This window comes from Schistocerca americana, unplaced genomic scaffold (genome assembly GCF_021461395.2).
Source record: "Schistocerca americana isolate TAMUIC-IGC-003095 unplaced genomic scaffold, iqSchAmer2.1 HiC_scaffold_16, whole genome shotgun sequence".
Taxonomy (NCBI): domain Eukaryota; kingdom Metazoa; phylum Arthropoda; class Insecta; order Orthoptera; family Acrididae; genus Schistocerca; species Schistocerca americana.
Window position 1 is genome coordinate 1,334,805 of NW_025725687.1, and position 72,089 is coordinate 1,406,893.

A 72,089-nucleotide genomic window follows, 5' to 3' on the forward strand; every position below is an offset into this window, starting at 1 on the left:
TGACGATGAAACACAGAAATTGCATCCGAATTTAATAATAAAGCACAATGCCGATTAAGTACAAGAGGACTGACACTCTAACTCTCTATGGGTTGAACCTCTCCTGTGAGTATAGTTTTAGATTCCGATGCTTCACTTCAGGTTCACTGTATACCTTGGACCTTCTTATTGACGATCAAACACAGAAATTGCATCCGAATTTAATACAAAAGGCACAATGCCGACTTAAGTACAAGAGGACTAACACTCTAACTTTCTATGAGTTGAACCTCTACTGTGAGTCCAGTTTTAGATTCCGATGCTTCACTTCAGGTTTACTGTATGCCTTGGACCTTCTTATTGCCGATGAAACACAGAAATTGCATCCGAATTCAATACAAAAGGCACAATGCCGACTTAAGTACAAGAATACTCACACTGTAACTTTCTATGATTTCAACCTATGCTGAGATTCCAGTTTTAGATTCCGATGCTTAACTTCAGGTTTACTGTATACCTTAGACCTTCATATTGACGATGAAACACAGACATTGCATCCGAATTTAATACAAAGGACACAATGCCGACTTAGGTACAAGAGGACTGACACTCTAACTTTCTAGGATTTGAACCTCTCCTATGAGTCCAGTTTTAGATTCCGATGCTTCACTTCAGGTTTTGCCGTAATCCTTGGACCATCATATTGACGATGAAACACAGAAATTGCATCCGAATCTAATACAAAAGACACAATGCCGATTTAAGTACAAGAGGACTGACACTCTAACTTTCTAGGATTTGAACCTCTCCTGTGAGCCCAGTTTTAGATTCCGATGCTTCATTTCAGGTTTACTGTATACTTAGGGCCTTCTTATGGACGATGAAACACAGATATTGCATCCGAATTTAATACAAAAAGCACAATGCCGACTTAATTACGAGAGGACTGACACTCTAACTTTCTATAAATTGAACCTCTCCGGTGAGTCCAGTTTTAGATTCCGATGCTTCACTTCAGGTTTACTGTATCCCTTGGACCTTCTTATTGACGATGAAACACAGAAATTGCATCCGAAATTAATACAAAAGACTCAATGCCGACATAAGTACAAGAGGACTGACACTCTAACTTACTATAAGTTGAACCTCTCCAGTGAGTCCAGTTGTAGCTTCCGATGCTTCACTTCAGGTTTACTGTAGCTCTTGGACCTTCTTATTGACGATGAAACACAGAAATTGCATCCGAATTCAATACAAAAGGCGCAATGCCGACTTAAGTACAAGAGGACTGACACTCTAACTTTCTATGATTTGAACCTGTCCAGTGAGTCCAGTTTTAGATTCCGATGCTTCACTTCAGATTTACTGTATTCCTTGGACCTTCTTATTGACCATGAAACACAGAAATTGCATCCGAATTAAATACAAAGGCACAATGCCGACTTAAGTACAAGAGGACCGACACTCTAACTTTCTATGAGTTGAACCTCTCCTGTGAGTCCAGTTTTAGATTCCGATGCTTCACTTCAGGTTTACTGTATCCCTTGCACCTTCTTATTGAAGATGAAAGACAGAAATTGCATCCGAATTTAGTACAAAAGGCACAATGCCTACTTAAGTACAAGAGGACTGACACCCTAACTTTCTATGGTTTGAACCTCTCCTGTGATTCCAGTTCTAGATTGCGATGCTTCACTTCAGGTTTACTGTATACCTAGGACCTTCTTATTGACGATGAAACACAGAAATTTCTTCCGAATTCAGTACAAAAGGCACAATGCCGACTTAAGTACAAGAGGACTGACACTCTAACTTTCTGTGAGTTGAACCTCTCCTGTGAGGCCAGTTTTAGATTCCGATGCTTCACTTCAGGTTTACTGTATACCTTGGACCAACTCATTGCTGATGAAACACAGAAATTGCATACGAATTTAATACAAAAGGCACAATGCCGACTTAAGTACAAGAGGACTGACACTCTAACTTTCTATGAGTTGAACCTCTCCTGTGTGACCAGTTTTAGATTCCGATGCTTCACTTCAGATTTACTGTATCCCTTGGACCTTCTTATTGACGATGAAACACAGAAATTGAATCCGAATTTAATACCAAATACACAATGCCGACTTAAGTACAAGAGGACTGACACTTTAACTTACAGTGAGTTGAACCTCTCCTCTGAGTCCACTTTTAGATTCCGATGCTTCATTTCAGGTTTACTGTATACTTAGGGCCTTCTTATGGACGATGAAACACAGATATTGCATCCGAATTTAATACAAAAAGCACAATGCCGACTTAATTACAAGAGGACTGACACTCTAACTTTCTATAAGTTGAACCTCTCCGGTGAGTCCAGTTTTAGATTCCGATGCTTCACTTCAGGTTTACTGTATCCCTTGGACCTTCTTATTGACGATGAAACACAGAAATTGCATCCGAAATTAATACAAAAGACTCAATGCCGACATAAGTACAAGAGGACTGACACTCTAACTTACTATGAGTTGAACCTCTCCAGTGAGTCCAGTTGTAGCTTCCGATGCTTCACTTCAGGTTTACTGTAGCTCTTGGACCTCCTTATTGACGATGAAACACAGAAATTGCATCCGAATTCAATACAAAAGGCGCAATGCCGACTTAAGTACAAGAGGACTGACACTCTAACTTTCTATGATTTGAACCTGTCCAGTGAGTCCAGTTTTAGATTCCGATGCTTCACTTCAGATTTACTGTATTGCTTGGACCTTCTTATTGACCATGAAACACAGAAATTGCATCCGAATTAAATACAAAGGCACAATGCCGACTTAAGTACAAGAGGACCGACACTCTAACTTTCTATGAGTTGAACCTCTCCTGTGAGTCCAGTTTTAGATTCCGATGCTTCACTTCAGGTTTACTGTATCCCTTGCACCTTCTTATTGAAGATGAAAGACAGAAATTGCATCCGAATTTAGTACAAAAGGCACAATGCCTACTTAAGTACAAGAGGACTGACACCCTAACTTTCTATGGTTTGAACCTCTCCTGTGATTCCAGTTCTAGATTGCGATGCTTCACTTCAGGTTTACTGTATACCTAGGACCTTCTTATTGACGATGAAACACAGAAATTTCTTCCGAATTCAATACAAAAGGCACAATGCCGACTTAAGTACAAGAGGACTGACACTCTAACTTTCTGTGAGTTAAACCTCTCCTGTGAGGCCAGTTTTAGATTCCGATGCTTCACTTCAGGTTTACTGTATCCCTTGGACCCTCTAATAGACGATGAAACACAGAAATTGCATCCGAATTTAATACAAAAGGCACAATGCCGACTTAAGTCCAAGAGGACTGACACAATAACTTTCTACGATGTGATCCTCTCCTGCGAGTTTAGTTTTAGATTCCCACGCTTCACTTCAGGTTTACTGTATACCTTGGACCTTCTTATTGACGTTGAAACACAGAAATTGCATCCGAATTTAATACAAAAGGCACAATGCCGACTTAAGTGCAAGAGGACTGACACTCTAACTTTCTATGAGTTGAACCTCTCCTGTGAGTCCAGTTTTAGATTCCGATTTTTCACTTCAGGTTTACTGTATCCCACGGACCTTCTCATTGACGATGAAACACTGAAATTGCATCCGAATTTAGTACAAAAGGCACAATGCCGACTTAAGTACAAGAGGACTGACACAATAACTTTCTATGATTTGAACCTCTCCTGTGAGTCCAGTTTTAGATTCCGATGATTGACTTCAGGTTTACTGTATACCTTGGACCGTCTTATTGACGATGAAACACAGAAATTGCATCCGAATTTAATACAAAAGCACAATGCCGAGGTAAGTACAAGAGGACTGACACCCTAACTTTCTATGGTTAGAACCTCTCCTGTGATTCCAGTTCTAGATTGCGATGCTTCAATTCAGGTTTACTGTGTACCTTGGACATTCTTGTTGACGATGAAACACAGAAATTGCATCCGAATTTAATACAAAACGCACAATGCCGACTTACGTACAAGAGTACTGACACTCTAACTTTCTGTGAGTTGAACCTCTCCTGTGAGTCCAGTTTTAGACTCCGATGCTTCACCTCAGGTTTACTGTATACCTTGGACTTACTTATCGCCGATGAAACACAGAAATTTCATCCGAATTTAATACAAAAGGCACAATCCAGTCTTAAGTACAAGAGGACTCACACTATAACTTTCTATGATTTGAACCTCTCATGTGAGTCCAGTTTTAGGTTTCGATGCTTAACTTCAGGTTTACTGTAAACCTTAGACCTTCTTTTTGACGATGAAACGCAGAAATTGCATCCGAATTTAATACAAAAGGCACAATCCAGACTTAGGTACAAGAGGACTGACACTCAAACTTTCTATGAGTTGAAACTCTCCTGTGAGTCCAGTTTTAGATTCTGATTCTTCACTTCAGGTTTACTGTATCACTTTGACCTTCTTATTGCCGATGAAACTCAGAAATTGCATCCGAATTTAATACAAAAGGCACAACGCCGTTTAAAGTACAAGAGGACCGACACAATAAATTTCTATGATTTGAACCTCTCCTGTAAGACCAGTTTTAGATTCCGATCATTTACTTCAGGTTTTCTGTATACCTTGGACCGTTTTATTGACGATGAAACACAGAAATTGCATCCGAATTTAATAATAAAGCACAATGCCGATTAAGTACAAGAGGACTGACACTCTAACTTTCTATGAGTTGAACCTCTCCTGTGAGTCCAGTTTTAGATTCCGATGCTTCAATTTAGGTTTACTGTATCCCTTGGACCTTCTTATTGACGATGAAACACAGACATTGCATCCGAATTTAATACAAAAGACACAATGCCGACTTAGGTACAAGAGGACTGACACTCTAACTTTCTAGGATTTAAACCTCTCCTATGAGTCCAGTTTTAGATTCCGATGCTTCACTTCAGGTTTTGCCGTAATCCTTGGACCTTCTTATTGACGATGAAACACAGAAATTGCATCCGAATTTATTATAAAAGGCACAATGCCGACATAAGTACAAGACGACTGACACTCTAACTTACTATGAGTTGAACCTCTGAAATAAGTCCAGTTTTAGATTCCGATGCTTCACTTTAGGTTTACTCTATCCCTTGGACCTTCTTATTGACGATGAAACACAGAAATTGCATCCGAGTTAAATACAAAAGGCACAATGCCGACTTAAGTACAAGAGCAATGACACTCTAACTTTATATGATTTAAACCTCTCCTGTGAGTTTAGTTTTAGATTCCCATGCTTCACTTCAGGTTTACTGTATACCTTGGACCTTCTTATTGACGATGAAACACAGAAACTGCATCCGAAATTAATACAAAGGCACAATGCCGACTTAAGTACAAGAGGACTGACACTCTAACTTTCTATGAGTTGAACCTCTCCTGTGAGTCCAGTTTTAGAACCCAAAGCTTCACTTCAGGTTTACTGTATACCTTGGACCTTCTTATTGACGATGGAACATAGAAATTGGATCCGAATTTAATACAAAAAGCACAATGCCAACTTAAGTACAAGACGACTGACACTCTAACTTTCTATGATTTGAACCTCTCCTGTGAGTTTAGTTTTAGATTCCCATGCCTCACTTCAGGTTTACTGTATACCTTGGACATTCTTATTGACGATGATACACAGAAACTGCATCCGAATTTAATACAAAAGGCACAATGCCGACTTAAGTACAAGAGGACTGACACTCTAACTTTCTATGAGTTGAACCTCTCCTGTGTGTCCAGTTTTAGATTCCGATGCTTCACTTCAGATTTACTGTATCCCTTGGACCTTCTTATTGACGATGAAACACAGAAATTGAATCCGAATTTAATACCAAATACACAATGCCGACTTAAGTACAAGAGGACTGACACATTAACTTACAGTGAGTTGAACCTCTCCTCTGAGTCCACTTTTAGATTCCGATGCTTCATTTCAGGTTTACTGTATACTTAGGACCTTCTTATTGACGATGAAACACAGATATTGCATCCGAATTTAATACAAAAAGCACAATGCCGACTTAATTACAAGAGGACTGACACTCTAACTTTCTATAAGTTGAACCTCTCCGGTAAGTCCAGTTTTAGATTCCGATGCTTCACTTCAGGTTTACTGTTTCCCTTGGACCTTCTTATTGACGATGAAACACAGAAATTGCATCCGAAATTAACACAAAAGACTCAATGCCGATATAAGTACAAGAGGACTGACACTCTAACTTACTATGAGTTGAACCTCTCCAGTGAGTCCAGTTGTAGCTTCCGATGCTTCACTTCAGGTTTACTGTAGCTCTTGGACCTTCTTATTGACGATGAAACACAGAAATTGCATCCGAATTCAATACAAAAGGCGCAATGCCGACTTAAGTACAAGAGGACTGACACTCTAACTTTCTATGATTTGAACCTGTCCAGTGAGTCCAGTTTTAGATTCCGATGCTTCACTTCAGATTTACTGTATTCCTTGGACCTTCTTATTGACCATGAAACACAGAAATTGCATCCGAATTAAATACAAAGGCACAATGCCGACTTAAGTACAAGAGGACCGACACTCTAACTTTCTATGAGTTGAACCTCTCCTGTGAGTCCAGTTTTAGATTCCGATGCTTCACTTCAGGTTTACTGCATCCCTTTCACCTTCTTATTGAAGATGAAAGACAGAAATTGCATCCGAATTTAGTACAAAAGGCACAATGCCTACTTAAGTACAAGAGGACTGACACTCTAACTATCTATGAGTTGAACCTCTCCTGTGAGTCCAGTTTTAGATTCCGATTTTTCACTTCAGGTTTACTGTATCCCTTGGACCTTCTTATTGACGATGAAACACAGAAATTGCAACCGAATGTAATACAAAAGGCACAATGCCGACTTAAGTACAAGAGGACTGACACAATAACTTTCTATGATTTGAACCTCTCCTGTGAGTTTAGTTTTAGATTCCCATGCTTCACTTCATTTTTACTGTATACCTTGGACCTTCTTATTGACGTTGAAACACAGAAATTGCATCCGAATATAATACAAAAGGCACAATGCCGACTTAAGTACAAGAGGACTGACACAATAACTTTCTATGCTATGAACCTCTCCTGTGAGCTTAGTTTTAGATTCCCATGCTTCACTTCAGGTTTACTGTAAACCTTGGACCTTCTTATTGACGTTGAAACACAGAAATTGCATCCGAATATAATACAAAAGGCACAATGCCAACTTAAGTACAAGAGGACTGACACTCTAACTTTCGATAAGTTGAACCTCTCCTGTGAGTCCAGTTTTAGATCCCGATGCTTTACTTCAGGATTACTGTATAGCTTGGACATTCTTACTGACGATGAAACACAGAAATTGCATCCGAATTTAATACAAAAGGCAGAATGCCGACTTAAGTACAAGAGGACAGACACAATATCTTTCTATGATTTGAACCTCACCTGTGGGTTTAGTTTTAGATTCACAAGCTTCACTTCAGGTTTACTGTATACCTTGGACCTTCTTATTGACGTTGAAACACAGAAATTGCATCCGTATTTAATACAAAAGCACAATGCCGACTTAAGTACAAGAGGACTGACACTCAAACTTTCTATGAGTTGAACCTCTCCTGTGAGTCCAGTTTTACATTCCGATGCTTCACTTCAGGTTTACTGTATCCCTTGGACCTTCTTATTGACGATGAAACACAGAAATTGTATCCGAATTTAATACAAAAGGCACAATGCCGACTTAAGTAAAAGAGGACTGACACTATACCTTTCTATGAGTTGAACCTCAACTGTGAATCCAGTTTCAGATACCGATGCTTCATTTCAGGTGTACTGTATCCCTTGGACCTTCTTATTGACGATGAAACACAGAAATTTGCATCCGAATTTAGTACAAAAGGCACAATGCCGACTTAAGTACAAGAGGACTCACACTGCAACTTTCTATGATTTGAACCTCTCCTGTGAGTCCAGTCTTAGATTCCGATGCTTCACTTCAGGTTTACTGTATGCCTTGGACCTTCTTATTGACAATAAACACAGAAATTGCATCCGAATTTAATACAAAAGGCACAATGCCATCTTAAGTACAAGAGGACTACCACTCTAACTTTCTATGATTTGAACCTCTCCTGTGACTCCAGTTCTAGATTGCGATGCTTCACTTCAGGTTTACTGTATACCTTGGACCTACTTATTGACGATGAAACACAGAAATTGCTTCCGAATTTATAACAAAAGGCACAATGCCGACTTAAATACAAGAGGACTGACACTCTTACTTTCTATGATTTGAACCTCCCCTGTGAGTCCAGTTGTAGATTCATATGCTTCACTTCAGGTTTACTGTATCCCTTGGACTTTCATATTGACGATGAAGCACAGAAATTGCATCCGAATTTAATATAAAAGTCACCATGCCGACTTAAGTACAAGAGGACTGACACTCTAACATTCTATGATTTGAACCTCTCCTGTGAGTCCAGTTTTAGATTCCGATCCTTCACTTCAGGTTAACGTATACTTTGGACCTTCTTATTGCCGATGAAACACAGAAATTGCATCCGAATTTAATACAAAAGGCACAATGCCGACTTAAGTACAAGAGGACTCACACTGCAACTTTCTATGATTTGAACCTCTCCTGAAAGTCCGGTTTTAGATCCCGATGCTTAACTTCAGATTTTACTGTATACCTTTAACCTTCTTAGTGACGATGAAACACAGAAATTGCATCCGAATTTAATACAAAAGGCACAATGCCGACTTTCGTACAAGAGGACTGACACTCTAACTTTCTATGAGTTGAGCCTCTCCTGTGAGGCCAGTTTTAGATTCCGATTTTTCACTTCAGGTTGACTGTACCCCTTGGACCTTCTTATTGACGATGAAACACAGAAATTGCATCCGAATTTAATACAAAAGACACAATGCCGACTTAAGTACAAGAGGACTGACAATCTAACTATCTATGAGTTGAACCTCTATTGTGAGTCCAGTTTTAGATTCCGATTTTTCACTTCAGGTATACTGTATCCCTTGGACCTTCTTATTGACGATGAAACACAGAAATTGCATCCGAATGTAATACAAAAGGCACAATGCCGACTTAAGTACAAGAGGACTGACACAATAACTTTCTATGATTTGAACCTCTCCTGTGAGCTTAGTTTTAGATTCCCATGCTTCACTTCAGGTTTACTGTGTACCTTGGACCTTCTTATTGACGTTGAAACACAGAAATTGCATCCGAATATAATACAAAAGGCAAAATGCCAACATAAGTACAAGGAGACTGACACTCTAACTTTCGACGAGTTGAACCTCTCCTGTGAGTCCAGTTTTAGATTCCGATGCTTTACTTCAGGTTTACTGTATACTTTGGACATTCTTATTGACGATGAAACACAGAAATTGCATCCGAATTTAATACGAAACGCACAATGCCGACTTAAGTACAAGAGGACTGACACACTAACTTTCTGTGAGTTGAACCTCTCCTGTGAGTCCAGTTTTAGATTCCGATGCTTCACTTTAGGTTTACTGTATACATTGGACCTACTTATTGCCGATGAAACACAGAAATTGCATCCGAATATAATACAAAAGGCACAATCCAGACTTAAGTACAAGAGGATACACACTATAAATTTCTATGATTTGAACCTCTATTGTGAGTCCAGTGTTAGGTTCCGATGCTTAACTTCAGGTTTACTGTATACCTTAGACCTTCTTATTGACGATGAAACACAGAAATTGCATCCGAATTTAATACAAAATGCACAATGCCAACCTAAGTACAAGAGGACTGACACTCAAACTTTCTATGGGTTGAGCCTCTCCTGTGAGTCCAGTTTTAGATTCCGATTCTTCACTTCAGGTTTACTGTATCACTTGGACCTTCTTATTGCCGATGAAACTCAGAAATTGCATCCGAATTTAATACAAATTCACAATGCCGACATAAGTACAAGAGGACAGACACAATAACTTTCTATGATTTGAACCTCACCTGTGGGTTTAGTTTTAGATTCCCATGCTTCACTTCAGGTTTACTGTATACCTTGGACCTTCTTATTGACGATGAAACACAGAAATTGCATCCGGATTTAATACAAAAGGCACAATGCCGACTTAAGTACAAGAGGACTGAGACTCAAACTTTCTCTGAGTTGAACCTCTCCTGTGAGTCCAGTTTTACATTCCGATGCTTCACTTCAGGTATACTGTATCCCTTGGACCTTCTTATTGACGATGAAACACAGAAATTGCATCCAAATTCAATACAAAAGGCACAATGCCGACTTAAGTACAAGAGGACTCACACTGTAACTTTCTATGATTTCAACCTCTGCTGTGATTCCAGTTTTAGATTCCGATGCTTAACTTCAGGTTTACTGTACACCTTAGATCTTCTTATTGACGATGAAACACAGAAATTGCATCCGAGTTTAATACAAAAGGCACGATGCCGACTTAAGTACAAGAGGACTGACACAATAACTTTCTATGATTTGAACCTCTCCTGTGAGTTTAGTTTTAGATTCCCACGTTTCACTTCAGGTTTACTGTATACCTTGGACCTTCTTATTGACGTTGAAACACAGACATTGCATCCGAATATAATACAAAATGCACAATGCCGACTTAAGTACAAGAGGACTGACACAATAACTTTCTATGATTTGAACCTCTCCTGTGAGCTTAGTTTTAGATTCCTATGCTTCACTTCAGGTTTACTGTATACCTTGGACCTTCTTAATGACGTTGGAACACAGAAATTGCATCCGAATATAATACAAAAGGCACAATGCCAACTTAAGTACAAGAGGACTGACACTCTAACTTTCGATAAGTTGAACCTCTCCTGTGAGTCCAGTTTTAGATTCCGATGCTTTACTTCAGGTTTACTGTATAGCTTGGACATTCTTATTGACGATGAAACACAGAAATTGCATCCGAATTTAATACAAAAGGCACAATGCCGACTTAAGTACAAGAGGACAGACACAATAACTTTCTATGATTTGAACCTCACCTGTGGGTTTAGTTTTAGATTCCCATGCTTCACTTCAGGTTTACTGTATATCTTGGACCTTCTTATTGACGTTGAAACACAGAAATTGCATCCGTATTTAATACAAAAGGCACAATGCCGACTTAAGTACAAGCGGACTGACACTCAAACTTTCTATGAGTTGAACCCCTCTTGTGAGTCCAGTTTTACATTCCGATGCTTCACTTCAGGTTTACTGTATCCCTTGGACCTTCTTATTGACGATGAAACACAGAAATTGTATCCGAATTTAATACAAAAGGCACAATGCCGACTTAAGTAAAAGAGGACTGACACTTTACCTTTCTATGAGTTGAACCTCAACTGCGAGTCCAGTTTCAGATACCGATGCTTCATTTCAGGTGTACTGCATCCCTTGGACCTTCTTATTGACGATGAAACACAGAAATTTGCATCCGAATTTAATACAAAAAGCACAATGCCGACTTAAGTACAAGAGGACTGACACTTTAACTCTCTAAGTTTTGAACCTCTCCTGTGAGTCCAGTTTTAGATTCCGATGCTTCACTTCAGGTTTACTGTATGCCTTGGACCTTCGTATTGACAATAAACACAGAAATTGCATCCGAATTCAATACAAAAGGCACAATGCCATCTTAGGTACAAGAGGACTACCACTCTAACTTTCTATGATTTGAACCTCTCCTGTGACTCCAGTTCTAGATTGCGATGCTTCACTTCAGGTTTACTGTATACCTTGGACCTACTTATTGACGATGAAACACAGAAGTTGCTTCCGAATTTATAACAAAAGGCACAATGCCGACTTAAATACAAGAGGACTGACACTCTTACTTTCTATGATTTGAACCTCCCCTGTGAGTCCAGTTGTAGATTCATATGCTTCACTTCAGGTTTACTGTATGCCTTGGACTTTCATATTGACGATAAAGCACAGAAATTGCATCCGAATTTAATATAAAAGGCACCATGCCGACTTAAGTACAAGAGGACTGACACTCTAACATTCTATGATTTGAACCTCTCCTGTGAGTCCAGTTTTAGATTCCGATCCTTCACTTCAGGTTAACGTATACCTTGGACCTTCTTATTGCCGATGAAACACAGAAATTGCATCCGAATTTAATACAAAAGGCACAATGCCGATTTAAGTACAAGAGGACTCACACTGCAACTTTCTATGATTTGAACCTCTCCTGTGAGTCCGGTTTTAGATCCCGATGCTTAACTTCAGGTTTGCTGTATACCTTTGACCTTCTTAGTGACGATGAAACACAAAAATTGCATCCGAATTTAATACAAAAGGCACAATGCCGACTTACGTACAAGAGGACTGACACTCAAACTTTCTATGAGTTGAACCTCTCCTGTGAGTCCAGTTTTAGATTCCGATTTTTCACTTCAGGTTTACTGTATCCCTTGGACCTTCTTATTGACGATGAAACACAGTAATTGCATCCGAATTTAATACAAAAGGCGTAATGCCGACTTAAGTACAAGAGGACTGACACTCTAACTATCTATGAGTTGAACCTCTCCTGTGAGTCCAGTTTTAGATTCCGATTTTTCACTTCAGGTTTACTGTATCCCTTGGACCTTCTTATTGACGATGAAACACAGAAATTGTATCCGAATGTAAAACAAAAGGCACAATGCCGACTTATGTACAAGAGGACTGACACAATAACTTTCTATGATTTGAACCTCTCCTGTGAGATTAGTTTTAGATTCCCATGCTTCATTTCAGGTTTACTGTATACCTTGTACCTTCTTATTGACGTTGAAACACAGAAATTGCATCCGCATATAATACAAAAGGCACAATGCTGTCTTAAGTACAAGAGGACTGACACTCTAAATTTTCTATGAGTTGAACCTCTCCTGTGAGTCCAGTTTTAGATTCCGATTTTTCACTTCAGGTTTACTGTATCCCTTGGACCTTCTTATTGACTATGACACACAGAAATTGCATCCGAATTTAGTACAAAAGGCACAATGCCGAATTAAGTACAAGAGGACTGACACAATAACTTTCTATGATTTGAACCTCTCCTGTGAGCTTAGTTTTAGATTCCCATGCTTCACTTCAGGTTAACTGTATACCTTGGACCTTCTTATTGACGTTGAAACACAGAAATTGCATCCGCATATAATACAAAAGGCACAATGCCGTCTTAAGTACAAGAGGACTGACACTCTAAATTTTCTATGAGTTGAACCTCTCCTGTGAGTCCAGTTTTAGATTCCGATGCTTTACTTCAGGTTTACTGTATACCTTGGACATTCTTATTGACGATGAAACACAGAAATTGCATCCGAATTTAATACGATACGCACAATGCCGACATAAGTACAAGAGGACTGACACTCTAACTTTCTGTGAGTTGAACCTCTCCTGTGAGTCCAGTTTCAGATTCCGATGCTTCACTTTAGGTTTACTGTATACCTTGGCCCTACTTATTGCCGATGAAACACAGAAATTGCATCCGAATATAATACAAAAGGCACAATCCACACTTAGGTACAAGAGGACACACACTATAAATTTCTATGATTTGAACCTCTATTGTGAGTCCAGTTTTAGGTTAAGATGCTTAACTTCAGGTTTGCTGTGTACCTTAGACCTTCTTATTGACGATGAAACACAGAAATTGCATCCGAATGTAATACAAAATGCACAATGCCAACTTAAGTACAAGGGGACTGACACTCAAACTTTGTATGAGTTGAACCTCTCCTGTGAGTCCAGTTATAGATTCCGACTTTTCACTTCGGGTTTACTGTGTCCCTTGGACCTTCTTATTGACGATGAAACACAGAAATTGCATCCGAATTTAATACAAAAGGCACAATGCCGACTTAAGTAAAAGATGACTGACACTCTATCTTTCTATGAGTTGAACCTCAACTGTGAGTCCAGTTTCAGATTTCGATGTTTTATTTCCGGTGTACTGTATCCCTTGGACCTTCTTATTGACGATGAAACACAGAAACTTGCATCCGAATTTAATACAAAAGGCACAATTCCGACTTAAGAACGAGAGGACTGACACTTTAACTCCCTATGTTTTGAGCCTCTCCTGTGAGTCCAGTTTTAGATTCCGATGCTTCACTACAGGTTTACTGTATGCCTTGGACCTCCTTATTGACGATAAACACAGATATTGAATCTGAATTTATACAAAAGGCACAATGCCATCTTAAGTACAAGAGGAGTACCACTCTAACTTTCTATGATTTGAACCTCTCCTGTGACTCCAGTTTTAGATTCCGATGCTTCACTTCAGGTTTACTGTATCCCTTGGACCTTCTTATTGACGATGTAACACACAAATTGCATCCGAATTTAATACAAATGGCACAATGCCGACTTAAGTACAAGAGGACTGACACCCTAACTTTCTATGATTTGAACCTCTCCTGTGAGTCTAGTTGCAGATTCATATGCTTCACTTCAGGTTTACTGTATCCCTTGGACTTTCATATTGACGATGAAGCACAGAAATTGCATCCGAATTTTAATATAAAAGGCACCATGCCGACTTAAGTACAAGAGGACTGACACTCTAACATTATATGATTTGAACCTCTCCTGTGATTCCAGTTTTAGATTCCGATCCTTCACTTCAGGTTAACGTATACCTTGGACCTTCTTATTGCCGATGAAACACAGAAATTGCATCCGAATTTAATACAAAAGGCACAATGCCGACTTAAGTACAAGAGGACCCACACTGTAACTGTCTATGATTTGAACCTGTCCTGTGAGTCCAGTTTTGGATCCCGATGCTTAACTTCAGGTTTACTGTATACCTTTGACCTTCTTATTGACGATGAAACACAAAAATTGCATCCGAATTTAATACAAAAGGCACAATGCCGACTTACGTACAAGAGGAGTGACACTCTAACTTTCTATGAGTTGAACCTCGCCTATGAGTCCAGTTTTAGATTCCGATTTATCACTTGAGGTTTACTGTATCCCTTGGACCTTCTTATTGACGATGAAACACAGAAATTGCATCCGAATTTGATACAAAAGGCACTATGCCGACTTAAGTACAAGAGGACTGACACAATAACTTTCTATGATTTGAACCTCTTCTGTGAGTTTAGTTTTAGATTCCCATGCTTCACTTCAGGTTTACTGTATACCTTGGACCTTCCTATTGAATATGGAACACAGAAATTGCATCCGAATTTAATACCAAAGGCACAATGCCGACTTAGGGACAAGAGGACTGACACTCTAACATTCTATGAGTTGAACCTCTCCTGTGAGTCCAGTTTTAGATTCCGATGCTTCACTTCAGGTTTACTGTATCCCTTGGACCTTCTTATTGACGATGAAACACAGAAATTTCATCCGAATTTAATACAAAAGGCACAATGCTGACATAAGTACAATAGGACTGACACTCTAACTTTCTATCATTTGAACCTCTCCTGTGAGTGCAGTTTTAAATTACGATGCTTTACTTCAGGTTTATTGTATACCTTGGACTTTCTTAATGGCGAAGAAACACAGAAATTGCATCCGAAATTAGTACAAAAGTCAAAATGCCGACTTAAGTGCAAGCGGACTGTCACTCTAACTTTCTATGCTTTGTACCGCTCCTGTGAGTCCAGTTTTAGATTCCGTTGCCTCACTTCAGTTTTATTGTATACCTTGGACCTTCTTATTGACGCTGAAACAAAGAAATTGCCTCCGAAATTAATACAAAAGGCACAGTGCCGACTTAAGTACAAGAGAACTGACACTCTAACTTTCTATGAGTTGAACCTCTCCTGTGAGTTGAGTTTTAGATTCCGATGCTTACCTACAGGTTTACTATATCCCTTGGACCTACTTATTGACAATGAAACACATAAATAGCATCCGAATTTAATACAAAACGCACAATGCCGACTAAGGTAAAAGGGGAATGACACTCTAACTTTCTATGATTTGAACCTCTCCTGTGAGTCCAGTTTCAGTTTCTGATGCTTCACTTCAGGTTTACTGCATCCCTTGGACCTTCTTATTGACGGTGAAACACAGAAATTGCATCCGAATTTAATAAAAAAGGCACAATGCCGACTTAAGTAAAAGAGGACTGACACTCTAATTTTCTATGAGTTGAACCTCTCCTGTGAGTCCTGTTTTAGATTCCGATGCTTCACTTCTGGCTTACTGCATCCCTTCGACCTTCTTATTGACGATGAAACACAGAAATTGCATCCGAATTTAATACAAAAGGCACAATGCCGACTTAAGTACAAGAGGACTCACACTCTAACTTTCTATGAGTTGAACCTCTCCTGTGAGTCCAGTTTTAAATTCCGATTTTTCACTTCAGGTTTACTTTATCCCTTGGACCGTGTTATTGACGATTAAACACAGTAATTGCAGCCGAATTTAATACAAGAGGCACAATGCTGTCTTAAGTACAAGAGGACTGACACAACAACTTTCTATGATTTGAACCTCTCCTGTGAGTTTAGTTTTAGATTCCCATGCTTCACTTCAGGTTTACTGTATACCTTGGACCTTCTTATTGACGTTGAAACACAGAAATTGCATCCGAATTTAACACAAAAGGCACAATGCCGACTTAAGTACAAGAGGACTGACACCCTAACTTTCTATGGTTTGAACCTCTCCTGTGATTCCAGTTCTAGATTGCGATGCTTCACTTCAGGTTAACTGTATACCTTGGACCATCTTGTTGACGATGAAACACAGAAATTGCATCCGAATTTAATACAAAAGGCACAATGCCGACTTAAGTACAAGAGGACTGACACTCTAACTTTCTGTGAGTTGAACCTCTCCTGTGAGTCCAGTTTTAGATTCTGATGCTTCGCTTCAGGTTTACTGTATACCTTGGACCTACTTATTGCCGATGAAACACAGAAATTGCATCCGAATTTAATACAAAAGGCACAATCCAGACTTAAGTACAAGAGGAGTCACACTATAACTTTCTATGATTTGAACCTCTCCTGTGAGTCCAGTTTTAGATTCCGATTCTTCACTTCAGGTTTACTGTATCACTTGGACCTTCTTATTGCCGATGAAACTCAGAAATTGCATCCGAATTTAATACAAACGGCACAATGCCGACTTGGGAACAAGTGGACTGACACTCTAACTTTCCATGAGTTGAACCTCTCCTGTGAGTCCAGTTTTAGATTCCGATGCTTCACTTCAGGTTTACTGTATACCTTGGACCTTCTAATTGACGATGAAACACAGAAATTGCATCCGAATTTAATACAAAAGGCACAATGCCGACTTAAGTACAAGAGGACCGACACAATAACTTTCTATGATTTGAACCTCTCCTGTGAGTTTAGTTTTAGATTCCCATGCTTCACTTCAGGTTTACTGTATACCTTGGACATTCTTATTGACGTTGAAACACAGAAATTGCATCCAAATTTAATACAAAATGCACAATGCCGACTTAAGTACAAGAGGACTGACACTCTAACTTCCTATGAGTTGAACCTCTCCTGTGAGTCCAGTATTAGATTCCGATGCTTCACTTCAGGTTTACTGTATACCTTGGACCTTCTAATTGACGATGTAACACAGAAATTGCATCCGAATTTAATACAAAATGCACAATGCCGTCTGAAGTACAAGAGGACTGACACTCTAGCTGTCTCTGAGTTGAACATCTCCTGTGAGTCCAGTTTTAGATTCCGATGCTTCACTTCTGGTTTACTGTATCCCTTGGACCTTCTTATTGACGATGAAACACAGAAATTGCATCCGAATTTAATAAAAAAGGCACAATGCCGACTTAAGTTAAAGAGGACTGACACTCTAACTTTCTATGAGTTGAACCTCTCCTGTGAGTCCAGTTTTAGATTCCGATGCTTCATTTCAGGTTTTCTGTATAACTTGGACCTTCTTATTGACGATGAAACACAGAAATTGCATCAGAATTTAACAATAAGGAACAATGCCGACTTAAGTACAAGAGAACTGACACTCTTACTTACTTTGATTTGAACCTCTCCTGTGAGTCCAGTTCTAGATTCAAATGCTTCACTTCAGGTTTAGTGTATACCTTGGACTTTCTTATTGACGATGAAACACAAAAATTGCATCCGAATATAAACAAAATGCACAATGCCGACTTAAGTACAAGAGGACTGACACTCTAACTTTCTATGAGTTGAACCTCTCCTGTGAGTCCAGTTTTAGATTCCGATATTTCACTTCAGGTTTACTGTATCCCTTGGACCTTCTTGTTGACGATGAAACACAGAAATTGCATCCGAATTTAATACAAAAGGCACAATGCCGACTTAAGTACAAGAGGACTGACACAATAACTTTCAATGATTTAAACCTCTCCTGTGAGTTTAGTTTTAAATTCCCAAGCTTCACTTCAAGTTTACTGTATACCTTGGACCTTCTTATTGACGATGAAACACAGAAATTGCATCTGAATTTAATACGAAAGGCACAATGCCGAATTAAATACAAGATGACTGACAGTCTCACTTGCTATGAGTTGAACCTCTCCTGTGATTCCAATTTTAGATTCCGATGCTTTACTTCAGGTTTACTGTATACCTTGGATCTTCTTATTCACGATGAAACACAGAAATTGCATCCGAATTTAATATAAAAGTCACAATGCCGACTTAATTTCAAGAGGACTGACACTCTAACTTTCTGTAAGTTGAACCTCGCCTGTGAGTCCAGTTTTAAAAAATCGATGCTTCACTTCAGGTTTTCCGTATCCCTTGGCCCTTTTTATTGACGATGAAACACAGAAATTGCATCCGAATTTAATACAAAAGGCACAATGCCGACTTAAGTACGAGAGGACTGGCACTTTAACTTGCTATGATTTAAACCTCTCCTGTGAGTGCAGTTTTAGATTCCGATGCTTTACTTCAGGTTTACTGTATACCTTGGACCTTCTTAATGACGATGAAACACAGAAATTGCATCCGAATTTAGTACAAATGGGAAAATGCCGACTTAAGTGCAAGAGGACTGACACACTAACTTTCTATGATTTAAACCGCTCCTGTGAGTCCAGTTTTTGATTCCGTTGCTTCACTTCAGTTTTATTGTATACCTTGAACCTTCTTATTGACGATGAAACAAAGAAATTGCATCCGAATTAAATACAAAAGGCACAATGCCGACTTAAGTACAACAGGACTGACACTCGAACTTTCTATGAGTCGAACCTCTCCTGTGAGTTGAGTTTTAGATTCCGATGCTTATCTTGAGGTTTACTATATCCCTTGGACCTGCTTATTGAGGATGAAACACAGAAATTGCATTCGAATTTAATACAAAACGCACAATGCCGACTAAAATACAAGGGGAGTGACACTCTAACTTTCTATGGTTTGAACCTCTCCTGTGAGTCCAGTTTTAGATTCCGATGCTTCACTTCGGGTTTACTGCATCCCTTGGACCTTCTTATTGACGATGAAACACAGATATTGCATCCGAAATTAATACAAAAGTCACAATACCGACTTAAGTAAAAGAGGACTGACACTTTAATTTTCAATGAGTTGAACCTCTCCTGTGAGTCCAGTTTTAGATTCCGATGCTTCACTTTAGGTTTACTGTATCCCTTGGACCTTCTTATTGACGATGAAACACAGAAATTGCATCCGAATTTAATATAAAAGGCACAATGCCGACTTAAGTACAAGAGGACTGACACTCTAACTTTCTATGATTTGAACCTCTCCTGTGAATCCAGTTTTAGATTCCGATGCTTCACTTCAGGTTTACTGTATCCCTTGGACCTTCATATTGACGATGAAACACAGAAATTGCATCCGAATCTAATACAAAAGCACAATGCCGACTTAAGTATAAGGGGACTGACACGCTATCTTTCTATGAGTTGAACCTCTCCTGTGAGTCCAGTTTTAGGTTCCGATGCTCCATTTTAGGTTTACTGTATCCCATGGATTTTCTTATTGACGATGAGACACAGTAATTGCACCCGAATTTAATACAAAAGGCACAATGCCGACGTAAGTACAAGAGGACTGACACTCTAACTTTCTATTAGTTGAACCTCTCCTGTCAGTCCAGTTTTAGATTCCGATGCTTCACTTCAGGGTTACTGTATACCTTGGACCTTCTTATTGACGATGAAACACAGAAATTGCATCCGAAATTAATACAAAAAACACAATGCCGACTTAAGTACAAGAGGACTGACACTCTAACTTTCTATAATATCAACCTCTCCTGTGAGTCCAGTTTTAGATTCCGATTCTTCACTTCAGGTTTACTGTATCACTTGGACCTTCTTATTGCCGATGAAACTCAGAAATTGCATCCGAATTTAATACAAACGGCACAATGCCGACTTGGGAACAAGTGGACTGACACTCTAACTTTCCATGAGTTGAACCTCTCCTGTGAGTCCAGTTTTAGATTCCGATGCTTCACTTCAGGTTTACTGTATACCTTGGACCTTCTAATTGACGATGAAACACAGAAATTGCATCCGAATTTAATACAAAAGGCACAATGCCGACTTAAGTACAAGAGGACCGACACAATAACTTTCTATGATTTGAACCTCTCCTGTGAGTTTAGTTTTAGATTCCCATGCTTCACTTCAGGTTTACTGTATACCTTGGACATTCTTATTGACGTTGAAACACAGAAATTGCATCCAAATTTAATACAAAATGCACAATGCCGACTTAAGTACAAGAGGACTGACACTCTAACTTCCTATGAGTTGAACCTCTCCTGTGAGTCCAGTATTAGATTCCGATGCTTCACTTCAGGTTTACTGTATACCTTGGACCTTCTAATTGACGATGTAACACAGAAATTGCATCCGAATTTAATACAAAATGCACAATGCCGTCTGAAGTACAAGAGGACTGACACTCTAGCTGTCTCTGAGTTGAACATCTCCTGTGAGTCCAGTTTTAGATTCCGATGCTTCACTTCTGGTTTACTGTATCCCTTGGACCTTCTTATTGACGATGAAACACAGAAATTGCATCCGAATTTAATAAAAAAGGCACAATGCCGACTTAAGTTAAAGAGGACTGACACTCTAACTTTCTATGAGTTGAACCTCTCCTGTGAGTCCAGTTTTAGATTCCGATGCTTCATTTCAGGTTTTCTGTATAACTTGGACCTTCTTATTGACGATGAAACACAGAAATTGCATCAGAATTTAACAATAAGGAACAATGCCGACTTAAGTACAAGAGAACTGACACTCTTACTTACTTTGATTTGAACCTCTCCTGTGAGTCCAGTTCTAGATTCAAATGCTTCACTTCAGGTTTAGTGTATACCTTGGACTTTCTTATTGACGATGAAACACAAAAATTGCATCCGAATATAAACAAAATGCACAATGCCGACTTAAGTACAAGAGGACTGACACTCTAACTTTCTATGAGTTGAACCTCTCCTGTGAGTCCAGTTTTAGATTCCGATATTTCACTTCAGGTTTACTGTATCCCTTGGACCTTCTTGTTGACGATGAAACACAGAAATTGCATCCGAATTTAATACAAAAGGCACAATGCCGACTTAAGTACAAGAGGACTGACACAATAACTTTCAATGATTTAAACCTCTCCTGTGAGTTTAGTTTTAAATTCCCAAGCTTCACTTCAAGTTTACTGTATACCTTGGACCTTCTTATTGACGATGAAACACAGAAATTGCATCTGAATTTAATACGAAAGGCACAATGCCGAATTAAATACAAGATGACTGACAGTCTCACTTGCTATGAGTTGAACCTCTCCTGTGATTCCAATTTTAGATTCCGATGCTTTACTTCAGGTTTACTGTATACCTTGGATCTTCTTATTCACGATGAAACACAGAAATTGCATCCGAATTTAATATAAAAGTCACAATGCCGACTTAATTTCAAGAGGACTGACACTCTAACTTTCTGTAAGTTGAACCTCGCCTGTGAGTCCAGTTTTAAATTCCGATGCTTCACTTCAGGTTTTCCGTATCCCTTGGACCTTTTTATTGACGATGAAACACAGAAATTGCATCCGAATTTAATACAAAAGGCACAATGCCGACTTAAGTACGAGAGGACTGGCACTTTAACTTGCTATGATTTAAACCTCTCCTGTGAGTGCAGTTTTAGATTCCGATGCTTTACTTCAGGTTTACTGTATACCTTGGACCTTCTTAATGACGATGAAACACAGAAATTGCATCCGAATTTAGTACAAATGGGAAAATGCCGACTTAAGTGCAAGAGGACTGACACACTAACTTTCTATGATTTAAACCGCTCCTGTGAGTCCAGTTTTTGATTCCGTTGCTTCACTTCAGTTTTATTGTATACCTTGAACCTTCTTATTGACGATGAAACAAAGAAATTGCATCCGAATTAAATACAAAAGGCACAATGCCGACTTAAGTACAACAGGACTGACACTCGAACTTTCTATGAGTCGAACCTCTCCTGTGAGTTGAGTTTTAGATTCCGATGCTTATCTTGAGGTTTACTATATCCCTTGGACCTGCTTATTGAGGATGAAACACAGAAATTGCATTCGAATTTAATACAAAACGCACAATGCCGACTAAAATACAAGGGGAGTGACACTCTAACTTTCTATGGTTTGAACCTCTCCTGTGAGTCCAGTTTTAGATTCCGATGCTTCACTTCGGGTTTACTGCATCCCTTGGACCTTCTTATTGACGATGAAACACAGATATTGCATCCGAAATTAATACAAAAGTCACAATACCGACTTAAGTAAAAGAGGACTGACACTTTAATTTTCAATGAGTTGAACCTCTCCTGTGAGTCCAGTTTTAGATTCCGATGCTTCACTTTAGGTTTACTGTATCCCTTGGACCTTCTTATTGACGATGAAACACAGAAATTGCATCCGAATTTAATATAAAAGGCACAATGCCGACTTAAGTACAAGAGGACTGACACTCTAACTTTCTATGATTTGAACCTCTCCTGTGAATCCAGTTTTAGATTCCGATGCTTCACTTCAGGTTTACTGTATCCCTTGGACCTTCATATTGACGATGAAACACAGAAATTGCATCCGAATCTAATACAAAAGCACAATGCCGACTTAAGTATAAGGGGACTGACACGCTATCTTTCTATGAGTTGAACCTCTCCTGTGAGTCCAGTTTTAGGTTCCGATGCTCCATTTTAGGTTTACTGTATCCCATGGATTTTCTTATTGACGATGAGACACAGTAATTGCACCCGAATTTAATACAAAAGGCACAATGCCGACGTAAGTACAAGAGGACTGACACTCTAACTTTCTATTAGTTGAACCTCTCCTGTCAGTCCAGTTTTAGATTCCGATGCTTCACTTCAGGGTTACTGTATACCTTGGACCTTCTTATTGACGATGAAACACAGAAATTGCATCCGAAATTAATACAAAAAACACAATGCCGACTTAAGTACAAGAGGACTGACACTCTAACTTTCTATAATATCAACCTCTCCTGTGATTCCAGATTTAGATTACGATGCTTCACTTCAGGTTGACTGTATACCTTGGACATTCTTATTGACGATGAAACACAGAAATTGCATCCGAAGTTTATACAATAGGAACAATGTCGACTTGAGTACAAGAGGACTGACACTCTAACTCTCCATGCGTTGAACCGCTCCTGTGAGTCCAGTTTTAGATTCTGATGCTTTACTTCAGGTTAACTGTATACCTTGGACCTTCTTATGTCGATGAAACACAGATATTGCATCCGAATTTAATAAGAAGGCACAATGCCGACTTAACTACAAGAGGACTGACACTCTAACTTTCTATGAGTTGAACCTCTCCTGTGAGTATAGTTTTAGATTCCGATGTTTGCTTCAGGTTTACTGTATACCTTTGACCTTCTTATTGACAATGAAAGATAGAAATTTCATCCGAAATTTAATACAAAAGGCACAATGCCGTATTAAGTACAAGAGGACTGCCACTCAAACTTTCTATGAGTAGAACCTCTACTGTGAGTCCAGTTTTAGATTCCGATGCTTCATTTCAGGTTTACTGTATACCTTGGACCTTCTTATTGACGATGAAACACAGAAATTGCATCGGAATTCAAAACAAAAGGCACAATGCCGACATAAGTACAAGAGGACTGACACTGGAACTTTCTATGAGTTGAACCTCTACTGTGAGTCCAGTTTCAGATTCCGATGCTTCTCTTCAGGTTTACTGTATCCCTTGGACCTTCTTATTGACGATGAAACACAGAAATTGCATCTGAATTTAATATAAAATGCACAATGCCGACTTAAGTAAAAGAGGACTAACACTCTAACTTTCTGTGAGTTGAACCTCTCCTGTGAGTCCAGTTTTAGATTCCGATGCTTTACTTCAGGTTTACTGTATACCTAATACCTTCTTATTGACGACGAAACACAGAAATTGCATCCGAATTAAATCAAATGGCACAATGCCGACTTAAGTACAAGAGGACTGACACTCTAACTGTCTATGAGTTGAACCTCTACTGTGAGTCCAGTATCAGATACCGATGCTTCTCTTCAGGCTTACTGTATCCCTTGGACCTTCTTATTGACGATGAAACACAGAAATTGCATCTGAGTTTAATATAAAAGGCACAATGCCGACTTAAGTACAAGAGGTCTGACACTCTAACTTTCTATAATTTGAACCTCTCCTGTGAGTCCAGTTTTAGGTTCCGATGCTTCACTTCAGGTTTACTGTATCCCTTGGACCTTCTTATTGACGATGAGACACAGAAATTGCATCCGAAATTAATACAAAAAACACAATGTCGACTTAAGTACAAGAGGACTGACACTCTAACTTTCTATGATTTGAACCTCTCCTGTGATACCAGATTTAGATTACGATGCTTCACTTCAGGTTGACTGTATACCTTGGACATTCTTATTGACGATGAAACACAGAAATTGCATCCGAATTTAATACAAAAGGCACAATGCCGACTTAAGTACAAGAGGACTGACACTCTAACTCTCTATGAGTTGAAGCACTCCTGTGAGTCCGGTATTTGATTCCGATGCTTCACTTCAGGTTTACTGTATCCCTTGGACCTTCTAATTGACGATGAAACACAGATATTGCATCCGAATTTAATAATAAGGCACAATGCCGACTTAAGTACAAGAGGACTGACACTCTAACTTTCTATGAGTTCAACCTCTCCTGTGAGTATAGTTTTAGATTCCGATGTTCACTTCAGCTTTACTGTATACCTTGGACCTTCTTATTGACGATGAAACACAGAAATTTCATCCGAAATTTAATACAAAAGGCACAATGCCGTATTAAGTACAAGAGGACTGCCACTCAAACTTTCTATGAGTAGAACCTCTACTGTGAGTCCAGTTTTAGATTCCGATGCTTCATTTCAGGTTTACTGTATACCTTGGACTTTCTTATTGACGATGAGACACAGAAATTGCATCGGAATTCAAAACAAAAGGCACAATGCCGACATAAGTACAAGAGGACTGACACTGTAACTTTCTATGAGTTGAACCTCTACTGTGAGTCCAGTTTCAGATTCCGATGCTTCTCTTCAGGTTTACTGTATCCCTTGGACCTTCTTATTGACGATGAAACACAGAAATTGCATCTGAATTTAATTTAAAAAGCACAATGGCGACTTAAGTAAAAGAGGACTAACACTCTAACTTTCTATGAGTTGAACCTCTCCTGTGAGTCCAGTTTTAGATTCCGATGCTTTACTTCAGGTTTACTGTATACCTTATACCTTCTTATTGACGACGAAACACAGAAATTGCATCCGAATTAAATCAAATGGCACAATGCCGACTTAAGTACAAGAGGACTGACACACTAACTTTCTCTGAGTTGAACCTCTCCTGTGAGTTGGGTTTTAGATTCCGATGCTTACCTTCCGTTTTACTATATCCCTTGGACTTTCTTATTGACGATTAAACACAGAAATTGCATCCGAATTTAATAATAAGGCACAATGCCGACTTAAGTACAAGAGGACTGACACTCTAACTGTCTATGAGTTGAACCTCTACTGTGAGTCCAGTTTCAGATTCCGATGCTTCTCTTCAGGCTTACTGTATCCCTTGGACCTTCTTATTGACGATGAAACACAGAAATTGCATCTGAGTTTAATATAAAAGGCACAATGCCGACTTAAGTACAAGAGGACTGACACTCTAACTTTCTATAATTTGAACCTCTCCTGTGAGTCCAGTTTTAGGTTCCGATGCTTCACTTCAGGTTTACTGTATCCCTTGGACCTTCATATTGACGATGAAACACAGAAATTGCATCCGAATTTAATACAAACTTCACAATGCCGACTTAAGTACAAGAGGACTGGCACTCTAACCTTCTATGAGTTGAACCTCTCCTGTGAGTATAGTTTTAGATTCCGATGTTCACTTCAGGTTTACTGTATACCTTGGACCATCTTATTGACGATGAAACACAGAAATTGCATCCGAATTTAATCCAAAAAGGCAAAATGCCGAATTAAGTACAAGAGGACTGCCACTCTAACTTTCTATGAGTTGAACCTCTACTGTGAGTCCAGTTTTAGATTCCGATGCTTCACTTCAGGTTTACTGTATCCCTTGGACCTTCTTATTGACGATGAAACACAGAAATTACATCTGAGTTTAATACAAAAGGCACAATGCCGACTTCAGTACAAGAGGACTGACACTCTAACTTTCTATGACTTGAACCTCTCCTGTGAGTCAAGTTTTAGATTCCGATGCTTTACTTCAGGTTTACTATATCGCTTGGACCTTCTTATTGACGATAAAACACAGAAGTTGCATCCAAATATAATACAAAGGGCACAATGCCGTCTGAAGTACAAGAGGACTGACACTCTAACATTCTATGATTTGAATCTCTCCTGTGAGTCCAGTTTTAGAATCCGACGCTTCACTTCAGGTTTACTGCATCCCTTGGTCCTTCTTATTGACGATGAAACACAGAAATTGCATCCGAATTTAATACAAAAGGCACAATGCCGACTAAAGTAAAAGAGGACTGACACTCTAACTTTCTATGAGTTCAACCTCTCCTGTGAGTCCAGTTTTAGATTCCGATGCTTCATTTTAGGTTTACAGTATCCCTTGGACCTTCTTATTGACGATGAAACACAGTTATTGCATCCGAATTTAATACAAAAGGCACAATGCCGACTTAAGTACAAGAGGACTGACACTCTAACTTTCTATGATTTGAACCTCTCCTGTGTGTCCAGTTTTAGGTTCCGATGCTTCACTTCAGATTTACTGTATCCCTTGGACCTTCATATTGACGATGAAACACATAAATTGCATCCGAATCTAGTACAAAAGCACAATGCCGACCTAAGAATAAGGGGTCTGACACTCTAACTTCCTATGATTTGGACCTCTCCTGTGAGTCCAATTTTAGATTCCGAAGCTTGACTTCATGTTTACTGTATCCCCTGGACCTTCTTATTGACGATGAAACACAGAAATTGCATCCGAATTTATTACAAAAGGCACAATGACGGCTTAAGTATAACAGGACGGACACTCTAACTTTCTATGAGTTAAACCTCTCCTGTGAGTCCTGTTTTAGATTCCGATGCCTCACTTCAGGTTTACTATATCCCTTGGACCTTCTTATTGACGATGAAACACAGAAATTGCACCCTAATTCAATACAAACGGCACAATGCCGACTTAAGTACAAGAGGACTGACGCTCTAACTTTCTATGAGTTGAACCTCTCCTGTGAGTCCAGATTTAGATTCCGATGCTTCACTTCAGGTGTACTGTATAGCTTGGACCTTCTTATTGACGATGAAACACAGAAATTGCATCCGAATTTAATACAAAAGGCACAATGCCGACTTAAGTACAAGAGGTCTGACACTCTAACTTTCTATGACTTGAACCTCTCCTGTGAGTCCAGTTTCAGATTTCGATGCTTCACTTCAGGTTTACTGTATCCCTTGCACCTTCTTATTGACGATGAAAGACAGAAATTGCATCCGAATTTAACACAAAAGGCACAATGCCGAATTAAATACAAGAGGACTGACACTCTAACTTTCTATGATTTGAACCTCTCCTGTGAGTCCAGTTTTAGATTCCGATGCTTTACTTCAGGTTTACTGTATCGCTTGGACCTTCTTATTGACGATAAAACACAGAAATTGCATCCAAATTTAATACAAAAGGCACAATGCCGTCTGAAGAACAAGAGGACTACCACTCTAACTTTCTATGATTTGAACCTCTCCTGTGAGTCCAGTTTTACATTTCGATGCTTCACTTCAGGTTTACTGTATACCTTGCACCTTCTTATTGACGATGAAAGACAGAAATTTCATCCGAATTTAATACAAAGGGCACAATGCCGACTTAAGTACAAGAGGACTGACACTCTACCTTTCTATGATTTGAACCTCTCCTGTGAGTCCAGTCTTAGATTACGATGCTTAACTTCAGGTTTACTGTATACCTTAGACCTTCTTATTGACGATGAAACACAGAAATTGCATCCGAATTTAATAATAAGGCACAATGCCTACTTAAGTACAAGAGGACTGACACTCTAACTTTCTATGAGTTGAACCTCTCCTGTGAGTGTAGTTTTATATTCCGATGCTTCACTTCAGGTTTGCTGTATACCTTGGACCTTCTTATTGCCGATGAAACACAGAAATTGCATCCGTATTTAATACAAATGGCACAATGCCGACTTAAGTACAAGAGGACTGACACTCTAACTTTCTATGAGTTGAACGTCTCCTGTGAGTCCGGTTTTAGATTCCGATGCTTTACTTCAGGTTTACTGTATACCTTGGACATTCTTATTGACGATGAAACATAGAAATTGCATCCGAATTTAGTAGAAAAGCCACAATGCCGACTTAAGTACAGGAGGACTGACACCCTAACTTTCTATGGTTTGTAGCTCTCCTGTGATTGCAGTTCTAGATTGCGATGCTTCACTTAAGTTTTACTGTTTACCTTGGACCTTCTTATTGACGAAGAAACACAGAAATTGCATCCGAATTAAATACAAATGGCACAATGCCGACTTAAGTACAAGAGGACTGACACTCTAACTTTCTATGATTTGAACCTCTCCTGTGAGTCCAGTTGTGGATTCCGATGCTTCACTTCAGGTTTACTGTATCCCTTGGACCATTTTATTGACGATGAAACACAGAAATTGCATCCGACTTTAATACAAAACGCACAATGCCGACTTAAGTACAAGAGGACTGACACACTAACTTTTTGTGAGGTGAACCTCTCCTGTGAGTCCAGGTTTAGATTCCGATTCTTCACTTCAGGTTTGCTGTATACCTTGGACCTTCTTATTGCCGATGAAACACAGAAATTGCATCCGAATTTAATACAAAAGGAACAATGCCGTCTTAAGTACAAGAGGACTACCACTCTAACTTTCTATGTTTTGAACCTCTCCTGTGAGTCCAGTTTTGGATTCCGATGCTTCACTTCAGGTTTACTGTATCCCTTGGACCTTCCTATTGACGATAGAACACAGAAATTGCATCCGAATGTAATACAAGAGGCACAATGCTGACTTAAGTACAAGAGGTCTGCCACTCTAATTTTCTAACATTTGAACCTCTCCTGTGAGTCCAGTTTTAGATTCCGATGCTTTACTTCATGTTTACTGTATACCTTGGACCTTGTTATTGACGATGAAACACAGAAATATCATCCGAATTTAACAATAAGGCACAATGCCGACTTAAGTGCAAGAGGACAGACACTCTAACTTTCTATGAGTTGAACCTCTTCTGTGACTATAGTTTTAGTTTCCGATGTTTCACTTCAGGTTTACTGTATACCTTGGACCTTCTTATTGTCGATGAAACACAGAAATTGCATCCCAATTTAATACAAAAGGCACTATCCCGACTTAAGTACAAGAGGACTGACACTCTAACTTTCTATGAGTTGAATCTATACTGTGAGTCCAGTTTTGGATACCGATGCTTTACTTCAGGTTTACTGTATCCCTTGGGCCTTCTTATTGATGATGAAACACAGAAATTGCATCGGAATTTAATACAAAATTCACAATGCCGACTTAAGAGGACCGACACCCTAACTTTCTATGAGTTCAACCTCTACTGTGAGTTCAGCTTTACATTCCGATGCTTTACTTCAGGTTTTCTGTATACCTTGGACATTCTTATTGACGATGAAACACAGAAATTGCATCCGAATTTAATACAGAAGGCACAATGCCGACTTAAGTACAAGAGGACTGACACCCTAACTTTCTATGGTTTGAAACTCTCTGTGATTCCAGTTCTAGATTGCGATGCTTCACTTCAGGTTTACTGTATACCTTGGACCTTCTTATTGACGACGAAACATAGAAATTGCATCCGAATTTAATACAAAAGGCACAATGCCGACTTAAGTACAAGAGGACTGACACTCTAACTTTCTGTGAGTTGAACCTCTCCTGTGAGTCCAGTTTTAGATTCCGATGCTTCACTTCAGGTTTACTGTATACCTTGGACCTTGTTATTGCAGATGAAACACAGAAATTTCATCCGAATTTAATACAAAAGGCACAATGCAGACTTAAGTACAAGAGGACGCACACTCTAACTTTCTATGAGTTGAACCTCTCCTTTGAGTCCAGTTTTAGATGCCGATGCATCACTTCAGGTTTGCTGTATCCCTTGGACCTTCATATGGACGATGAGACTCAGAAATTGCATCCGAATTTAATATAAAAGGCACCATGCCGACTTAAGTACAAGAGGACAGACACCCTACCATTCTATGATTTGAACCTCTCCTGTGAGTCTAGTTTTAGATTCCGATCCTTCACTTCAGGTTTACTGTATACCTTTGACCTTTTTATTGCCGATGAAACACAGAAATTGCATCCGAATTTAATACAAAAGGCACAATGCCGACTTAAGTACAAGAGGACTGACACCCTAACTTTCTATGGTTTGAAACTCTCCTGTGATTCCAGTTCCAGATTGCGATGCTTCACTTCAGGTTTACTGTATACCTTGGACCTTCTTATTGACGATGAAACACAGAAATTGCATCCGAATTTAATACAAAAGGCACAATGCCAACTTAAGTACAAGAGGGCTGACACTCCTACTTTCTATGAGTAGAACCTCTCATGTGAGTCCAGTATTAGATTCCGATTTTTCACTTCAGGCTTACTGTATCCCTTGGACCTTCTTATTGCCGATGAAACACAGAAATTGCATCCGAATTTAATACAAACGGCACCATGCTGACTTAAGTACAAGAGGACTGACACTCTAACATTCTATGAGTTGAACCTCTCCTGTGTGTCCAGTTTCAGATTCCGATGCTTCATGTCACGTTAACTGTATCCCTTGGACCATCTTATTGACGATGAAACACAGAAATTGCATCCGAATTTAATACAAAAGTCACAATGCCGACTTAAGTACAAGAGGACTGACACTCTAACTTCCTATGATTTGAACCCCTCCTGTGAGTCCAGTTTTAGACTCCATTGCTTCACTTCAGGTTTAATGTATCCCTTATACATTTTTATTGACGATAAACACAGAAATTGCATCCGAATTTAATACGAAAGGCACAATGCCGTCTTAAGTACAAGAGGACTACCACTCTAACTTTGTATGATTTGAACCTCGCCTGTGAGTCCAGTTTTAGATTCCGATGCTTCACTTCAGGTTTACTGTATCCCTTGGACCTTCTTATTGACGATGAAACACAGAAATTGGATCCGAATTTAACAATAGGGCACAATGCCGACTTAAGTACAAGACGACTGACACTCTAACTTTCTATGAGTTGAACCTCTCCTGTGAGTCCAGTTTTAGATTCCGATGCTTTACTTCACGTTTACTGTATCCCTTGGACCTTCTTATTGACGATGAAACACAAAAATTGCATACAAATTTAATACGAAAGGCACAACGCCGACTTAAGTACAAGAGGACTCACACTCTAACTTTATATGAGTTGAACCTCTCCTGTGAGCCCAGTTTTAGATTCCGATTGTACACTTCAGGTTTACTGTATCCCTTGGACCTTCTTATTGACGATGAAACACAGAGATTGCTTCCGAATTTAGTACAAAATGCACAATGCCGACTTAAGTACAGGAGGACTGACACTCTAACTTTCTGTGAGTTCAACCTCTCCTGTCAGTCCAGTTTTTGATTCCGATGCTTCACTTCCGGATTACTGTATCCCTTTTACCTTCTTATTGACGATTTAACACAGAAATTGCATCTGAAATTAATAAAAATGGCACAATGCCGACATAAGTACAAGAGGACTTACACTCTGACATTCTATGAGTTGAACCTCTCCTGTGAGTCCAGTTTCAGATTCCGATGCTTCATTTCAGGTTAACTGTATCCCTTGGACCATCTTATTGACGATAAAACACAGAAATTGCATCCGAATTTAATACAAAAGGCACAATGCCGACTTAAGTACAAGTGGACTGACACTCTACCTTCCTATGATTTGAACCCCTCCTGTGAGTCCAGTTTTAGATTCCGATGCTTTACTTTATGTTTACAGTATACCTTGGACCTTCTTATTGACGATGAAACACAGAAATTGCATCCGAATTCAACAATAGGGCACAATGCCGACTTAAGTACAAGACGACTGACACTCTAACTTTCTATGAGTTGAACCTCTCCTGTGAGTCCAGTTTTAGATTCCGATGCTTTACTTCACGTTTACTGTATCCCTTGGACCTTCTTATTGACGATGAAACACAAAAATTGCATACAAATTTAATACGAAAGGCACAACGCCGACTTAAGTACAAGAGGACTCACACTCTAACTTTATATGAGTTGAACCTCTCCTGTGAGCCCAGTTTTAGATTCCGATTGTACACTTCAGGTTTACTGTATCCCTTGGACCTTCTTATTGACGATGAAACACAGAGATTGCTTCCGAATTTAATACAAAATGCACAATGCCGACTTAAGTACAGGAGGACTGACACTCTAACTTTCTGTGAGTTCAACCTCTCCTGTGAGTCCAGTTTTAGATTCCGATGCTTCACTTCCGGATTACTGTATCCCTTTTACCTTCTTATTGACGATTTAACACAGAAATTGCATCTGAAATTAATAAAAATGGCACAATGCCGACATAAGTACAAGAGGACTTACACTCTAACATTCTATGAGTTGAACCTCTCCTGTGAGTCCAGTTTCAGATTCCGATGCTTCATTTCAGGTTAACTGTATCCCTTGGACCATCTTATTGACGATAAAACACAGAAATTGCATCCGAATTTAATACAAAAGGCACAATGCCGACTTAAGTACAAGTGGACTGACACAATAACTTTCTATGATTTGAACCTCTCCTGTGAGTTTAGTTTTAGATTCCCATGCTTCACTTCAGGTTTACTGTATACCTTGGACCTTCTTATTGACGATGAAACGCAGAAATTGCATCCGAATTTAATACAAAAGGCACAATGCCGACTTAAGTACAAGAAGACTGACACTCTAACTTTCTATGAGTTGAAACCCTCCTGTAAGTCCAGTTTTAGATTCCGATGCTTCCCTTCCGGTTTACTGTATCCCTTGGACCTTCTTATTGACGATGAAACACAGAGATTGCATCCGAATTTAATACAAAATGCACAATGCCGACTTAAGTACAGGAGGACTGACACTCTAACTTTCTTGTGAGTTGAACCTCTCCTGTGAGTCCAGTTTTAGATTCCGATGCTTCACTTCAGGTTTACTGTATCCCTTTTCCCTTCTTATTGACGATTAAACACAGAAATTGCATCTGAATTTAATAAAAAAGGCACAATGCCGACATAAGTACAAGAGGACTGACACACTAACTTTCTATGAGTTGAACCTCTCCTGTGAGTCCAGTTTTAGATTCCGATGCTTCATTTTAGGTTTACTGTATCCCTTGGACCTTCTTATTGACGATGAGAGACAGAAATTGCATCCGAAATTAATACAAAAGGCACAATGCCGACATAAGTACAAGAGGACTGCCACTCTAGCTTTCTATCATTTGAACATCTCCTGTGAGTCCAGTTTTAGATTCCGATGCTTTACTTCATGTTTACTGTATACCTTGGACCTTCTTATTGACGATGAAACACAGATATTGCATCCGAATTTAACAATAAGGCACAATGCTGACTTAAGTACAAGAGGACTTACACCCTAAATTTCTATGAGTTGAACCTCTCCAGTGACTATAGTTTTAGATTCCGATGCTTCACTTCAGGTTTACTGTATCCCTTGGACCTTCTTATTGACGATGAATCACAGAAATTGCATCCGAATTGAATACAAAGGGCACAATGCCGACTTAAGTACAAGAGGTCTGACACCCTAACTCTCTATGGTTTCAACCTCTCCTGTTATTCCAGTTCTAGATTGCGATGCTTCAATTCAGGTTTACAGTTTACCTTGGACCTTCTTATTGACGATGAAACACAGAAATGGCATCCGAATTTAATACAAAAGAAAAATTGCCGACTTAAGTACAAGAGTACTGACACCCTAACTTTCTATGGTTTGAACCGCTCCTGTGATTCCAGTTCTAGATTGCGGGCTTCACTTCAATTTTACTGTATACCTTGGACCTTCTTATTGACGATTAAACACAGAAATTGCATCCGAATTTAATACAAAAGGCACAATGCCGACTTAAGTACAAGTGGACTGACACTCTAACTTGCTATGAGTTGAACCTCCACTGTGAGTCCAGTTTTAGATTCCGATGCTTCACTTCAGGTTTACTGTATCCCTTGGGCCTTCTTATTGACGATGAAACACAGAAATTGCATCCGAATTTAACACAAAAGGCACAATGACGTTTTAAGAGGACTGACACTCTAACTTTCCATGAGTTGAACCTCTCCTTTGAGTCCAGTTTTAGATGCCGATGGCTCACTTCAGGTTTACTGTATCCCTTGGACCTTCATATTGACGATGAGACTCAGAAATTGCATCCGAATTTAATACAAAAGGCACCATGCCGACTTAAGTACAAGAGGACAGACACTCTAACATTCTATGATTTGAACCCCTCCTGTGAGTCTAGTTTTAGATTCCGATCTTACACTTCGGGTTTACTGTATACCTTTTACCTTCTTATTGCCGATTATACACAGTAATTGCATCCGAATTTAATACAAAAGGCACAATGCCGTCTTAAGTACAAGAGGACTGACACTCTAACTTTCTATGAGTTGAACCTCTCCTGTGAGTCCAGTTTTAGATTCCGATGCGTCACTTCAGGTTTACTGTATTCCTTGGACCTTCTTATTGACGATGAAACACAGATATTGCACCCGAATTTAATAAAAAAGGCTCAATGCTGACTTAAGTACAAGTGGACTGACACACAAACTTTCTATGAGTTTAACCCCTCCTGTGAGTCCAGTATTAAATTCCGATTTTTCACTTCAGGTTTACTGTATCCCTTGGCCCGTTTTATTGACGATGAAACACAGAAATTGAATCCGAATTTAATACAAAGGGCACAATGCCTACTTAAGTACAAGAGGACTGACACAATAACATTCCATGATTTGAACCTCTCCTATGAGTTTAGATTTAGATTCCCATGCTTCACTTCAGGTTTACTGTATACCTTGGACCTTCTCATTGACGATGAAACACAGAAATTGCATCCGAATTTAATACAAAAGGCACAATGCCGTCTTAAGTACAAGAGGACTGACACTCTAACTTTCTATGAGTTGAACCTCTCCTGTGAGTCCAGTTTTAGATTCCGATGCTTCACTTCAGGTTTACTGTATCCCTTGGACATTCTTATTGACGATAAACACAGAAATTGCATCCGAATTTAATACAAAAGGCACAATGCCGTCTTAAGTACAAGGGGACTACCACTCTAACTTTCTATGATTTGAACCTCTCCTGTGAGTCCAGTTTTAGATTCCGTTGCATCACTTCAGGTTTACTGTATCCCTTGGACCTTTTTATTGACGATGAAACACAGAAATTGCATCCGAATTTAATACAAAAGGCACAATGCCGACTTAAGTACAAGAGGACTGCCACTCTAACTTTCTATCATTTGAACCTCATCTGTGAGTCCAGTTTTAGATTCCGATGCTTTACTTCATGTTTACTGTATACCTTGGACCTTCTTATTGACGATGAAACACAGAAATTGCATCCGAATTTAACAATAAGGCACAATGCCGACTTAAGTACAAGAGGACTGCCACTCTAACTTTCTATGAGTTGAACCTCTCCTGTGACTATAGTTGTAGATTCCGATGCTTCACTTCAGGTTTACTGTATACCTTGGACCTACTTATTGACGATGAAACACAGAAATTGCATCCGAATTTAATACAAATGGCACAATTCCGACTTAAGTACAAGAGGACTGACACTCTAACTTTCTATGAGTTGAACCTCTACTGTGAGTCCATGTTTTAGATTCCGATGCTTCACTTCAGGTTTACTGTATCTCTTGGACCTTGTTATTGACGATGAAACACAGAAATCGCATCCGAATTTAATACATAAGCACAATGCCGACATAAGTACAAGAGGACTGACACTCCAACTTTCTATGAGTTGAACCTCTCCTGCGAGTCCAGTTTTAGATTCCGATGCTTTACTTCAGGCTTACTGTATACCTTGGAGCTTCTTATTGACGATGAAACACAGAAATTGCATCTGAATTTAATACAAAAGGCACAATGCCGACTTAAGTACAAGAGGACTGACACCCTAACTTTCTATGGTTTGAACCTCTCCAGTGATTCCAGTTTTAGATTGCGAAGCTACACATCAGGTTTACTGTATACCTTGGACCTTCTTATTGCCGATCAAACACAGAAATGGCATCCGAATTTAATACAAAAGGCACAATGAAGACATGAGTACAAGAGGACGGACACTCTAACTTTCTATGATTTGAACCTCTCCTGAGAGGCCAGTTTTAGACTCCGATGCTTCACTTCCGGTTTACTGTATCCCTTGGACCATCTTATTGACGATGAAACACAGAAATTGTATCCGACTTTAATACAAAAGGCACAATGCCGACTTAAGTACAAGAGGACTGACACTCTAACTTTCTGTGAGTTGAACCTCTCCTGTGAGTCCAGTTTTAGATGCCGATGCTTCACTTCAGGTTTACTGTATCCCTTGGACGTTCATATTGACGATGAAACTCAGAAATTGCATCAGAATTTAATATAAAAGGCACCATGCCGACTTAAGTACAAGAGGACTGACACTCTAACATTCTATCATTTGAACCTTTCTTGTGAGTCTAGTATTAGATTCCGATCCTTCAGTTCAGGTTTACTGTATACCTTGGACCTTCTTATTGACGATGACAGACAGAAATTGCATCCAAATTTAATACAAATGGCACAATGCCGACTTAAGTACAAGAGGACTGACACTCTAACTTTCTATGATTTGTACCTCTCCTGTGAGACCAGTTTTAGATTCCGATGCTTCACTTCGGGTTTACTGTACCCTTGATCCTTCTAATTGACGATAAACACAGAAATTGCGTCCGAATTTAATACAAATGGCACAAAGCCGTCTTAAGTACAAGAGGACTGACATTCTAACTTTCTATGAGTTGAACCTCTCCAGTGAGTCCAGATTTAGATTCCGATGCTTCACTTCAGGTTTACTGTATCCCTTGCACCTTCTTATTGACGATGAAACACAGAAATTGCATCCGAATTTAATACAAAAGGCACAATGCCGACTTAAGTACAAGAGGACTAACACTCTAACTTTCTATGAGTTGAAACTCTCCTGTGACTATAGTTTTAGATTCCGATGCTTCACTTCTGGTTTACTGTATACCTTGGACCTTCTTATTGACGATGAAACACAGAAATTGCATCCGTATTAAATCAAGAGGCACAATGCCGACTTAAGTACAAGAGGACCGACACTCTAACTTTCTATGATTTGAACCTCTCCTTTGAGCCCAGTTGTAGATTCCGATGCTTCACTTCATGTTTGCTGTATCCCTTGGACCATCTTACTGTCGATGAAACACAGAGATTGCATCCGACTTTAATATAAAAGCACCATGCCGACTAAAGTACAAGAGGACTGACACTCTAACATTCTGTGATTTGAACCGCTCCTGAAAGTCTAGTTTTAGATTCCGATCCTTCACTTCAGGTTTACTGTATACCTTGGTCCTTCTTATTGCCGATGAAACACAGAAATTGCATCCGAATTTAATACAAAAGGCACAATGCAGACTTAAGTACAAGAGGACGCACACTCTAACTTCCTATGAGTTGAACCTCTCCTGTGAGTGCAGTTTTAGATTCCGTTGCTTAAATTCAGGTTTACTGTAAAACTTGGACCTTCTTATTGACGATGAAACACAGAAATTGCATCCGAAATTAATACAAAAGGCACAATGCCGAATTAAGGACAAGAGGACTGACACTCTAACTTTCTATGACTTGAACCTCACCTGAGAGTCCAGTTTTAGATTCCGATGCTTCACTTCAGGTTTACTGTATCCCTTGGACCATCTTATTGACGATGAAACACAGAAATTGCATCCGACTTTAATACAAAAGGCACAATGTCGACTTAAGTACAAGTGGACTGACACTCTAACTTTCTGTGAGTTGAAACTCTCCTGTGAGTCCAGTTTTAGATTCCGATGCTTCACTTCAGGTTTACTGTATCCCTTGGACCTTCTTATTGCCGATGAAACACAGAAATAGCATCCGAATTTAATACAAAAGGCACAATGCAGACATAAGTACAAGAGGACGCTCACTCTAACTTCCTATGAGTTGAACCTCTCCTGTGCGTCCAGTTTTAGATGCCGATGCTTTACTTCAGGTTTACTGTATCCCTTGGACGTTCATATTGACGATGAAACTCAGAAATTGCATCCGAATTTAATATAAAAGGCACCATGCCGACTTAAGTAGAAGAGGACTGACACTGTAACATTCTATCATTTGAACCTCTCTTGTGAGTCTAGTTTTTGATTCTGATCCTTCAGTTCAGGTTTACTGTATACCTTGGACCTTCTTATTGCCGATGAACACAGAAATTGCATCCGAATTTAATACAAAACGCACAATGCCGACTTAAGTACAACAGGACTCACACTGTAACTTTCTATGATTTGAACCTCTCCTGTGAGTGCAGTTTTAGATTCCGATGCTTAACTTCAGGTTTACTGTATACCTTGTACCTTCTTATTGACGATGAAACACAGAAATTGCATCCGAATTTAATACAAAAGGCACAATGCCGACTTAAGTACAAGAGGACTGACACTCTAACTTTCTATGAGTTGAACCTCTCCTGTGAGTCCAGTTTTAGATTCCGATTTTTCACTTCAGGTTTACTGTATCCCTTGGAGCTTCTTATTGAGGATGAAACACAGAAATAGCATCCGAATTTAATACAAAAAGCACAATGCCGACTAAAGGACAAGAGGACTGACACTCTAACTTTCTATGATTTGAACCTCTCCTGTGAGTCCTGTTGTAGATTCCGATGTTTCACTTCAGGTTTACTGTATACATTGGGCCTTCTTATTGCCGATCAAACACAGAAATTGCATCCGAATTTAATACAAAAGGCACAATGCAGACATAAGTACAAGAGGACTGACACTCTAACTTTCTGTGAGATGAACCTCTCCTGTGAGTCCAGTTTTAGATGCCGATGCTTCACTTCAGGTTTACTGTATCCCTCGGACGTTCATATTGACGATGAAACTCAGAAATTGCATCCGAATTTAATATAAAAGGCACCATGCCGACTTAAGTACCAGAGGTCTGACACTCTAATATTCTATCATTTGAACCTCTCTTGTGAGTCTAGTATTAGATTCCGATCCTTCAGTTCAGGTTTACTGTATACCTTGGACCTTCTTATTGTCGATGAAACACAGATATTGCATCCGAATTTAATACAAAATGCATAATGCCGACTTAAGTACAGGAGGACTCACACTGTAACTTTCTATGATTTGATCCTCTCCTGTGAGTGCAGTTTTAGATTCCGAAGCTTAACTTCAGGTTTACTGTATACCTTGGACCTTCTTATTGACGATGAAACACAGAAATTGCATCCGAATTTAATACAAAAGGCACAATGCCGACTTAAGTACAGGAGGACTGACACTCTAACTTTCTATGAGTTGAACCTCTCCTGTGAGTCCAGTTTTAGATTCCGATGCTTCACTTCAGGTTTACTGTATCCCTTGGACCATCTTATTGACGATGAAACACAGAAATTGCATAAGACTTTAATACAAAAGGCACAATGCCGACTTAAGTACAAGAGGACTGACACTGTAACCTTCTGTGAGTTGAACCTCTCCTGTGAGTCCAGTTTTAGATGCCGATGCTTCACTTCAGGTTTACTGTATCCCTTGGACGTTCATATTGACGATGAAACTCAGAAATTGCATCCGAATTTAATATAAAAGGCACCATGCCGACTTAAGTACAAGAGGACTGACACTCTAATTTTCTATGATTTGAACCTCTCCTGTGAATCCAGTTTTAGATTCCGATGCTTTATTTCAGGTTTACTGTATACCTTGGACCTTCTTATTGACGAAGAAAGACAGAAATTGCATCCGAAGTTAATACAAAAGGCACAAAGCCGTCTTAAGTACAAGAGGACTACCACTCTAACTTTCTATGATTTGAACCTCTCCTGTGATTCCAGTTTTAGATTCCGATGCTTCACTTCAGGTTTACTGTTTCCCTTGGACCTTCTTATTGATGATGAAATACAGAAATTGCATCCGAATTTAATACAAAAGGCACAATGCCGACTTAAGTACAAAAGGACTAACACTCTAACATTCTATCATTTGAACCTCTCCTGTGAGTCCAGTTTTAGATTCCGATTTTTTACTTCAGGTTTACTGTATACCTTGGACCTTCTTATTGACGATAAAACACAGAAATTGCATCCGAATTTAATACAAAAGGCACAATGCCGACTTAAGTACAAGAGGACTGACACTCTAACTTTCTATGAGATGAACCTCTCCTGTGGGTCCAGTTTTGGATTCCGATGCTTCATTTCAGTTTTACTGTATCCCTTGGACCTTCTTATTGACGATGACAGACAGAAATTGCATCCGAATTTAATACAAATGGCACAATGCCGACTTAAGTACGAGAGGACTGACACTCTAACTTTCTACGATTTGAACCTCTCCTGTGAGACCAGTTATCGATTCCGATGCTTCACTTCGGGTTTACTGTACCCCTTGATCCTTGTAATTGACGATAAACACAGAAATTGCTTCCGAATTTAATACAAAAGGCACAAAGCCGTCTTAAGTACAAGAGGACTACCACCCCAACTTTCTATGATTTGAACCTCTCCTGTGATACCAGTTTTAGATTCCGATGCTTCACTTCAGGTTTACTGTATCCCTTGGACCTTCTTATTGATGATGAAACACAGAAATTGCATCCGAATTTAATACAAAAGGCACAATGCCGACTTAAGTACAAGAGGACTGACACTCTAACATTCTATCATTTGAACCTCTCCTGTGAGTCCAGTTTTAGATTCCGATTTTTTACTTCAGGTTTACTGTATACCTTGGACCTTCTTATTGACGATGAAACACAGAAATTGCATCCGAATCTAATACAAAAGGCAAAATGCCGACTTAAGTACAAGAGGACTGACACTCTAACTTTCTATGATTTGAACCTCTCCTTTGAGTCCAGTTGTAGATTCCGATGTTTCACTTCATGTTTACTGTATCCCTTGGACCATCTTATTGTCGATGAAACACAGAAATTGCATCCGACTTTAATACAAAAAGCACCATGCCGACTAAAGTACAACAGGACTGACACTCTAACATTCTGTGATTTGAACCTCTCCTGTGAGTCTAGTTTTAGAATCCGATCCTTCACTTCAGGTTTACTGTATACCTTGGTCCTTCTTATTGCCGATGAAACACAGAAATTGCATCCGAGTTTTATACAAAAGGCACAATGCAGACTTAAGTAAAAGAGGACGCACACTCTAACTTCCTATGAGTTGAACCTCTCCTGTGAGTGCAGTTTTAGATTCCGATGCTTATATTCAGGTTTACTGTATACCTTGGACCTTCTTATTGACGATGAAACACAGAAATTGCATCCGAATTTAATACAAAGCCACAATGCCGACTTAAGTACAAGAGGACTGACACTCTAATTTTCTATGAGTTGAACCTCTCCTGTGAGTCCAGTCTTAGATTCCGATGCTTTACTTCAGGTTTACTGTATACCTTGGACCTTCTTATCGACGATGAATCACAGAAATTGCATCCGAATTTAATACAAAAGGCACAATGCCGACTTAAGTACAAGCGGACTGACACCCTAACTTTCCATGGTTTGAACCTCTCCAGTGATTCCAGCTTTGGATTGCGATGCTTCACTTCAGGTTTACTGTATACCTTGGACCTTCTTATTGACGATGAAACACTGAAATTGCATCCGAATTTAATACAAAATGCACAATGCCGACTTAAGTACAAGAGGACTGACACTCTAACTTTCTATGTTTTGAACCCCTCCTGTGAGTCTAGTTATAGGTTCCGATAAATCACTTCAGGTTTACTGTATACCTTGGACCTACTTATTGCCGATGAAATACAGAAACTGCATCCGAATTTAATACAAAAGGCACAATGCCGACTTACGTACAAGAGGACTCACACTGTAACTTTCTATGATTTGAACCTCTCCTGTGAGTCCAAATTTAGATTCCGATGCTTAAATTCGGGTTTACTGTATACCTTGAACCTTCTTATTGACGATGAAACAAAGAAATTGCATCCGAATTGATTACAAAAGGCACAATGCCGACGTAAGTACAAGAGGACTGACACTCTTACTTTCTATTAGTTGAACCTCTCCTGTGAGTACAGTTTTAGATTCCGATGCTTCACTTCAGGTTTGCTGTATCCCTTGGACCTACTTATTGACGATGAAACACAGAAATTGCATCCGAATTTAATACAAAATGCACAATGCCGACTTAAGTACAAGAGGATTGACACTCAAACTTTCTGTGAGTTGAACCTCTCCTGGGAGTCCAGTTTTAGATTTCGATGCTTCACTTCAGGTTTACTGTATCCCTTGGACGTTCTTATTGACGATGAAACACAGAAATTACATCCGAATTTAATACAAAAGGCACAATGCCGACTTAAGTACAAGAGGACTGACACTCTAACTTTCCACTAGTTGAAGCTCTCCTGTGAGTCCAGTTTTAGATTCCGATGCTCCACTTCAGGTTTACTGTATCCCTTGAACCTTCTTATTGACGATGAAACACAGAAATTGCATCCGAATTTAACACAAAATGCACAATGCCGACTTAAGTACAAGAGGACTGACAGTCTAACTTTCTGTGAGTTGAACCTCTCCTGGGATTCCAGTTTTAGATTCCGATGCTTCACTTCAGGTTTACTGTATCCCTTGGACCTTTTTATTGAAGATGAAACACAGAAATTACATCCGAATTTAATACAAAAGGCACAATGCCGACTTAAGTACAAGAGGACTGACTCTCTAACTCTCTATGAGTTGAACCTCTCCTGTGAGTACAGTTTTAGACTCCGATGCTTCATTTCAGGTTTACTGTATCCCTTGGACCTTCTTATTGACGATGAAACACAGAAATTGCATCCGAAATCAATACAAAAGGAACAATGCCGACTTAAGTACCAGAGGACAGACACTCTAGCTTTCTGTGAGTTGAACCTCTCCTGTGAGTCCAGCTTTAGGTTCCGATGCTTAACTTCAGGTTTACTGTATACCTTGGACCTTCTTATTGTCGATGAGACACAGAAATTGTATCCGAATTTAATACAAAAGCCACAATGCTGACTTAAGTACAAGAGGACTGACACTCTAACTCTCGATGAGTTGAACCTCTCCTGTGAGTCCAGTTTTAGATTCCGATTTTTCACTTCAGGTTGACTGTATCCCGTGGACCTTCTTATTGACGATAAACACATAAATTGCATCCGAATTAAATACAAAAGGCACAATGCCGTCTTAAGTACATGAGGACCACCACTCTAACTTTCTATGATTGGAACCTCTCCTGTGATTCCAGTTTTAGATTCCGATCCTTCACTTCAGGTTTACTGTATCCCTTGGACCTTCTTATTGACGATGAAACACAGAAATTGCATCCGAATTTAATACAAAAGGCACAATGCCGACTTAAGTACAAGAGGACTGACATTCTAACATTCTATGACTTGAACCTCTCCTGTGAGTCTAGTTTTAGATTCTGATGCTTCGCTTCGGGTTTACTGTATCCCTTGGACCTTCTTATTGACAATGAAACACAGAAATTGCATCCAAATTTAATACAAAAGGCAAAATGCCGACTTAAGTAAATAAGCACCGACACTCTAACTTTTTATGATTTGAACCTCTCCTGTGAGTCCAGTTTTAGATTCCGATCCTTGACTTCAGGTTTATTGTATACCTTGGACATTGTTATTGACGATGAAACACAGAAATTGCATCCGAATTTAATACAAAAGGCACAATGCCGACTTAAGTACAAGGGGACTGACACTCTAACTTTCTATGATTTCAACCTCTCCTGTGAGTCCAGTTTTAGATTCCGATGCTTCACTTCAGGTTTCCTGTATCGCTTGGACCTTCTTTTTGACGATGAAACACAGTAATTGCATCCGAATTTAATGCAAAAGGCACAATGCCGACCTCAGTACAAGTGGAATGACACTCTAACTTACTAAGAGTTGAACCTCTTCTGTGAGTCCAGTTTCAGATTCCGATGCTTCACTTTAGGTTACTGTATACCGTGGACCTTCTTATTGACGATGAAACACAGCAATTGCATCCGAATTTAATTCAAAAGGCACAATGCCGATCTAAGTACAAGAGGACTGACACTCTAACTTTCTATGAGTTGAACCTCCCCTGTGAGTCCAGTTTTAGATTCCGATGCTTCACTTCAGGTTTTCTGTATCCCTTGGACCTTCTTATTGACGATGAAACACAGAAATTGCATCCGAATTTAATACAAAAGGCACCATGCCGACTTAAGTACAAGAGGACAGACACACTAACTTCTTATGACTTGAACCTCTCCTGTGAGTCCAGTTTGAGATTCCGATCCTTCACTTCAGATTTATTGTATACCTTAGGCTTCTTATTGTCTATGAAACTCAGAAATTGCATCCGAATTTAATACAAAAGCACAATGCCGACTTTAGGGGACTGACACTAACTTTCTATGATTTGAACCTCTTCTGTGAGTCCAGTTTTTGATTCCGATGCTTCACTTCAGGTGTACTTTACCCCTTGGACCTTCTTACTGACGATGAAACCCAGAACTTGCATCCGAATTTAATACAAAAGGCACAATGCCGACTTAAGTACAAGAAGACTGACACTCTAACTTTCTATGATTTGAACCTCTCCTGTGAGTCCAGTTTTAGATTCCGATGCTTCACTTCAGGTTTACTGTATACCTTGGACCTTCTTATTGACGATCAAACACACAAATTGCATCTGAATTTAATACAAAAGGCACAATACCGACTTAATTACAAGAGGACTGACACTCTAACTTTCTATGAGTTGAACCTCTCCCGTGATTTTAGTTTTAGATTCCGATGCTTCACTTCAGGTTTACTGTATCCCTTAGACCTTCTTATGGCCGATGAAACACAGATATTGCATCCGAATTTAATACAAAAGGCACAGTGCCGACTTAAGTACAAGGGGACTGACACTCTAACTTTCTATGAGTTGAACCTCTCCTGTGAGTCCAGTCTTAGATTCCGATGCTTTGCTTCAGGTTTACTGTATACCTTGGACCTTCTTATCGACGATGAAACACTGAAATTGCATCCGAATTTAATACAAAATGCACAATGCCGACTTAAGTACAAGCGGACTGACACCCTAACTTTCCATGGTTTGAACCTCTCCAGTGATTCCAGCTTTGGATTGCGATGCTTCTCTTCAGGTTTACTGTATACCTTGGACCTTGTTATTGACGATGAAACACTGAAATTGCATCCAAATTTAATACAAAATGCACAATGCCGACTTAAGTACTAGAGGACTGACACTCTAACTTTCTATGTTTGAACCCCTCCTGTGAGTCTAGTTATAGGTTCCGGTCCATCACTTCAGGTTTACTGTATACCTTGGACTTTCTTATTGCCGATGAAATACAGAAATTGCATCCGAATTTAATACAAAAGGCACAATGCCGACTTACGTACAAGAGGACTCACACTGTAACTTTCTATGATTTGAACCTCTCCTGTGAGTCCAAATTTAGATTCCGATGCTTAAATTCAGGTTTACTGTATACCTTGAACCTTCTTATTGACGATGAAACACAGAAATTGCATCCGAATTTAATACAAGAGGCACAATGCCGACGTAAGTACAAGAGGACTGACACTCTTACTTTCTATTAGTTGAACCTCTCCTGTGAGTACAGTTTTAGATTCCGATGCTTAACTTCAGGTTTACTGTATCCCTTGGACCTACTTATTGACGATGAAACACAGAAATTGCATCCGAAGTTAATACAAAATGCACAATGCCGACTTAAGTACAAGAGGATTGACACTCTAACTTTCTGTGAGTTGAACCTCTCCTGGGAGTCCAGTTTTAGATTTCGATGCTTCACTTCAGGTTTACTGTATCCCTTGGACCTTCTTATTGACGATGAAACACAGAAATTACATCCGAATTTAATACAAAAGGCACAATGCCGACTTAAGTACAAGAGGACTGACACTCTAACTTTCCACTAGTTGAAGCTCTCCTGTGAGTCCAGTTTTAGATTCCGTTGCTCCACTTCAGGTTTACTGTATCCCTTGAACCTTCTTATTGACGATGAAACACAGAAATTGCATCCGAATTTAATACAAAAGGCACAATGCCGACTTAAGTACAAGAGGACTGACACTCTAACTTTCTATGAGATGAACCTCTCCTGTGAGTCCAGTTTTGGATTCCGATGCTTCATTTCAGTTTTACTGTATCCCTTGGACCTTCTTATTGACGATGAAACGACTTTAAAACAGAAGGCACGATGCCAGCTTAAGTACTAGAGGACTGACACTCTAACTTTCTATGATTTGAACCTCTCCTGTGAATCCAGTTTTAGATTCCGATGCTTTATTTCAGGTTTACTATATACCTTGGACCTTCTTATTGACGATGAAAGACAGAAATTGCATCCGAATTTAATACAAAAGGCACAAAGCCGTCTTAAGTACAAGAGGACTACCACTCTAACTTTCTATGATTTGAACCTCTCCTGTGATTCCAGTTTTAGATTCCGATGCTTCACTTCAGGTTTACTGTATCCCTTGGACCTTCTTATTGATGATGAAATACAGAAATTGCATCCGAATTTAATACAAAAGGCACAATGCCGACTTAAGTACAAGAGGACTAACACTCTAACATTCTATCATTTGAACCTCTCCTGTGAGTCCAGTTTTAGATTCCGATTTTTTACTTCAGGTTTACTGTATACCTTGGACCTTCTTATTGACGATGAAACACAGAAATTGCATCCGAATTTAATACAAAAGGCACAAGCCGACTTAAGTACAAGAGGACTGACACTCTAACTTTCTATGAGATGAACCTCTCCTGTGAGTCCAGTTTTGGATTCCGATGCTTCATTTCAGTTTTACTGTATCCCTTGGACCTTCTTATTGACGATGACAGACAGAAATTGCATCCGAATTTAATACAAATGGCACAATGCCGACTTAAGTACAAGAGGACTGACACTCTAACTTTCTTTGATTTGAACCTCTCCTGTGAGACCAGTTATCGATTCCGATGCTTCACTTCGAGTTTACTGTACCCCTGGATCCTTGTAATTGACGATAAACACAGAAATTGCATCCGAATTTAATACAAAAGGCACAAAGCCGTCTTAAGTACAAGAGGACTACCACTCCAACTTTCTATGATTTGAACCTCTCCTGTGATCCATTTTTAGATTCCGATGCTTCACTTCAGGTTTACTGTATCCCTTGGACCTTCTTATTGATGATGAAATACAGAAATTGCATCCGAATTTAATACAAAAGGCACAATGCCGACTTAAGTACAAGAGGACTGACACTCTAACATTCTATCATTTGAACCTCTCCTGTGAGTCCAGTTTTAGATTCCGATTTTTTACTTCAGGTTTACTGTATACCTTGGACCTTCTTATTGACGATGAAACACAGAAATTGCATCCGAATCTAATACAAAAGGCACAATGCCGACTTAAGTACAAGAGGACTGACACTCTAACTTTCTATGATTTGAACCTCTCCTTTGAGTCCAGTTGTAGAATCCGATGCTTCACTCCATGTTTACTGTATCCCTTGGACCATCTTATTGTCGATGTAACACAGAAATTGCATCCGACTTTAATACAAAAAGCACCATGCCGACTAAAGTACAACAGGACTGACACTCTAACATTCTGTGATTTGAACCTCTCCTGTGAGTCTAGTTTTAGAATCCGATCCTTCACTTTAGGTTTACTGTATACCTTGGTCCTTCTTATTGCCGATGAAACACAGAAATTGCATCCGAATTTAATACAAAGCCACAATGCCGACTTAAGTACAAGAGGACTGACACTCTAACTTTCTATGAGTTGAACCTCTCCTGTGAGTCCAGTCTTAGATTCCGATGCATTACTTCAGGTTTACTGTATACCTTGGACCTTCTTATCGACGATGAAACACAGAAATTGCATCCGAATTTAATACAAAAGGCACAATGCCGACTTAAGTACAAGCGGACTGACACCCTAACTTTCCATGGTTTGAACCTCTCCAGTGATTCCAGCTTTGGATTGCGATGCTTCACTTCAGGTTTACTGTATACCTTGGACCTTCTTATTGACGATGAAACACTGAAATTGCATCCGAATTTAATACAAAATGCACAATGCCGACTTAAGTACAAGAGGACTGACACTCTAACTTTCTATGTTTTGAGCCCCTCCTGTGAGTCTAGTTATAGGTTCCGATCCATCACTTCAGGTTTACTGTATACCTTGGACCTTCTTATTGCCGATGAAATACAGAAATTGCATCCGAATTTAATACAAGAGGCACAATGCCGACTTACGTACAAGAGGACTCACACTGTAACTTTCTATGATTTGAACCTCTCCTGTGAGTCCAAATTTAGATTCCGATGCTTAAATTCAGGTTTACTGTATACCTTGAACCTTCTTATTGACGATGAAACACAGAAATTGCATCCGAATTTAATACAAAAGGCACAATGCCGACGTAAGTACAAGAGGACTGACACTCTTACTTTCTATTAGTTGAACCACTCCTGTGAGTACAGTTTTAGATTCCGATGCTTCACTTCAGGTTTGCTGTATCCCTTGGACCTACTTATTGACGATGAAACACAGAAATTGCATCCGAATTTAATACAAAATGCACAATGCCGACTTAAGTACAAGAGGATTGACACTCTAACTTTCTGTGAGTTGAACCTCTCCTGGGAGTCCACTTTTAGATTTCGATGCTTCACTTCAGGTTTACTGTATCCCTTGGACCATCTTATTGACGATGAAACACAGAAATTGCATCCGAATTTAATACAAAAGGCAAAATGCCGACTTAAGTACAAGAGGACTGACACTCTAACTTTCCACTAGTTGAAGCTCTCCTGTGAGTCCAGTTTTAGATTCCGATGCTCCACTTCAGGTTTACTGTATCCCTTGAACCTTCTTATTGACGATGAAACACAGAAATTGCATCTGAATTTAACACAAAATGCACAATGCCGACTTAAGTACAAGAGGACTGACAGTCTAACTTTCTGTGAGTTGAACCTCTCCTGGCATTCCAGTTTTAGATTGCGATGCTTCACTTCAGGTTTACTGTATCCCTTGGACCTTTTTATTGAAGATGAAACACAGAAATTACATCCGAATTTAATACAAAAGACACAATGCCGACTTAAGTACAAGAGGACTGACTCTCTAACTCTCTATGAGTTGAACCTCTCCTGTGAGTACAGTTTTAGACTCCGATGCTTCATTTCCGGTTTACTGTATCCCTTGGACCTTCTTATTGACGATGAAACACAGAAATTGCATCCGAAATCAATACAAAAGGAACAATGCCGACTTAAGTACCAGAGGACTGACACTCTAGCTTTCTGTGAGTTGAACCTCTCCTGTGAGTCCAGCTTTAGGTTCCGATGCTTAACTTCAGGTTTACTGTATACCTTGGACCTTCTTATTGTCGATGAGACACAGAAATTGTATCCGAATTTAATACAAAAGGCACAATGCTGACATAAGTACAAGAGGACTGACACTCTAACTTTCGATGAGTTGAACCTCTCCTGTGAGTCCAGTTTTAGATTCCGATTTTTCACTTCAGGTTGACTGTATCCCGTGGACCTTCTTATTGACGATAAACACATAAATTGTATCCGAATTAAATACAAAAGGCACAATGCCGTCTTAAGTACATGAGGACCACCACTCTAACTTTCTATGATTTGAACCTCTCCTGTGATTCCAGTTTTAGATTCCGATCCTTAACTTCAGGTTTACTGTATACCTTGGACCTTCTTATTGACGATGAAACACAGAAATTGCACCCGAATTTAATACAAAAGTCACAATGCCAGCTTAAGTACAAGTGGACTGACATTCTAACTTTCTATGGATTGAACCTCTCCTGTGAGCCCAGTTTTAGAATCAGATGCTTTACTTCCGGTTTACTGTATCCCTAGGACCTTCTTATTGACGATGAAACACAGATATTGCATCCGAATTTAATACAAAAAGCACAATGCCGACTTAAGTGCAAGAGGACTGACATTCTAACATTCTATGACTTGAACCTCTCCTGTGAGTCTAGTTTTAGATTCTGATGCTTCGCTTCGGGTTTACTGTATCCCTTGGACCTTCTTATTGACGATGAAACACAGAAATTGCATCCGAATTCAATACAAAAGGCAAAATGCCGACTTAAGTAAATAAGCACCGACACTCTAACTTTTTATGATTTGAACCTCTCCTGTGAGTCCAGTTCTAGATTCCGATCCTTGACTTCAGGTTTATTGTATACCTTGGACATTGTTATTGACGATGAAACACAGAAATTGCATCCGAATTTAATACAAAAGGCACAATGCCGACTTAAGTACAAGGGGACTGACACTCTAACTTTCTATGATTTGAACCTCTCCTGTGAGTCCAGTTTTAGATTCCGATGCTTCACTTCTGGTTTTCTGTATCCCTTGGACCTTCTTATTGACGATGAAACACAGAAATTGCATCCGAATTTAATACAAAAGGCACCATGCCGACTTAAGTACAAGAGGACAGACACTCTAACTTTTTATGACTTGAACCTCTCCTGTGAGTCCAGTTTGAGAATCCGATCCTTCACTTCAGATTTATTGTATACCGTAGGCTTCTTATTGACTATGAAACTCAGAAATTGCATCGAATTTAATACAAAAGCACAATGCCGACTTAAGGGGACTGACACTAACATTCTATGATTTGAACCTCTTCTGTGAGTCCAGTTTTTGATTCCGATGCTTCACTTCAGGTGTACTTTACCCCTTGGACCTTCTTACTGACGATGAAACACAGAACTTGCATCCGAATTTAATACAAAAGGCACAATGCCGATTTAAGTACAAGAGGACTGACACTCTAACTTTCTATGATTTGAACCTCTCCTGTGAGTCCAGTTTTAGATTCCGATGCTTCACTTCAGGTTTACTGTATACCTTGGACCTTCTTATTGACGATGAAACACACAAATTGCATCCGAATTTAATACAAAAGGCACAATACCGACTTAATTACAAGAGGACTGACACTCTAACTTTCTATGAGTTGAACCTCTCCCGTGATTTTAGTTTTAGATTCCGATGCTTCACTTCAGGTTTACTGTATCCCTTAGACCTTCTTATGGCCGATGAAACACAGATATTGCATCCGAATTTAATACAAAAGGCACAGTGCCGACTTAAGTACAAGGGGACTGACACTCTAACTTTCTATGAGTTGAACCTCTCCTGTGAGTCCAGTCTTAGATTCCGATGCTTTACTTCAGGTTTACTGTATACCTTGGATCTTCTTATCGACGATGAAACACAGAAATTGCATCCGAATTTAATACAAAAGGCACAATGCCGACTTAAGTACAAGCGGACTGACACCCTAAATTTCCATGGTTTGAACCGCTCCAGTGATTCCAGCTTTGGATTGCGATGCTTCTCTTCAGGTTTACTGTATACCTTGGACCTTCTTATTGACGATGAAACACTGAAATTGCATCCGAATTTAATACAAAATGCACAATGCCGACTTAAATACTAGAGGACTGACACTCTAACTATCTATGTTTGAAATCCTCCTGTGAGTCTAGTTATAGGTTCCGATCCATCACTTCAGGTTTACTGTATACCTTGGACCTTCTTATTGCCGATGAAATACAGAAATTGCATCCGAATTTAATACAAAAGGCACAATGCCGACTTAAGTACATGAGGACCGCACTCTAACTTTCTATGATTTGAACCTCTCCTGTGAGTACAGTTTTAGACTCCGATGCTTCATTTCAGGTTTACTGTATCCCATGGACCTTCTTATTGACGATGAAACACAGAAATTGCATCCGAAATTAATACAAAAGGAACAATGCCGACTTAAGTACCAGAGGACTGACAATCTATCTTTCTGTGAGTTGAACCTCTCCTGTGGGTCCAGCTTTAGGTTCCGATGCTTAACTTCAGGTTTACTGTATACCTTGGACCTTCTTATTGTCGATGAGACACACAAATTGTATCCGAATTTAATACAAAAGGCACAATGCTGACTTAAGTACAAGTGGACTGACACTCTAACATTCGATGAGTTGAACCTCTCCTGTGAGTCCAGTTTTAGATTCCGATTTTTCACTTCAGGTTGACTGTATCCCGTGGACCTTCTTATTGACGACAAACACAGAAATTGCATCCGAATTAAATACAAAAGGCACAATGCCGTCTTAAGTACATGAGGACCACCACTCTAACTTTCTATGATTTGAACCTCTCCTGTGATTCCAGTTTTAGATTCCGATCCTTCACTTCAGGTTTACTGTATCCCTCGGACCTTCTTATTGACGATGAAACACAGAAATTGCATCCGAATTTAATACAAAAGGCACAATGCCGACATAAGTACAAGAGGACTGACACTCTAACTTACTAAGAGTTGAACCTCTTCTGTGAGTCCAGTTTCAGATTCCGATGCTTCACTTTAGGTTACTGTATACCGTGGACCTTCTTATTGACGATGAAACACAGCAATTGCATCCGAATTTAATACAAAAGGCACAATGCCGTCTTAAGTACATGAGGACCACCACTCTAACTTTCTATGATTTGAACCTCTCCTGTGAGTCCAGTTTGAGATTCCGATCCTTCACTTCAGATTTATTGTATACCTTAGGCTTCTTATTGACTATGAAACTCAGAAATTGCATCCGAATTTAATACAAAAGCACAATGCCGACTTAAGGGGACTGACACTAACTTTCTATGATTTGAACCTCTTCTGTGAGTCCAGTTTTTGATTCCGATGCTTCACTTCAGGTGTACTTTACCCCTTGGACCTTCTTACTGACGATGAAACACAGAACTTGCATCCGAATTTAATACAAAAGGCACAATGCCGATTTAAGTACAAGAGGACTGACACTCTAACTTTCTATGATTTGAACCTCTCCTGTGAGTCCAGTTATAGATTCAAATGCTTCACTTCAGGTTTACTGTATACCTTGGACCTTCTTATTGACGATGAAACACACAAATTGCATCCGAATTTAATACAAAAGGCACAATACCGACTTAATTAGAAGAGGACTGACACTCTAACTTTCTATGAGTTGAACCTCTCCCGTGATTTTAGTTTTAGATTCCGATGCTTCACTTCAGGTTTACTGTATCCCTTAGACCTTCTTATGGCCGATGAAACACAGATATTGCATCCGAATTTAATACAAAAGGCACAGTGCCGACTTAAGTACAAGGGGACTGACACTCTAACTTTCTATCATTTGAACCTCTCCTGAGAGTCCAGTTTTAGATTCCGATGCTTCACTTCAGGTGTACTGTACCCCTTGGACCTTCTTATTGACGATAAACATAGAAATTGCATCCGAATTTAATACAAAAGGCACAATGCCGTCTTAAGTACAAGTGGACTGACACTCTAATTTTCTATGATTTGAACCTCTCCTGTGAGTACAGTTTTAGATTCCGATGCTTTACTTCAGGTTTACTGTATACCTTGGACCTTCTTATTGACGCTGAAACACAGAAATTGCACCCGAATTTAATACAAAAGGCACAACGCCAGCTTAAGTACAAGTGGACTGACATTCTAACTTTCTATGGATTGAACCTCTCCTGTGAGCCCAGTTTTAGAATCCGATGCTTTACTTCCGGTTTACTGTATCCCTAGGACCTTCTTATTGACGATGAAACAGAGATATTTCATCCGAATTTAATACAAAAAGCACAATGCCGACTTAAGTACAAGAGGACTGACATTCTAACATTCTATGACTTGAACCTCTCCTGTGAGTCTTGTTTTAGATTCTGATGCTTCGCTTCGGGTTTACTGTATCCCTTGGACCTTCTTATTGACGATGAAACACAGAAATTGCATCCAAATTTAATACAAAAGGCAAAATGCCGACTTAAGTAAATAAGCACCGACACGCTAACTTTTTATGATTTGAACCTCTCCTGTGAGTCCAGTTTTAGATTCCGATCCTTGACTTCAGGTTTATTGCATCCCTTGGACCTTCTTATTGACGATGAAACACAGTAATTGCATCCGAATTTAACGCAAAAGGCACAATGCCGACATAAGTACAAGAGGACTGACACTCTAACTTACTAAGAGTTGAACCTCTTCTGTGAGTCCAGTTTCAGATTCCGATGCTTCACTTTAGGTTACTGTATACCGTGGACCTTCTTATTGACGATGAAACACAGCAATTGCATCCGAATTTAATACAAAAGGCACAATGCCGTCTTAAGTACATGAGGACCACCACTCTAACTTTCTATGATTTGAACCTCTCCTGTGAGTCCAGTTTGAGATTCCGATCCTTCACTTCAGATTTATTGTATACCTTAGGCTTCTTATTGACTATGAAACTCAGAAATTGCATCCGAATTTAATACAAAAGCACAATGCCGACTTAAGGGGACTGACACTAACTTTCTATGATTTGAACCTCTTCTGTGAGTCCAGTTTTTGATTCCGATGCTTCACTTCAGGTGTACTTTACCCCTTGGACCTTCTTACTGACGATGAAACACAGAACTTGCATCCGAATTTAATACAAAAGGCACAATGCCGATTTAAGTACAAGAGGACTGACACTAACTTTCTATGATTTGAACCTCTCCTGTGAGTCCAGTTATAGATTCAAATGCTTCACTTCAGGTTTACTGTATACCTTGGACCTTCTTATTGACGATGAAACACACAAATTGCATCCGAATTTAATACAAAAGGCACAATACCGACTTAATTAGAAGAGGACTGACACTCTAACTTTCTATGAGTTGAACCTCTCCCGTGATTTTAGTTTTAGATTCCGATGCTTCACTTCAGGTTTACTGTATCCCTTAGACCTTCTTATGGCCGATGAAACACAGATATTGCATCCGAATTTAATACAAAAGGCACAGTGCCGACTTAAGTACAAGGGGACTGACACTCTAACTTTCTATCATTTGAACCTCTCCTGTGAGTCCAGTTTTAGATTCCGATGCTTCACTTCAGGTGTACTGTACCCCTTGGACCTTCTTATTGACGATAAACATAGAAATTGCATCCGAATTTAATACAAAAGGCACAATGCCGTCTTAAGTACAAGTGGACTGACACTCTAATTTTCTATGATTTGAACCTCTCCTGTGAGTACAGTTTTAGATTCCGATGCTTTACTTCAGGTTTACTGTATACCTTGGACCTTCTTATTGACGCTGAAACACAGAAATTGCACCCGAATTTAATACAAAAGGCACAACGCCAGCTTAAGTACAAGTGGACTGACATTCTAACTTTCTATGGATTGAACCTCTCCTGTGAGCCCAGTTTTAGAATCCGATGCTTTACTTCCGGTTTACTGTATCCCTAGGACCTTCTTATTGACGATGAAACAGAGATATTTCATCCGAATTTAATACAAAAAGCACAATGCCGACTTAAGTACAAGAGGACTGACATTCTAACATTCTATGACTTGAACCTCTCCTGTGAGTCTTGTTTTAGATTCTGATGCTTCGCTTCGGGTTTACTGTATCCCTTGGACCTTCTTATTGACGATGAAACACAGAAATTGCATCCAAATTTAATACAAAAGGCAAAATGCCGACTTAAGTAAATAAGCACCGACACGCTAACTTTTTATGATTTGAACCTCTCCTGTGAGTCCAGTTTTAGATTCCGATCCTTGACTTCAGGTTTATTGCATCCCTTGGACCTTCTTATTGACGATGAAACACAGTAATTGCATCCGAATTTAACGCAAAAGGCACAATGCCGACCTCAGCACAAGTGGAAAGACACTCTAACTTACTAAGAGTTGAACCTCTTCTGTGAGTCCAGTTTCAGATTCCGATGCTTCACTTTAGGTTACTGTATACCGTGGACCTTCTTATTGACGATGAAACACAGCAATTGCATCCGAATTTAATTCAAAAGGCACAATGCCGACCTAAGTACAAGAGGACTGACACTCTAACTTTCTATGAGTTGAAGCTCTCCTGTGAGTCCAGTTTTAGATTCCGTTGCTCCACTTCAGGTTTACTGTATCCCTTGAACCTTCTTATTGACGATGAAACACAGAAATTGCATCCGAATTTAATACAAAAGGCACAATGCCGACTTAAGTACAAGAGGACTGACACTCTAACTTTCTATGAGATGAACCTCACCTGTGAGTCCAGTTTTGGATTCCGATGCTTCATTTCAGTTTTACTGTATCCCTTGGACCTTCTTATTGACGATGAAACGACTTTAAAACAGAAGGCACGATGCCAGCTTAAGTACTAGAGGACTGACACTCTAACTTTCCACTAGTTGAAGCTCTCCTGTGAGTCCAGTTTTAGATTCCGTTGCCCCACTTCAGGTTTACTGTATCCCTTGAACCTTCTTATTGACGATGAAACACAGAAATTGCATCCGAATTTAATACAAAATGCACAATGCCGACTTAAGTACAAGAGGACTGACAGTCTAACTTTCTGTGAGTTGAACCTCTCCTGGGATTCCAGTTTTAGATTCCGATGCTTCACTTCAGGTTTACTGTATCCCTTGGACCTTTTTATTGAAGATGAAACACAGAAATTACATCCGAATTTAATACAAAAGGCACAATGCCGACTTAAGTACAAGAGGACTGACTCTCTAACTCTCTATGAGTTGAACCTCTCCTGTGAGTACAGTTTTAGACTCCGATGCTTCATTTCAGGTTTACTGTATCCCTTGGACCTTCTTATTGACGATGAAACACAGAAATTGCATCCGAAATCAATACAAAAGGAACAATGCCGACTTAAGTACCAGAGGACAGACACTCTAGCTTTCTGTGAGTTGAACCTCTCCTGTGAGTCCAGCTTTAGGTTCCGATGCTTAACTTCAGGTTTACTGTATACCTTGGACCTTCTTATTGTCGATGAGACACAGAAATTGTATCCGAATTTAATACAAAAGCCACAATGCTGACTTAAGTACAAGAGGACTGACACTCTAACTCTCGATGAGTTGAACCTCTCCTGTGAGTCCAGTTTTAGATTCCGATTTTTCACTTCAGGTTGACTGTATCCCGTGGACCTTCTTATTGACGATAAACACATAAATTGCATCCGAATTAAATACAAAAGGCACAATGCCGTCTTAAGTACATGAGGACCACCACTCTAACTTTCTATGATTGGAACCTCTCCTGTGATTCCAGTTTTAGATTCCGATCCTTCACTTCAGGTTTACTGTATCCCTTGGACTTTCTTATTGACGATGAAACACAGAAATTGCATCCGAATTTAATACAAAAGGCACAATGCCGACTTAAGTACAAGAGGACTGACATTCTAACATTCTATGACTTGAACCTCTCCTGTGAGTCTAGTTTTAGATTCTGATGCTTCGCTTCGGGTTTACTGTATCCCTTGGACCTTCTTATTGACAATGAAACACAGAAATTGCATCCAAATTTAATACAAAAGGCAAAATGCCGACTTAAGTAAATAAGCACCGACACTCTAACTTTTTATGATTTGAACCTCTCCTGTGAGTCCAGTTTTAGATTCCGATCCTTGACTTCAGGTTTATTGTATACCTTGGACATTGTTATTGACGATGAAACACAGAAATTGCATCCGAATTTAATACAAAAGGCACAATGCCGACTTAAGTACAAGGGGACTGACACTCTAACTTTCTATGATTTGAACCTCTCCTGTGAGTCCAGTTTTAGTATCCGATGCTTCACTTCAGGTTTCCTGTATCGCTTGGACCTTCTTATTGACGATGAAACACAGTAATTGCATCCGAATTTAATGCAAAAGGCACAATGCCGACCTCAGTACAAGTGGAATGACACTCTAACTTACTAAGAGTTGAACCTCTTCTGTGAGTCCAGTTTCAGATTCCGATGCTTCACTTTAGGTTACTGTATACCGTGGACCTTCTTATTGACGATGAAACACAGCAATTGCATCCGAATTTAATTCAAAAGGCACAATGCCGATCTAAGTACAAGAGGACTGACACTCTAACTTTCTATGAGTTGAACCTCCCCTGTGAGTCCAGTTTTAGATTCCGATGCTTCACTTCAGGTTTTCTGTATCCCTTGGACCTTCTTATTGACGATGAAACACAGAAATTGCATCCGAATTTAATACAAAAGGCACCATGCCGACTTAAGTACAAGAGGACAGACACACTAACTTCTTATGACTTGAACCTCTCCTGTGAGTCAAGTTTGAGATTCCGATCCTTCACTTCAGATTTATTGTATACCTTAGGCTTCTTATTGTCTATGAAACTCAGAAATTGCATCCGAATTTAATACAAAAGCACAATGCCGACTTTAGGGGACTGACACTAACTTTCTATGATTTGAACCTCTTCTGTGAGTCCAGTTTTTGATTCCGATGCTTCACTTCAGGTGTACTTTACCCCTTGGACCTTCTTACTGACGATGAAACCCAGAACTTGCATCCGAATTTAATACAAAAGGCACAATGCCGACTTAAGTACAAGAAGACTGACACTCTAACTTTCTATGATTTGAACCTCTCCTGTGAGTCCAGTTTTAGATTCCGATGCTTCACTTCAGGTTTACTGTATACCTTGGACCTTCTTATTGACGATCAAACACACAAATTGCATCTGAATTTAATACAAAAGGCACAATACCGACTTAATTACAAGAGGACTGACACTCTAACTTTCTATGAGTTGAACCTCTCCCGTGATTTTAGTTTTAGATTCCGATGCTTCACTTCAGGTTTACTGTATCCCTTAGACCTTCTTATGGCCGATGAAACACAGATATTGCATCCGAATTTAATACAAAAGGCACAGTGCCGACTTAAGTACAAGGGGACTGACACTCTAACTTTCTATGAGTTGAACCTCTCCTGTGAGTCCAGTCTTAGATTCCGATGCTTTACTTCAGGTTTACTGTATACCTTGGACCTTCTTATCGACGATGAAACACTGAAATTGCATCCGAATTTAATACAAAATGCACAATGCCGACTTAAGTACAAGCGGACTGACACCCTAACTTTCCATGGTTTGAACCTCTCCAGTGATTCCAGCTTTGGATTGCGATGCTTCTCTTCAGGTTTACTGTATACCTTGGACCTTGTTATTGACGATGAAACACTGAAATTGCATCCAAATTTAATACAAAATGCACAATGCCGACTTAAGTACTAGAGGACTGACACTCTAACTTTCTATGTTTGAACCCCTCCTGTGAGTCTAGTTATAGGTTCCGGTCCATCACTTCAGGTTTACTGTATACCTTGGACTTTCTTATTGCCGATGAAATACAGAAATTGCATCCGAATTTAATACAAAAGGCACAATGCCGACTTACGTACAAGAGGACTCACACTGTAACTTTCTATGATTTGAACCTCTCCTGTGAGTCCAAATTTAGATTCCGATGCTTAAATTCAGGTTTACTGTATACCTTGAACCTTCTTATTGACGATGAAACACAGAAATTGCATCCGAATTTAATACAAGAGGCACAATGCCGACGTAAGTACAAGAGGACTGACACTCTTACTTTCTATTAGTTGAACCTCTCCTGTGAGTACAGTTTTAGATTCCGATGCTTAACTTCAGGTTTACTGTATCCCTTGGACCTACTTATTGACGATGAAACACAGAAATTGCATCCGAAGTTAATACAAAATGCACAATGCCGACTTAAGTACAAGAGGATTGACACTCTAACTTTCTGTGAGTTGAACCTCTCCTGGGAGTCCAGTTTTAGATTTCGATGCTTCACTTCAGGTTTACTGTATCCCTTGGACCTTCTTATTGACGATGAAACACAGAAATTACATCCGAATTTAATACAAAAGGCACAATGCCGACTTAAGTACAAGAGGACTGACACTCTAACTTTCCACTAGTTGAAGCTCTCCTGTGAGTCCAGTTTTAGATTCCGTTGCTCCACTTCAGGTTTACTGTATCCCTTGAACCTTCTTATTGACGATGAAACACAGAAATTGCATCCGAATTTAATACAAAAGGCACAATGCCGACTTAAGTACAAGAGGACTGACACTCTAACTTTCTATGAGATGAACCTCTCCTGTGAGTCCAGTTTTGGATTCCGAAGCTTCATTTCAGTTTTACTGTATCCCTTGGACCTTCTTATTGACGATGAAACGACTTTAAAACAGAAGGCACGATGCCAGCTTAAGTACTAGAGGACTGACACTCTAACTTTCTATGATTTGAACCTCTCCTGTGAATCCAGTTTTAGATTCCGATGCTTTATTTCAGGTTTACTATATACCTTGGACCTTCTTATTGACGATGAAAGACAGAAATTGCATCCGAATTTAATACAAAAGGCACAAAGCCGTCTTAAGTACAAGAGGACTACCACTCTAACTTTCTATGATTTGAACCTCTCCTGTGATTCCAGTTTTAGATTCCGATGCTTCACTTCAGGTTTACTGTATCCCTTGGACCTTCTTATTGATGATGAAATACAGAAATTGCATCCGAATTTAATACAAAAGGCACAATGCCGACTTAAGTACAAGAGGACTAACACTCTAACATTCTATCATTTGAACCTCTCCTGTGAGTCCAGTTTTAGATTCCGATTTTTTACTTCAGGTTTACTGTATACCTCGGACCTTCTTATTGACGATGAAACACAGAAATTGCATCCGAATTTAATACAAAAGGCACAAGCCGACTTAAGTACAAGAGGACTGACACTCTAACTTTCTATGAGATGAACCTCTCCTGTGAGTCCAGTTTTGGATTCCGATGCTTCATTTCAGTTTTACTGTATCCCTTGGACCTTCTTATTGACGATGACAGACAGAAATTGCATCCGAATTTAATACAAATGGCACAATGCCGACTTAAGTACAAGAGGACTGACACTCTAACTTTCTTTGATTTGAACCTCTCCTGTGAGACCAGTTATCGATTCCGATGCTTCACTTCGAGTTTACTGTACCCCTGGATCCTTGTAATTGACGATAAACACAGAAATTGCATCCGAATTTAATACAAAAGGCACAAAGCCGTCTTAAGTACAAGAGGACTACCACTCCAACTTTCTATGATTTGAACCTCTCCTGTGATCCATTTTTAGATTCCGATGCTTCACTTCAGGTTTACTGTACCCTTGGACCTTCTTATTGATGATGAAATACAGAAATTGCATCCGAATTTAATACAAAAGGCACAATGCCGACTTAAGTACAAGAGGACTGACACTCTAACATTCTATCATTTGAACCTCTCCTGTGAGTCCAGTTTTAGATTCCGATTTTTTACTTCAGGTTTACTGTATACCTTGGACCTTCTTATTGACGATGAAACACAGAAATTGCATCCGAATCTAATACAAAAGGCACAATGCCGACTTAAGTACAAGAGGACTGACACTCTAACTTTCTATGATTTGAACCTCTCCTTTGAGTCCAGTTGTAGAATCCGATGCTTCACTCCATGTTTACTGTATCCCTTGGACCATCTTATTGTCGATGTAACACAGAAATTGCATCCGACTTTAATACAAAAAGCACCATGCCGACTAAAGTACAACAGGACTGACACTCTAACATTCTGTGATTTGAACCTCTCCTGTGAGTCTAGTTTTAGAATCCGATCCTTCACTTTAGGTTTACTGTAAACCTTGGTCCTTCTTATTGCCGATGAAACACAGAAATTGCATCCGAATTTAATACAAAGCCACAATGCCGACTTAAGTACAAGAGGACTGACACTCTAACTTTCTATGAGTTGAACCTCTCCTGTGAGTCCAGTCTTAGATTCCGATGCATTACTTCAGGTTTACTGTATACCTTGGACCTTCTTATCGACGATGAAACACAGAAATTGCATCCGAATTTAATACAAAAGGCACAATGCCGACTTAAGTACAAGCGGACTGACACCCTAACTTTCCATGGTTTGAACCTCTCCAGTGATTCCAGCTTTGGATTGCGATGCTTCACTTCAGGTTTACTGTATACCTTGGACCTTCTTATTGACGATGAAACACTGAAATTGCATCCGAATTTAATACAAAATGCACAATGCCGACTTAAGTACAAGAGGACTGACACTCTAACTTTCTATGTTTTGAGCCCCTCCTGTGAGTCTAGTTATAGGTTCCGATCCATCACTTCAGGTTTACTGTATACCTTGGACCTTCTTATTGCCGATGAAATACAGAAATTGCATCCGAATTTAATAGAAGAGGCACAATGCCGACTTACGTACAAGAGGACTCACACTGTAACTTTCTATGATTTGAACCTCTCCTGTGAGTCCAAATTTAGATTCCGATGCTTAAATTCAGGTTTACTGTATACCTTGAACCTTCTTATTGACGATGAAACACAGAAATTGCATCCGAATTTAATACAAAAGGCACAATGCCGACGTAAGTACAAGAGGACTGACACTCTTACTTTCTATTAGAAGAACCTCTCCTGTGAGTACAGTTTTAGATTCCGATGCTTCACTTCAGGTTTGCTGTATCCCTTGGACCTACTTATTGACGATGAAACACAGAAATTGCATCCGAATTTAATACAAAATGCACAATGCCGACTTAAGTACAAGAGGATTGACACTCTAACTTTCTGTGAGTTGAACCTCTCCTGGGAGTCCAGTTTTAGATTTCGATGCTTCACTTCAGGTTTACTGTATCCCTTGGACCTTCTTATTGACGATGAAACACAGAAATTGCATCCGAATTTAATACAAAAGGCAAAATGCCGACTTAAGTACAAGAGGACTGACACTCTAACTTTCCACTAGTTGAAGCTCTCCTGTGAGTCCAGTTTTAGATTCCGATGCTCCACTTCAGGTTTACTGTATCCCTTGAACCTTCTTATTGACGATGAAACACAGAAATTGCATCTGAATTTAACACAAAATGCACAATGCCGACTTAAGTACGAGAGGACTGACAGTCTAACTTTCTGTGAGTTGAACCTCTCCTGGCATTCCAGTTTTAGATTGCGATGCTTCCCTTCAGGTTTACTGTATCCCTTGGACCTTTTTATTGAAGATGAAACACAGAAATTACATCCGAATTTAATACAAAAGACACAATGCCGACTTAAGTACAAGAGGACTGACTCTCTAACTCTCTATGAGTTGAACCTCTCCTGTGAGTACAGTTTTAGACTCCGATGCTTCATTTCCGGTTTACTGTATCCCTTGGACCTTCTTATTGACGATGAAACACAGAAATTGCATCCGAAATCAATACAAAAGGAACAATGCCGACTTAAGTACCAGAGGACTGACACTCTAGCTTTCTGTGAGTTGAACCTCTCCTGTGAGTCCAGCTTTAGGTTCCGATGCTTAACTTCAGGTTTACTGTATACCTTGGACCTTCTTATTGTCGATGAGACACAGAAATTGTATCCGAATTTAATACAAAAGGCACAATGCTGACATAAGTACAAGAGGACTGACACTCTAACTTTCGATGAGTTGAACCTCTCCTGTGAGTCCAGTTTTAGATTCCGATTTTTCACTTCAGGTTGACTGTATCCCGTGGACCTTCTTATTGACGATAAACACATAAATTGTATCCGAATTAAATACAAAAGGCACAATGCCGTCTTAAGTACATGAGGACCACCACTCTAACTTTCTATGATTTGAACCTCTCCTGTGATTCCAGTTTTAGATTCCGATCCTTAACTTCAGGTTTACTGTATACCTTGGACCTTCTTATTGACGATGAAACACAGAAATTGCACCCGAATTTAATACAAAAGGCACAATGCCAGCTTAAGTACAAGTGGACTGACATTCTAACTTTCTATGGATTGAACCTCTCCTGTGAGCCCAGTTTTAGAATCAGATGCTTTACTTCCGGTTTACTGTATCCCTAGGACCTTCTTATTGACGATGAAACACAGATATTGCATCCGAATTTAATACAAAAAGCACAATGCCGACTTAAGTGCAAGAGGACTGACATTCTAACATTCTATGACTTGAACCTCTCCTGTGAGTCTAGTTTTAGATTCTGATGCTTCGCTTCGGGTTTACTGTATCCCTTGGACCTTCTTATTGACGATGAAACACAGAAATTGCATCCGAATTCAATACAAAAGGCAAAATGCCGACTTAAGTAAATAAGCACCGACACTCTAACTTTTTATGATTTGAACCTCTCCTGTGAGTCCAGTTCTAGATTCCGATCCTTGACTTCAGGTTTATTGTATACCTTGGACATTGTTATTGACGATGAAACACAGAAATTGCATCCGAATTTAATACAAAAGGCACAATGCCGACTTAAGTACAAGGGGACTGACACTCTAACTTTCTATGATTTGAACCTCTCCTGTGAGTCCAGTTTTAGATTCCGATGCTTCACTTCTGGTTTTCTGTATCCCTTGGACCTTCTTATTGACGATGAAACACAGAAATTGCATCCGAATTTAATACAAAAGGCACCATGCCGACTTAAGTACAAGGGGACAGACACTCTAACTTTTTATGACTTTAACCTCTCCTGTGAGTCCAGTTTGAGAATCCGATCCTTCACTTCAGATTTATTGTATACCGTAGGCTTCTTATTGACTATGAAACTCAGAAATTGCATCGAATTTAATACAAAAGCACAATGCCGACTTAAGGGGACTGACACTAACTTTCTATGATTTGAACCTCTTCTGTGAGTCCAGTTTTTGATTCCGATGCTTCACTTCAGGTGTACTTTACCCCTTGGACCTTCTTACCGACGATGAAACACAGAACTTGCATCCGAATTTAATACAAAAGGCACAATGCCGATTTAAGTACAAGAGGACTGACACTCTAACTTTCTATGATTTGAACCTCTCCTGTGAGTCCAGTTTTAGATTCCGATGCTTCACTTCAGGTTTACTGTATACCTTGGACCTTCTTATTGACGATGAAACACACAAATTGCATCCGAATTTAATACAAAAGGCACAATACCGACTTAATTACAAGAGGACTGACACTCTAACTTTCTATGAGTTGAACCTCTCCCGTGATTTTAGTTTTAGATTCCGATGCTTCACTTCAGGTTTACTGTATCCCTTAGACCTTCTTATGGCCGATGAAACACAGATATTGCATCCGAATTTAATACAAAAGGCACAGTGCCGACGTAAGTACAAGGGGACTGACACTCTAACTTTCTATGAGTTGAACCTCTCCTGTGAGTCCAGTCTTAGATTCCGATGCTTTACTTCAGGTTTACTGTATACCTTGGATCTTCTTATCGACGATGAAACACAGAAATTGCATCCGAATTTAATACAAAAGGCACAATGCCGACTTAAGTACAAGCGGACTGACACCCTAAATTTCCATGGTTTGAACCGCTCCAGTGATTCCAGCTTTGGATTGCGATGCTTCTCTTCAGGTTTACTGTATACCTTGGACCTTCTTATTGACGATGAAACACTGAAATTGCATCCGAATTTAATACAAAATGCACAATGCCGACTTAAATACTAGAGGACTGACACTCTAACTATCTATGTTTGAAATCCTCCTGTGAGTCTAGTTATAGGTTCCGATCCATCACTTCAGGTTTACTGTATACCTTGGACCTTCTTATTGCCGATGAAATACAGAAATTGCATCCGAATTTAATACAAAAGGCACAATGCCGACTTAAGTACATGAGGACCGCACTCTAACTTTCTATGATTTGAACCTCTCCTGTGAGTACAGTTTTAGACTCCGATGCTTCATTTCAGGTTTACTGTATCCCATGGACCTTCTTATTGACGATGAAACACAGAAATTGCATCCGAAATTAATACAAAAGGAACAATGCCGACTTAAGTACCAGAGGACTGACAATCTATCTTTCTGTGAGTTGAACCTCTCCTGTGGGTCCAGCTTTAGGTTCCGATGCTTAACTTCAGGTTTACTGTATACCTTGGACCTTCTTATTGTCGATGAGACACACAAATTGTATCCGAATTTAATACAAAAGGCACAATGCTGACTTAAGTACAAGTGGACTGACACTCTAACATTCGATGAGTTGAACCTCTCCTGTGAGTCCAGTTTTAGATTCCGATTTTTCACTTCAGGTTGACTGTATCCCGTGGACCTTCTTATTGACGACAAACACAGAAATTGCATCCGAATTAAATACAAAAGGCACAATGCCGTCTTAAGTACATGAGGACCACCACTCTAACTTTCTATGATTTGAACCTCTCCTGTGATTCCAGTTTTAGATTCCGATCCTTCACTTCAGGTTTACTGTATCCCTCGGACCTTCTTATTGACGATGAAACACAGAAATTGCATCCGAATTTAATACAAAAGGCACAATGCCGACATAAGTACAAGAGGACTGACACTCTAACTTACTAAGAGTTGAACCTCTTCTGTGAGTCCAGTTTCAGATTCCGATGCTTCACTTTAGGTTACTGTATACCGTGGACCTTCTTATTGACGATGAAACACAGCAATTGCATCCGAATTTAATACAAAAGGCACAATGCCGTCTTAAGTACATGAGGACCACCACTCTAACTTTCTATGATTTGAACCTCTCCTGTGAGTCCAGTTTGAGATTCCGATCCTTCACTTCAGATTTATTGTATACCTTAGGCTTCTTATTGACTATGAAACTCAGAAATTGCATCCGAATTTAATACAAAAGCACAATGCCGACTTAAGGGGACTGACACTAACTTTCTATGATTTGAACCTCTTCTGTGAGTCCAGTTTTTGATTCCGATGCTTCACTTCAGGTGTACTTTACCCCTTGGACCTTCTTACTGACGATGAAACACAGAACTTGCATCCGAATTTAATACAAAAGGCACAATGCCGATTTAAGTACAAGAGGACTGACACTCTAACTTTCTATGATTTGAACCTCTCCTGTGAGTCCAGTTATAGATTCAAATGCTTCACTTCAGGTTTACTGTATACCTTGGACCTTCTTATTGACGATGAAACACACAAATTGCATCCGAATTTAATACAAAAGGCACAATACCGACTTAATTAGAAGAGGACTGACACTCTAACTTTCTATGAGTTGAACCTCTCCCGTGATTTTAGTTTTAGATTCCGATGCTTCACTTCAGGTTTACTGTATCCCTTAGACCTTCTTATGGCCGATGAAACACAGATATTGCATCCGAATTTAATACAAAAGGCACAGTGCCGACTTAAGTACAAGGGGACTGACACTCTAACTTTCTATCATTTGAACCTCTCCTGTGAGTCCAGTTTTAGATTCCGATGCTTCACTTCAGGTGTACTGTACCCCTTGGACCTTCTTATTGACGATAAACATAGAAATTGCATCCGAATTTAATACAAAAGGCACAATGCCGTCTTAAGTACAAGTGGACTGACACTCTAATTTTCTATGATTTGAACCTCTCCTGTGAGTACAGTTTTAGATTCCGATGCTTTACTTCAGGTTTACTGTATACCTTGGACCTTCTTATTGACGCTGAAACACAGAAATTGCACCCGAATTTAATACAAAAGGCACAACGCCAGCTTAAGTACAAGTGGACTGACATTCTAACTTTCTATGGATTGAACCTCTCCTGTGAGCCCAGTTTTAGAATCCGATGCTTTACTTCCGGTTTACTGTATCCCTAGGACCTTCTTATTGACGATGAAACAGAGATATTTCATCCGAATTTAATACAAAAAGCACAATGCCGACTTAAGTACAAGAGGACTGGCATTCTAACATTCTATGACTTGAACCTCTCCTGTGAGTCTTGTTTTAGATTCTGATGCTTCGCTTCGGGTTTACTGTATCCCTTGGACCTTCGTATTGACGATGAAACACAGAAATTGCATCCAAATTTAATACAAAAGGCAAAATGCCGACTTAAGTAAATAAGCACCGACACGCTAACTTTTTATGATTTGAACCTCTCCTGTGAGTCCAGTTTTAGATTCCGATCCTTGGCTTCAGGTTTATTGCATCCCTTGGACCTTCTTATTGACGATGAAACACAGTAATTGCATCCGAATTTAACGCAAAAGGCACAATGCCGACCTCAGCACAAGTGGAATGACACTCTAACTTACTAAGAGTTGAACCTCTTCTGTGAGTCCAGTTTCAGATTCCGATGCTTCACTTTAGGTTACTGTATACCGTGGACCTTCTTATTGACGATGAAACACAGCAATTGCATCCGAATTTAATTCAAAAGGCACAATGCCGACCTAAGTACAAGAGGACTGACACTCTAACTTTCTATGAGTTGAAACTCCCCTGTGAGTCCAGTTTTAGATTCCGATGCTTCACTTCAGGTTTTCTGTATCCCTTGGACCTTCTTATTGACGATGAAACACAGAAATTGCATCCGAATTTAATACAAAAGGCACCATGCCGACTTAAGTACAAGAGGACAGACACTCTAACTTTTTATGACTTGAACCTCTCCTGTGAGTCCAGTTTGAGAATCCGATCCTTCACTTCAGATTTATTGTATACCGTAGGCTTCTTATTGACTATGAAACTCAGAAATTGCATCGAATTTAATACAAAAGCACAATGCCGACTTAAGGGGACTGACACTAACTTTCTATGATTTGAACCTCTTCTGTGAGTCCAGTTTTTGATTCCGATGCTTCACTTCAGGTGTACTTTACCCCTTGGACCTTCTTACTGACGATGAAACACAGAACTTGCATCCGAATTTAATACAAAAGGCAAAATGCCGACTTAAGTAAATAAGCACCGACACTCTAACTTTTTATGATTTGAACCTCTCCTGCGAGTCCAGTTTTAGATTCTGATGCTTCACTTCAGTTTTACTGTATACCTTGCACCTTCTTATTGACGATGAAACGCAGAAATTGCATCCGAATTTTATACAAAAGGCACAATGCCGACTTAAGTCCAAGAGGACTGACACACTAAATTTCTATGATTTGAAGCTCTCCTGTGATTGCAGTTTTAGTTTCCGATGCTTCACTTTAGGTTTACTGTATATCTTGGACCATCTTATTGACGATGAAACACAGAAATTGCATCACAATTTAATACAAAAGGCACAATGCCGACTTAAGTACAAGAGGACTGACACTCGAACTTTCTATGAGTTGACCTCTCCTGTCAGTCCAGTTTTAGATTCCGATTTTTAACTTCAGGTTTACTGTATCCCTTCTACCTTCTTATTGACGATGAAACGCAGAAATTGCATCTGAATTTTATACAAAAGGCACAATGCCGACTTAAGTACAAGAAGACTGACACACTAACTTTCAATGATTTCAAGCTCTCCTGTGGTTGCAGTTTTAGTTTCCGATGCTTCACTTTAGGTTTACTGTATACTTTGGACCTTTTAATGACGATAAAACACAGAAATTGCATCAGAATTTAATAAAAAAGGCACAATGCCGACTTAAGTACAAGAGGACTGACACTCTAACTTTCTATGAGTTGACCTCTCCTGTCAGTCCAGTTTTAGATTCCGATTTTTCACTTCAGGTTTACTGTATGCCTTGGACCTTCTTATTGACGATGAAACACAGAAATTGCATCCGAATTTAATACAAAAGGCACAATGCCGACTTAAGTACAAGAGGACTAACACAATAACTATCTATGAGTTGAACCTCCCCTGTGAGTCCAGTTTTAGGTTACGATGCTTCACTTCTGGATTTCTGTATCCCTTGGACCTTCTTATTGACGATGAAACACAGAAATTGCATCCGAATTTAATACAAAAGGCACAATGCCGACTTAAGTAAAAGAGGACAGACACCCTAACATTTTATGATTTGAACCTCTCCTGTGAGTCCAGTTTGAGATTCCGATCCTTCACTTCAGGTGTATTGTATACCTTAGGCTTCTTATTGACTATGAAACTCAGAAATTGCATCCGAATTTAATACAAAAGCACAATGCCGACTTAAGGGGACTGACACTAACTTTCTATGATTTGAACCTCTTCTGTGAGTCCAGTTTTAGATTCCGATGCTTCACTTCAGGTGTACTTTCCCACTTGGACCATCTTATTGACGATGAAACACAGAAATTGCATCCGAATTTAATACAAATGGCACAATGCCGACCTAAGTACAAGAGGACAGACACTCTAACTTTCTATGATTTGAACCTCTCCTGTGAGTCCAGTTTTAGATTCCGATGCTTCACTTCAGGTTTACTGTATACCTTGGACCTTCTTATTGACGATGAAACACACAAATTGCATCCGAATTTAATACAAAAGGCACATTGCCGACTTATGTACAAGAGGACTGACACTCTAACCTTCTATGATTTAAATCTCACTTGTGACTCCAGTTTTAGATTCCGATGCTTCACTTCAGGTTTACTGTATACCTTGGAACTTCTTATTGACGATGAAATACAGAAATTCCATCCGAATTTAATACAAAAGGCTCAATACCAACTTAATTACAAGAGGACTGACACTCTAACTTTCTAAGAGTTGAACCTCTCCCGTGATTTTAGTTTTAGATTCCGATGCTTCACTTCAGGTTTACTGTATCCCTTAGACCTTCTTATGGCCGATGAAACACAGATATTGCATCCGAATTTAATACAAAAGGCAGAGTGCCGACTTAAGTACAAGGGGACTGACACTCTAACATTCTATGAGTTGAACCTCTCCTGCGAGTCCAGTTTTAGATTCTGATGCTTCACTTCAGTTTTACTGTATACCTTGGACCTTCTTATTGACGATGAAACGCAGAAATTGCATCCGAATTTTATACAAAAGGCACAATGCCGACTTAAGTCCAAGAGGACTGACACACTAACTTTCTATGATTTGAAGCTCTCCTGTGATTGCAGTTTTAGTTTCCGATGCTTCACTTTAGGTTTACTGTATATCTTGGACCTTCTTATTGACGATGAAACACAGAAATTGCATCAGAATTTAATACAAAAGGCACAATGCCGACTTAAGTACAAGGGACTGACACTCTAACTTTCTATGAGTTGACCTCTCCTGTCAGTCCAGTTTTAGATTCCGATTTTTCACTTCAGGTTTACTGTATCCCTTGGACCTTCTTATTGACGATGAAACGCAGAAAATGCATCCGAATTTTATACAAAAGGCACAATGCCGACTTAAGTACAAGAGGACTGACACACTATTTTTCTATGATTTTAAGCTCTCCTGTGGTTGCAGTTTTAGTTTCCGATGCTTCACTTTAGGATTACTGT